The sequence below is a fragment of the Gopherus evgoodei genome, chromosome 3 (assembly GCF_007399415.2).
Source record: "Gopherus evgoodei ecotype Sinaloan lineage chromosome 3, rGopEvg1_v1.p, whole genome shotgun sequence".
Taxonomy (NCBI): Eukaryota; Metazoa; Chordata; order Testudines; family Testudinidae; genus Gopherus; species Gopherus evgoodei.
Window position 1 is genome coordinate 13,403,368 of NC_044324.1, and position 61,304 is coordinate 13,464,671.

Here is a 61,304-nt window from a genome sequence, read left to right on the forward strand (position 1 = left end):
CTGTCCCCGCTCCATATGATGAAGCATCAGAAGCCAACTGCAATGGTAGAGAAGCATCAAAGTGCATAAGAACTTCAGCTGATATCAACAGGTTTTTGCTTCCTTAAATGCACACTCACACTCTTTAGTTCATTTCCATTTTCTCTTTGCTTGTAGCTGTTCGTGAAAAGGTGCGAATACTATCACCAGATTAGGCAGAAATGTGTTAATTTTTAGTGCTGCTGAACTATTACAGTAACTGTGACATGTTCCCTGATGGTGGCACTTAAAGAACCGCCTTCTCTTTCTCTGTTGATTTCCTTCAGCCCATGGCATCAATTACATGTCCAAGGTATTCAACTGAAGGCTTGAAAAACTCACATTTGTCTCACTGTACCCAGTCCATGGTCTTCCAACTGTTGCAAGACAGTGCCCAAATTTCAAAGATGATCTTCTTGATCCTATCCTGTAAGAAGGATGTCATCCAAATAGCCTTAAACTCCAATTAGTGCCTTCAGAATCTCATCCATGGCTTTCTGGAACAGGGCAGGTGCAGACGTGATACCAAAAGTCAGTCTGTTGTAACAAAATAAGTCTTTTTGTGTGTTCAGTGTGAGATATTTACAAGATGCAGGATCAATCTCCATTTGTAGGTATACATTCAGGAAATCCAATTTACTGAAACATTGTCCGCCACTAAGAGTAGCAAAAAAATCTTCAATATGAGATGTAGACCAGTATCCATTACATAAAACTGGATTCAGTGTCACTTTGAAATCTAGACAAATTCAGACTGAGCCATCCTGCTTGATCACTGGTATGATGGGTGTAGCCCACTCCCTGTGTGAAACCGGTGACAAGACTCCAATGTTCATTAAATGGTCTAAATTAGCTTCCATCAGAGGCTTCAGAGCATAAGGCACATGTCCAGGCAGGATGGATAAAAATCAATGCTTTAAAAAAATTGTTTTTATTTAAATTGGGGTGTTTTTTTATAAATTTTTTTTGAGGAAACCTATCTAAAGATTATTTTTAATTAAAATACATTATAGCTCAAAGATATTTCATCATGGAATAGTGATTATAAATTCTAATTCTACAGCATGCAACAATATATTAATGTAACATTTAAGAAAAGTTTTGTAAATGAGTTTCAATAGTTCATGGATTAGAGACCCAATCTTATAGGGTTCCAGGGGCTTCTGAATAGATTATTTAGGTTAATCTTTCTATCTACCCAGTGGGATTTAGTGCTGTCTAGAAGATACCATCAGAGATGCTTTAGTTTTGCAGTTCTCAAACTGTGGATTTGTGTCTCCAGAGATAACATGCTTGTTAACAGCAAAAATGTTTTTAAATGAATAAATAATATATAGAGGTGATAAATAACAGACCACAATTCTATTGTCTCTCTGCAAATTTGTGTACAGAGTCAATCCCTTACCTCTCTCTAAAAGTGAAAAGTTTCCAAAAGTTCAGTGAATAGAAGATTGTTGGGGGCGGATTAGATCTGGACAAAGAGAAGTCTGGAGATAAATGTGAGAAGGAAGGGACAGGCAGTAGAAACAAAAGTGAACCTGTTTGAGCAGCATATTCCAGAAGTCTTGAGGTCTTTCTGAGAGTAGCCTTCATAGATTTGAGATCTACCATACCATTCTCTCACTAGAAGGGAAAACCTATAACGGCAGCAGGCCATAAAAGAGACCCAGTTTGGGAATATTTGAATGAAGTTCCTCTACCTCTGGGTAAGACAGGCATGCGTGCAAAAAGCAAACCATGCAACAAAAGAAATGCAAGGCCTGGTTGCCCAAATGAAACAACATCATGAGAAGTGTTCCTTCTCAGGAGGAAGCTACATTGAAGATCAAAGGAACATCACTTAAAAAATGTATAGTGTGCACCTTCTAAAAATGAAACCTACATTTATCTCTGAATTGTGAATAATATGTATTAAAGTTATAACCATCTACAAGAATGCACTTTTATGTAGAAATCCATGATTAAATCGAGTCTTCCTGACTAGTGATTTAAATCAATTTGATTTAAATCAAATCCACCTTGTATCCAGGCTTGCAATAATTTGGCTGGCTGTCAGACTGAACAGGGAGATTCACTGACACACATCTGTGCAAGTTCTTTTTCAAAAACTTTGGTGAGAGTGTGTCCTGTATTTCATGAAGATTTTGAGGTGCTTTTATGATTGCCTTGATCTCAGTTCAATTAATGGCAGATATTTTATTTCAATCATATACAAAGGTAAAATGACTGATTGTCCATCTAGTTCAACTTTCACCTGGAGTATGCCTTTTGAGACTAACTTTTCTCTGGTCTAAGTCTTCAGAACCTTGGAGATTTTTTCTCATTGAAACAGCATGTCCAGTGTGTATCAAACTCTATTGTTGTAGGAATTCCTTCAATCAAGGTTGTAACCAAATGCAATCTCTGACTCCAGCTTCTGGTAACACATGTAGTGTGAGGTCTTGGTCAGTGTCACTAGAGCTCTTATCTTTTCCCACATTAAGAATTTCCAACTTCGATCCCTTCTTAGATTTAGTCTTCAGAGGTGTCTTCCTGGACGTTCAATTACTGTGTTGTTGGTCACTGAACTGTGTAACAGAGCATGGCAATGTCTCCTTTATTCTGGCACTTGCTGAAATAACCTGATGTTCTCAGCAATCCATCTCAGAGTGCCCAGTTTGTCCACAATGGTCAAACGGAAATTCCTTATGTGCCCATGGTCCTCTGTCTCACCAATGTAAGAAATGAACTACTTGGTTCACACTAAATTCCAGAGAATCCTTCTCTGTGGTCACTATTGCAACTGCTACTTCAACAGCCTTCTTGAACGTAAGCGCTGATACAGTCAAAAACTTCTTCTGGACCCGGTCGCTGCATAATCCAGAGACTAATTGGTTGTGCAGGGCATCACTTAATGTTTTCCCTAACTGACAATGCTCTCACAACTTCCTTAAAGCGGCAACGAAGTGTGCTACTAACTCTGCACTTCCCTGATGTCGCCGATGAATCTGATATCATTCTGCTATCATCAGTGGAGTAGGAGAAAAATGTTTCTGCATCACTGCAGTATTTGCAGCACATGTAGCAGTTCTGGGCACAGTTGGAGACAACAGGTCACGCAGCAGTCCACGTGCCTTCAGACCCATCACTGACAGCAAAGCTGAAACTCACTGTGTCTGGAATGGTCTTTCAGGTTACAAATTGCTCAAAACGTTGGCGGTAAACCACCCACGATTCGCAGGTGCTGTTGAACTCCCCAACACTGCCCACAAACGGTGCCATTTCACTGCTGTCCTGCTGGACTTCACGCCTCCTGGACGCCTTTTCCATGGGGAATTGTTTTGTTATGGCTCTGCCTGGGATTGATCACACTCTGCTGGCTGTGTACTTCCACACACCTTTGGTTGTTCTTGGTCTCCCTCTGCTGGCTCAGTGTACGCTAAGCTGTTTTTTTCCCAGCCTGCTTGCAGGAGATCAACCTATCTGCCTGCTTACACTTCACAGTTCTCCAGCCCTATATGGTCTAGTGATCTGGATTCCTGGTTTTCACCCAGGGGCCCTAGGTTCAATTCCTAGTGTGGGAATAGAACAGTTCTAGCAGTACTTGCACACCCCCTTTCTGTCTTTACTTCCCTTTCTCTAGCTTGTTGCAGCTGTCCCAGGAGCAAAAACAACAGTCTGGTACCCTGTGCCTCTAAGTCAGTGGTTTTCAACTTGTGATCCTTGGAACCCTGAGGATCCCCAGACTGTGTCTAAGATTTCCAAAATGGTCCACACGTCCATTCAAACATTTTTAGGGGCCTGCAAATGAAAAAAGGTTGTAAGCCACTGCTCTAGGTGAAGTGAACCCCTTTTCATAGTATTTGTTTACTTTTTCATCTCTTTGGTCAGGCAGTGGGAGCTCTGGACGCTGATGGGATATAAATTCCTCCTCATCAAATGTTATATTTCTAGAGCCAGGCAGATAGAAAGACAGATGCAGAGGGAGGTGATGTACACACAGCTGTCTGCTGTGCTAGCTTTATAGTTCTGGCTGCAGAACTGAAAGTAACCTGAAACTGCAGGGAGAGCACAGAAAGCCCTGATCATTTAAAGAGAGTGGGTAGAAAAATTTCAGTCAAAACATTTGCTCGACAAGAAAGAAATGTTAGCAAATAAGTTCCATGAAAATGGACTATTTTTGGTTTTCATAAAAACACAGAAAAACCACAAAACTGACTTTTTTGGTTTTAAGCAACCAATAAAATTTGCAGTAGTTTTTCACCGAAAACCTGAAAAATATTTTTTTAAGATTTGCAGGGAAAAAATAATTTCCTCAGTAGTTTTAGTTCTGTTGCTATAACATATCCAAGTCTGCATTTGACATGTACACAATTGATTCCACCGTTAGCAAGCTGGGCTTTTTGCATATTCTGTGTTTTGAACTAAAATCTATGAACAAAGTATTTTAACTAAGATGAGTATAAAAACATGGTTATCAGGGCTGGCCTTACCATGAGGCGAACTGAGGCGGCTGCCTCAGGTGCCAAACTATGGGGGAAGGGAGGGTGCCACTAGGACCCAGAGTGTAGAAAATTGTTGGATGCTGGTGCATATGTATTGTCTCTGCTGTAGATGCACAGAGATGTGGAGTGCTGTGCTGGAGGAAGGAGGGCACAAGAGACACAACAGGCAGGCAGGAGAAAAGGTGAGAGGGAATAACAGAAAGCAGCAGGAGCTGCAGGGAGAGAGAGGAGAAGGAGCCTCTTATGTCCCTCTCTAGCACCGCCAGGAGCCTGGACTGATTCACACCAGCTTCTCAGGGAGCTTCCTGTTTCCTGCTGCTTCCCTGAACCCGCTTGAGGAGAACAGACAGTCAGCTGAAGTAGTAGGAACCAATTAAGCCCTTAAGATGCTGATATCGTCCCTCAATCAGGCTCTGCTACCAGCCTGCTTATTTGTCCCCTTCAGCTGAGTGTTGAGAGTCACTACAGCTGGCACAGAACAGCCGTCATGAGTGAAAGAAGAAAACGCCCCTCTGGGGCAGCATTCAGAAGAAGAAAAAGCAAAGGAAGCTTTTCTATCCAAGCAGGAAGGAGCTCTCCTGAGATACATAGACACAAATGGTCACGGTGAGCCTTCCGGCCCCAGTGAGGATGTGAGTGGTGAGGAGATTGAGGAGATGCCTGATCTTCCAGTTAGTCAGAGTGCAGGTGACCTGGCAGCTGCTGCAGCATCCATATCTCCATCTCAAATGGATGTAGCCATGCACATTCCTGAAGAAAAGTGTAGACCAGAGAAGTGTGCTGGAGGCGCAAGAAGCAGCTGCTGCTGAGTTTAGTTCCTTAAGTCTAGATGATGCAGGACTGTGGACCCCTTGAGCAGTGGCATCTAGTAGCATCTAGACGCGATATATCGATCCCCGAACACGCTCCCATTGACTCCGGAACTCCACCGGAGCGAGCAGCGGTAGCAGAGTCGACACGGGGAGCCGTGGACGTCGATCCCGCACAGTGAGGACGGGAGGTAAGTCGGAGTAAGATACTTTGACTTCAGCTACGGGAATAGTTGAAGTTGCGTATCTTACATCAAAACACACACACACACACCCAGTGTAGACCAAGCCAAAGTTTTGGTCCCAGCAAGGGAGCATGTCATTTGAGCTCTCTGTTTCAGGTGCCAAAATGTTGTGGGCCAGCCCTGATTGCACAAATGCAACCCCCTAGGTGCAGACACACAAACCCGCTATTTGCACTGGTGCAGTTGATCCCCTGCTGGAAAGCAGGCTGTTACATCTTTGCTGTTATCGAGTCTTCCACCAAAGAGTTTGGGTACAAAACAAACTGGGGTAACTATCCGCACCTAGCTAGCTACAACATGGGCTAAGCTGCACCAGTGAAAATCATGGCTTAGGGTGATTTCCCCCATTTACATTAGGGCTTTGCACTGAGGCAACTACCCCAACAGCTGAAATTGGGGCAAACCCCCAACATGGACAAAGCCTGGCACTTTTAAGAGAGTTTATAACCAGCTGTGATGCGGTTAATACTTAGCAGCAGACCAGGCATTCCCATACTACAGGGAAGGATCCTCCACACCTGGAACTGACCTTCCCTCTGTGAAGGATCCGTAAACTGTACCATACTGTTCAGAAGCTGCTTGGCACAGTACGTGACATACCTTATCTGAGCTGGTAACAGCTATAGCCAGCAGTGCATTAAAGTATCTTATGGTCGTGGAGGACACATGTCTGGCCTCTCTGTCGATAAAGATAGCCAGGCTCTATCTGGCACTGGAGCCTGACCTACTAGAAACTACCCTGCAACTTACCATGTACAAGAAATATATGACAAAGTATCAGAAGTAAAGGCAGTTTAACTAGTGCCAGAAGAGAACAGAAACAGAAGAAAAGCAGCGACAAAGGTTAAAAACGGAAGGGAAAAAGAAAAGATGCAACAAAGGTTGCAGGATCTCATCAACAAGCCACTCCTCAATGCCCCAGAGAACTTCAACTTTGACAGACCTTCAGAATGGAGAGACTGGAAGCAACATTTTGCAAGATTTCACATTGCTATTAAAATCCATAAGGAAACTGAAGACATTCAAGCATCATCTTTAATTTATTAATTCAAGTTAACTGTGTCCCTGCAGCAGAACGATGAAGTGAAAAGAGCAGTGCTGAAATGGGGAAAAGCCCTTTTTATGCCTATCATGGCCTGAGAATGTGCAGTTACCTTGGTTTCAGTTTCTCTGCAATAGAAACATTCCTAAACAAGCCTCCTAAACCCCAACTTTTCTTGGGCAATTTTATCTCTGTATAAATTACTGCAGGATCCTTCCCAGAATTATCATTTTACTCCCAAATCTGAACTCCACTTGGGGTCAGACTAATATAACTCGATAGCAATTCAAGTTAGGATTTTATGATTTTAGGGCCAATCTTTTCAAACTTGGGTCACGTCCCCTGGCACCCATTCCCTATATTATCCCTGAAGACACTTATGCGTGAGCTTAAACTTATGTGTGTGTGTTTACAGGATCGGGGCCTATGGTGCTGAAAGATAAAAGAGACAAGGACTTTTCACTAGAGAGTAGACAAATAAGAAGGGACACAATAACGAATGTTAAATAATAGATGATCATCTAGAGCAGAGGATTGGGAACTTTTTTTCACCCTTTGTCATAATACAAGAGCAAGGCTACATTCAAGGACTTTGAATGGTAGCTGATTTAAATCCAATAAATAAGGTTGTTGTTTTTTTCTTTTTGTTTTTTTTACACATCACACGCAGTGGGTCCGTGGAATTCATTGCCACAGGGTATCATTGGGAGCCAGAGCTTAGCAACATTCAAAAAAATATTGGACCTTTATATATTGTGACAAAGTTCCTCCTCTGCCTTGGTGGGTCCTGCGCTTATTGGCGGATTTGCTTGCCTCAGAGATTCATGGCAGCCCTCTGTTTGGCCACTTTTGCTAGTGGCTCAAACCTGCCATCCACTCAGATAACCTCATCACTGGCCAGCATGGGGAAAACTGAGTACAATCCCCATAGTCTGTGTGTCCCACCTAGTGGGTCAGGAACAGGCCAGATCCCTTTCCAATTTAGACCTTCCCTTCTGGTGTTTCTCACAGACCAGGTCAACTCCTCCTGTGTCTGATCAGGAGTTGGAGGGATGGGGGGAACCCAGGCCCGCCCTCTATTCCGGGTTCCAGCCCAGGGCCCTGTGGATAGCAGCTGTCTACAATGTCCCCTGTATCAGCTGCGTGACAGCTACAACTCCCCAGGCTACTTCCCCATGGCCTTCCCCCAGCACCTTCTTTATCCTCACCCCAGCATCTTCCTCCTGAAGCCTGATCACGCTTGACCTCTTCACTCCTCCAGCAGCACATCTTCTCACTCCTTGCATGCTCCCCCCCCCCACTAACTGATGGGAGGTCCTTTTCAAACCAGGTGCCCTAATTAGCCTGCCTGCCATAATTGATTCTAGAAAGTTCTTAATTGGCTCCAGGTGTCTTGATTAGCTTGCTTGTCTTAATTGGTTCTAGCACGTTCCTGATTGCTCTAGTGCAGCCCCTGCTCTGGTCACTCAGGGAACAGAAAACTGTTCATCCAAGTGGCCAGTATATTTGCCTTCTACCAGACTCCTGTACCCAACTTATCTGGGTCTGTCACAATGGATAAGGTGAATCTCCAGAGTGACACAAGTAAGGATTACAAAAAGATCAACCAGAAAATTTGGAAGGGATATAAACCCTCATGTTACAGGACATAGTCTGATCTCTGACTGGGATCAGGAAGAATGTTCCCTGTGGACGGGTTATTCCACAATTGTCCAGTGCACCTTCCTCTGCAGCCAGAGCCAGATTTAGGCGCAGGTGACCCAGGTGGCCTCCTGGGGTGCTGGGCTTGGGGGAGCACCAGGCTTTGGGTGCTGTTATTGTTTTCAGTGATAAAAGGGAAAATAGAATGTTTGAAGTAAAATGTTTCAGGTATTCTGTAGGCAGAATTATTTTTTCACTCATCTCCTAGAATGTTCTGGACCTTTGTAGAATCTTGTGGAACCTTCTGGACTTTCTGAGAACTATATTTTCTTCGGACCTCCTAGAATGTTGTCAGCCTCGCAGGTATATTTGCTTATATATGCCATGAATAAATACAGATTTACAGATCCTAATGTGCAAATTAATTGTCTTATATGACAGGGATAAATCATGCATGCAAATCTTGGGTCAAAGTCTTGAAATGGGCTACATATGCAATAAAAAATAAGGTATTCAAAAGTTTAACAAAGGGAGGCGGTGCTGAAGACACTCCTTGCCTGGACTGACATTTGGTCTAAGGCCGGCCCTGTATGCAGCAGCTATTGCTGGCCACTGTCAGAGACAAGAGCATATCTACATGGACCCTGATCTGATCCAGGTTGACAATTCCACTGTTTCTAAATTAGGTACCTAAATCCATATTAAGGCACATAAATTAAAGGGGCCTGATTTCCAGAGGTGCGGAGCACCAACAGCTTGCAAGGAACCAGGAAGTTTTCATGACTATTAAAGTAGTCAAACTTGCCTAAGCAGAACTTCAGTCAATGCCATGAAACATCTGCACACACAAACCAGAAAATAGCCTAGGGAAAGCACCAAACCTAACCACCCGAACTAGGGTGACCAGATAGCAAGTGTGAAAAATCAGGACAGGAGGTGGGGGTAATAGGAGTCTATATAAGAAAAAGACCCAAAAATCGGGACTGTCCCTATAAAATCAGGACATCTGGTCACCCTAACCCGAACACACCAGATACAATGCACCACATACAGTAAAGCAGCTCATGCAACAACTCCCTCTAGGTTAGATAATGAGCAGTTTGTCTTACCCACACCGTGTTCAAAGTGCTACAGAATCTAGCCACCTTAACTAGTAAAAAAACCTGTCACTTACCGAGGAACAAAAGTATTTCTAACTCTGTGTTCTCTGACTGACTCCTGCCTCCTCCTTAATTTCCTGGACCAGCAAAAATGAAACTTTGCCTTCATCAGAGGTTACAGCTTGGAAAAGAGATGGCTAAGGGGCAGTAGGATAGAGCTCTATAAAATCATGATTGATGTAGAAAAAGTAACTAAGGAAGTGTTATTTACTCCTTCTCATAACACAAGAACTAGGGGACACCCAATGAAATTAATAGCAGCAGGTTTAAAACAAAACAAAAGGAAGTATTTCTTCACACAACACACAGTCAACCTGTCGCTTTTACCTTGTTTACCTTCGTTGGCTAACTGTCAATTCGATTTTTAGACTTACAACCATCATTTACCTCACAGTGGTATGATCTGCTGAATCATCATTGTTACCACCTTCTTTTCCCCACTAATTTGGTTTTCCCACCAGTTTCTAGTGCTACCTGACCTGTGGCTGTCAGCTAATGGTGGAGTGACTCTGGCTTATTTAAAATGGAAGCCAGGAACACAAAAGGGAGTCTGAGGACTTCAAAATGGAGTTTCTCTGGTATCACCGTCCACCACTATCCCAGTCCTGGGCTCTTCACACAGCTCTGCTGACGCACCTCAATCCTGACCAGCAACCCCTCCACCTCCTTCAATCCCTGTCCTGAGAAGCTCCTCAGTCCTAGCCCGCACCACTTCTTGCTATCCCAGTCCCCTCAGCCCTGCTGAGGGCCTTTGATCCTGAGCCACAGATGAGCGCCATTGATCCTCCATATTGCTCAGATCCCCATCACCTTGTCTTAGGGGAAGCCCAATGGCCCAGAGCAATAGAGACCTATTCACATCACACAGGAGCACTGGAACCTCTGTAGAAATGGGGGGGCCCCCCACTGGTGCTAGAATTGTGGCACTAGCCCCTGCTCCTACTCTCCTCTCAGGCCTCACCCCCTGGTCAGGCTGGAAGCTAGAGCAGAGCCATGATAAGAGCTGCCCAGGGAGCCCCTGACCATTGTGGGGAGCCCCAGACCCCACATGTACCCTGGGTGGCGTGCCCCAGAGGATAGGGACACATGCCAAGGGCTGCTCTCAGCTACTATATCCATGTTAAAAAGTGGGTGGGTCATGGTCCCTAGGACCTCTCCCTTGGTTCTGGCACCCCTGACGTCCCAGCAGGAGGAGAGTTTCCCTAACTGTTCTTTGATCCTCTGGGATTGGAGATCACAGAGGGCCCTGGGGCCACTGTCACCACATCTGGCCCTTTCGCTCTCCCATCAGAAACCACAAGCACATTAAAAACCAATGGGTTGTCCTAGCCTACAATGGCAGGTGAGGCAGTGGGGCCCACACCTGACTCATCCAAGGTTCTTTGGGGGGAAGGGCCCTCTCTTTTGGAAGCACCTGGCCTTTCTCCATGGAAACCCCTCTTTAAAACTCTGTTATTTCCTGGACAGCCACCCAGCCAGGGCTTAGCAAAGAGCGCTCCTATCCGGGGATGTCACACTCACCGGGCTAAGCTGGGCCACATGGGAAGGGGGTTAATGGCGGGGAGCGGTTTGTGCTGGTGTCTGAACACCAAACATGTGTCACTGCTGGATTGAATCCTGCTGCTATTGCAACAGGTACTCTGGACTACCCTAGACTAGCGAAATAGGTCAGAAGTATTAACCCATCGTTCCCCCAACTCCCTGTCACCAAGCTAAGCCACATGCTGTGGCAGCGTTGACTTCACAGTTACCAGACCTACTGCCCCGCAACCCAGCCTGCTGCCTTTTCAGCTAAGGGGGAATTTCCCCCGCTGCAGCAGTGCGCAGCCTGATCCATTTTTATCAATACATTAGAAGCAAGAGGAAGACCAAGGACAGGGTAGGCCCACTGCTCAGTGAGGAGGGGGAAACAGTAACAGGAAACTTGGAAATGGCAGAGATGCTTAATGACTTCTTTTGTTTTGGTCTTCACCAAGAAGTCTGAGGGACTGCCTAACCTAGCATATGCTAATGGGAAGGGGGTAGGTTTAGAAGATAAAATAAAAGAAGAACAAATTAAAAATCACCAGGGCCCGATGAAATGCATCCTAGAATACTCGAGGAACTAACAGAGGAGGTATCTGAGCCTCTAGCTATTATCTCTGGAAAATCATGGGAGACAACAGAGATTCCAAAAGACCGGAAAAGAGCAAATCTAGTGCCCATCTATAAAAAGAGAAATAAAAACAACCCAGGAAACTACAGACCAGTTAGTTTAACTTCTGTGCCAGGGAAGATAATGGAGCAAGTGGTTAAGGAAATCATCTGAAACCTCTGGAAGAGGTGAATAAAGCACTTTCCAGTCTGAGTTGTTAGCAAGGCTAAAGCACAAGACACAGGCGTGATTCTTCTGAATGCACCCGTGTTACTAAGGACGCGAACCCCAGAACTGCAGCAAACTGAAACCAGATGTTTGATTTGCCAAGTCATTCACAGGTTGGTGGAGAGAAAATAACAGGGATAACATCAAAACATTGACTAGAATGGCCACCGAGCACCAACAAGCAAAGCTGCTCCAGGGTTTAAGGAGTGGGAGGGATAGCTCAGTGGTTTGAGCATTGGCCTGCTTAAACCCAGGCTTTTGAGTTCAGTCCTTGAGGGGGGTACTTAGGGAGCTGGGGCAAAAATCAGTACTTGGTCCTGCTAGTGAGGGCAGGGGGCTGGACTCAATGACTTTTCAAGGTCCCTTCCAGTTCTAGGAGATTGGTATATCTCCAAGTATTTTTGAAATAGTGACCATAATACAATAGCATTCAACATCCCTGTGGGAGGAAGAACACCTCAACAGCCTAACACTGTGGCATTTAATTTCAAAAGAGGAAACTGTACAAAAATGAGGGGATTAGTTAAACAAAAGTTAAAAGGTACAGTGACTAAAGTGAAATCCCTGCAAACTGCATGGGCACTTTTTAAAGACACCATAATAGAGGCCCAACTTCAATGTATACCCCAAATTAAGAAACACAGTAAAAGAACTAAAAAAGAGCCACCATGGCTTAACAACCATGTAAAAGAAGCAGTGAGAGATAAAAAGACTTCCTATAAAAAGTGGAAGTCAAATCCTAGCGAGGCAAATAGAAAGGAGCATAAATACTGCCAAATTAAGTGCAAGAGTGTAATAAGAAAAGCCAAAGAGGAGTTTGAAGAACAGCTAGCCAAAAACTCCAAAGATAATAACAAAATGTTTTTTAAGTACATCAGAAGCGGGAAGCCTGCTAAACAACCAGTTGGGGCCCTTGACGATTGTAATACAAAAGGAGCGCTTAAAGATGATAAAGTCATTGCGGAGAAGCTAAATGGATTCTTTGCTTCAGTCTTCATGGCTGAGGATGTTAGGGAGATTCCCAGACCTGAACTGGCTTTTGTAGGTGACAAATCTGAGGAACTGTCACAGATTAAAGTGTCACTGGAGGAGGTTTTGGAATTAATTGATAAACTCAACAGTAACAAGTCACCGGGACCAGATGGCATTCACCCAAGAGTTCTGAAAGAACTCAAAAGTGAAGTTGCAGAACTATTAACTAAGGTTTGTAACCTGTCCTTTAAATCGGCTTCTGTACCCAGTGACTGGAAGTTAGCTAATGTAACGCCAATATTTAAAAAGGGCTCTAGAGGTGATCTTGGCAATTACAGACCGGTAAGGCTAATGTCAGTACTGGGCAAATTAGTCAAAACAATAGTTAAGAATAAAATTGTCAGACACAGAAAAACATAAACTGTTGAGCAATAGTCAACATGGTTTCTGTAAAGGGAAATTGTGTCTTACTAATCTATTAGAGTTCTTTGAAGGGGTCAACAAACATGTGGACAAGGGGGATCCAGTGGACATAGTGTACTTAGATTTCCAGAAAGCCTTTTACAAGGTCCCTCACCAAAGGCTCTTATGTAAATTAAGCTGTCATGGGATAAAAGGGAAAGACCTTTCATGGATTGAGAACTGGTTAAAAGACAGGGAACAAAGGGTAGGAATGAATGGTAAATTTTCAGAATGGAGAGGGGTAACTAGTGGTGTTCCCCAAGGGTCAGTCCTAGAACAAATCCTATTCAATTTGTTCATAAATGATCTGGAGAAAGGGGTAAACAGTGAGGTGGCAAAGTTTGCAGATGATACTAAACTACTCAAGATAGTTAAGACCAAAGCAGATTGTGAAGAATTTCAAAAAGATCTCACAAAACTAAGTGATTGGGCAACAAAATGGCAAATGAAATTTAATGTGGATAAATGTAAAGTAATGCACATTGGAAAAAATAACCCCAACTATACATACAATATGATGGGGACTAATTTAGCTACAACGAGTCAGGAAAAAGACTTGGAGTCATCATGACTAGTTCTCTGAAGATGTCCACACAGTGTGCAGAGGCGGTCAAAAAAGCAAACAGGATGTTAGGAATCATTAAAAAGGGGATAAAGAATAAGACTGAGAATATATTATTGCCCTTATATAAATCCATGGTACACCCACATCTTGAATACTGTTTACAGATGTGGTCTCCTCACCTCAAAAAAGATATACTGGCACTAGAAAAGGTTCAGAAAAGGGCAACTAAAATGATTAGGGGGTTGGAGAGGGTCCCATACAAGGAAAGATTAAAGAGGCTAGGACTCTTCAGTTTGGAAAAGAGGAGACTAAGGGGGGATATGATAGAGGTATATAAAATCATGAGTGATGAGGAGAAAGTGGGTAAGGAAAAGTTATTTACTTATTCCCATAATACAAGAACTAGGAGTCACCAAATAAAATTAATAGGCAGCAGATTTAAAACAAATAAAAGGAAGTTTTTCTTCACCAAGCGCACAGTCAACTTGTGGAACTCCTTGCCTGAGGAGGTTGTGAAGGCTGGGACTATAACAATGTTTAAAAGGGAACTGGATAAGTTCATGGTGGCTAAGTCCATAAATGGCTATTAGCCAGGAAGGGTAAAGAATGGTGTCCCTAGCCTCTGTTCATCAGAGGATGGAGATGGATGGCAGGAGAGACATCACTTGATCATTGCCTGTTAGCTTCACTTCCTCTGGGGCACCTGGCATTGGCCACTGTCGGCAGACAGATACTGGGCTAGATGGACCTTTGGTCTGACCCGGTACAGCCGTTCTTATGTTCTTATGTTTGCTGTCTAACTATTAGGGGTTAGAGACACACCCCTGCATAGGTTTACCCCACATCTGTCCACTGTGAGATTTCTTACCCCTTCCTCTGCAGCAGCTTGTGCTGGCCGATGTCGAAGGCAGGATACAGGGCCAGCTGGACCCCAGACTCTGAGCCCATGGGTACGTCTACACTACCCGCCGGATTGGTGGGTGTTGATCGATCTATCGGGGATCTGTTTATCGTGTCTAGTGTAGCGTCTCTCCCATCGACTCCGGTACTCCCCTCTTCTGCCCCCCCAAGTGTAGACCAGGGCTAAGTTTAAGCATTTCTTAGTGGGTGTGTAAAATCTGTGAAAACTCCAGCACCTTGGACAGCAGCACCCCTGGCTGGTACTGGAGGGAATCTCCTCCCAGGAACAGCGATGTAAATGAGGAGTGACTCCGCTGCAGGCCACAGGGTTACACTGGCACAGGACTTGTGTGATTGAGAGGAGACTAAAACCCTGGGGGAGTGACATCAGTGGGACAGATCCTTAGCTCAAGGGGAGAGTCCTCCGCAAAGGGAACAGAAATCTGGCACTGGCTATGTCTACACTGCACACTACGCTCAGGTTTGTGGGACTCAGGTTCGTGGACTCAGGCTTTCCAAGCCCATGTTTGATTGTCCACACTGCTTTGTAAACCTGGGTTTACAATTGCTGTGCCTGGGTCACGCAGCCGTGCTAGTGTGTTCCTATTGCACTGCGCAGACCTTCTGCCTCAGCTATGTGGCTTGGACTGCATCTGCACTGCAAAATGACAAGATTTGGACAGGACTGGGGCTCTGACCTGCCCCCTAGCAGGGTCCTGGGACCCAGGTCCTGAGCGCTTGCTGGCCCGAGTCTGACTGATTTGTATGTGGCTTGGGCTCAAACTTGAGTCAAAGTCTGGGCTTAGCGCGCAGTGTAGACACACCCAAAGAGGCAGCTGCAGAGTCCCCTGACACACACCGAAGCGGGTGGAAAGACATTTGGCCAAATGACAATTCAGCTGGATGCAGGGCCGGCAGTAGCTGGTCTGATACCTACATCAGGTGTTACTCTCCTGCCCTTCACCCCAGAGTGAGGACAGTCACATTAGTGCTGATTTGCAGTGGGGTGAGGGAGAGAAGATGCAGGTTACCCTGAAAGTTACGGGTCAGGCAGCAGGGCTGTATGTGAGGATCCGATTCCACCCACATGCCATTGAACTCCCCGGTGGTCTCGCTACGTGGAAAAGTCTTGCCGCAGGCTGTGCGCTGTCAATATTTAATCAACGCTGGGAGCACGTGGGCCAGATCCTGTGCTGGTAGGAATCTGCTGAAGTCAATGGAGTGCTGGCAACTCATCAAGCTGGAGAGCTTTACTTCTGCTGAAGAGAGGATTCTGCAGAGTCAGCAGGGGAAGCGAGGCTTCGGAGCGGCTGAGGGGCAGCAGCTTGGGTTTGTTCATAATCCATTAACAGGGAAGTGCAAAGGTTTCTTTCAGGGTAGGAATATGTGCAAATCTCCCGCCAGGTGCTGTTAGGTGAGCAATGGCCCATCTCACCCTGGACGGTATCCTGTGTGAAGACCCTACGAAGATGTTGTTGTTATTAAACCTCAGCCATTAAAAAGCCAGAGAACTCAGGGCTTGATCCCCTATTGCGCTGACTTTACATCATTCAACCCTATTAACTGCAATAGAGTGACTGAAGATTTACAATGGGTTCAGTGAGAGGAGAATCTGGCCTTTAGGGTTAAAAGAAAACCCAGACATGGGAAAGTATGGAAAACACAATTAAGGCACCCAACCATCCTTAACTCTGACTCCTCATAATGGCCTCAACTGAACACCCTTAACTCTGCCTCTCTATGTAGCAACACCACCTGACCACCCTTAACTCTACCTCTCTATGTAGCAACACCACCTGACCACCCTTAACTCTGCCCCCCGTAGCAGTGTCACCCAACCACCCTTAACTCAGCCCCTCATGGTGATGCCACCCAACCATAGCTCCCCAGTAGCAACACCATCCATCCACTCTTAACCTCATAGCAGGGACACCCAACCACCCTTAATTCTGCCTCCCATAGAGCAGTACAAGCCTTCCAAGCTGCCCTTCATTAGTCTTTTCACAGCTACTTTATAAGCTTTGTTATTTTCGGATCTTTTTAGAACTGTGGCTTTGGCCATTAGACTAACAATCACTAGCTCTTATATAGCACTTTTAATGAGTAGATTTCAAAGTGCTTGACAAAGGAAGCCTGTCCCATTTTGTAGATGGGGAAACTGAGGCACAGGGACCTGATGGGACTTGCATGAGGTTACCCAGCAGGCCAGGAGTAGAACCCAGGCCTCCTAAGTCCCAGTCCAGTGCCCTACCCGCTACATTGCATGGCCTCTTCATCTGTCAACTAACAACCTCTGTGCTGATACAAGGACCTTATCCCCACTGCCACGTCCCTGCTGCTGCCACCTTATTCCACATGAGCTTTAAGAAATCTGCAGTCAACTGCACCGCTAGCGGCCGTTGTGCTCTGCAGAGACGTCCCCTGAGCCATCCCCACCAGCCGCAAACCTGGCTACAGCCCAGCGCTGCCATCTGCAGAAGCCATCCTCCCTACCCCACGTCCAAAAACCAACAGCCAATTTGGCTTCCACCCCCCGAAAGAGCCAAGGCTCTGTGGAGCAACAGCGCTTGCCCATGGAGTTTGAGGCGGTTTTTGCCAGTCACTGATCTGCCTATTTATGCTTCCTGCCCAAACTGAGCTGTGCCCAAAGCCCAGGAGCTCCACAGGTTTTCTAGACTTAGAAACAGCTCCAGCGTAGCCAGTGACGCAGGGACAGGTCCTGCTACCAATCATCATGTGGAACAGAACTTTGTTCCCTGATGACTGAGCGAGGAAGGCTAGTCTGGTGGATATGGCGGTAACTTAAGATCTAGATTCATTTCTGGCTCTGCTACAGCCCTTAGATGGATCAATGCATCTCTCCATGCCTCAGTTTCCTAGCTGTAAAATGGGGGTGATGATCCTTCCCGTCTCCCATCCTGTCTCTGTCTCATCTACATGGACTGTCAGCTCTTTGAGGCAAGGGCTGGCTCTCGGTCTGCGGACGTGGTGCCTCGTACAACAGGGCCCTGCTCTCAGTTCGGCTATGGGTGCTCATGTGGCACAAATAATCATGATGCTCCTGAGGAAGGCTGAGCAGAGATGGGAGAAGGGCTGCAGTGCTGGGGTAGAGGGCCTCTGTGTCAATGGGCGCTGCCTCCTGAGACTCAGAGGTTACAGGGATGGACCCCTGGGCCAGACCGGTGAGGAGAATTGCACTGACTTGCCGTTTCCCTGCCCCTGGCAAATGGTCTGCTCCCAGGCCTGCCAGTGGGAGGGACACACCCCTGTGCAGCGTCACCTCCCCGCTAGCGGCTGGTCCACCTGGAGGATAACAACCTACTAACAGCTAATGGAGTTACTCCTCGGCCCAGGTGGTAGAGGTCTGCGCAATGGTTCTGAAGGTAGCAGGCTCAAGGTCTGCTGAGAGCCCCTGCTAGCGTTTGTTACAGCAGCTGGGGGCCAGGTACCAGGGTGCCCTCAGCCAGCTCCTGGAGGAATCCCCAGTCCCATGCCGTGTTCTGAGTGTGCTGTCTGCCTGGTGCTGCGGCAGGGACTCACGCTGGGATCCTCGTAGCCTGTAGGTAGCGGCTCTGCCAGGTGAGCCTCCCGTGTGAGCTGGCAGGAGCCAGAACGGCTCTGCTCACGGCCAGGAGAAGTTGCTCTGTGCCGATCGCACAGAGACCCTGTAGCCGAAAGCAGCCGGCGTTGCCATGTGCTGAGCACTAGCTTGTAGGAGGCCGGGGATGCGCTCAGGCCTGGAGCAGACAGGACCAAAGGCCAGTGTTTGGGAAGCTGGTATTTCAGCCGCCCTAGGAAAGGCAGGGTAGTGAGCAGAGGAGTGGACTAATTATTCACTCCGAGGGGAAACAGACCAGGGGAAATTGGATGAATGGAATTAGGCAGAAACACTTCAGCAAAACTAAATTTGCACCAGTCACCTGTGGCCGAGAGAAAGATTTCAGAGGCAACGAGAAGCCACTTTGCGGAGTAAATCACCACAACTTGGAGATACGGGCTAATTAGCACAGCATGAGCATAGGCTGCAATGTGGCCAATAAACACCACAACAGATCCCCCCCATTCTCGGCCTGCACCATGCTACGTGCCAGGACTGCTGGGGCCTTCATGAGATCACACCCCTCATCCACCTAGCCAAGATCTTCAGTAGGGCCTAGTGATTTCAGGTGCCTCCATTTTCTGAGCCATTTTCTTGGTTCTCCTTAAAGGGGAAATGAATAGGAATTCTGGGTGCTCAGCAGCAAGCTAATAATCCCTCAGCCCTGTATGTCCCCCAAAGGCCTCGCTTTGTGGGCGTCCCAGTTTCTGGGCATCCAACCTGCTACACCTTGTAGCTAACTACAGAGGTGCTGAGCACTCAGAACTCACAACTCCACTTGGCTCCAACAGCAGCCACTGGCGCTCAGCACCTCTGCAAAGCCGTCTGCAGGAATCTCAGCTGGGTGTACAAAAGAGACCTCCCCAAACCAGTGGTCATCTTGGAAGATTTGGGGCAAAACTCTCTTCACTTCCAACCTAACCTGGATCAGAACCAGCAACCTAGAGACCACGCAGCCTGGTAACGAAGGGCCAGATCCTCAGCTGGTGTAAATCAACCCAGCTCCAGTGGCACCAATGCAGTTTTCCTTTGTATACCAACAGAGAGTCTGGCTCCATACACCCAACAATGCTGCCCTGCAGCCTCTTTTCATAGCGGGGTCCCATGGAGCTCAGTCATGCCTAAGAACCTATTGCAAAGAGCCCAGAGAGGTGAGTGTCACAGCGTAAAGTGACTTCCTCCAAGGAGCTGCTGTTCTCTAACGTAACAGGAAGCATCTGTGCACCCTGGAGCTAATGAATCAGCATCCCCATCATGCAAGAGAAAAGGCAGAGCTGGAGGGCAGCGCTCGGGACGGACGCTGATCCACAGGTGTGACGATTGGAACAGGCCTGGCTCGTCTGCCCGGCCCTTGGGCTGGGAGGACGTCTCCTTTGTCTGATTTTTCTCTACCCTCTTGTTCTCCTTCTCGGTGAGCTCTGGGTGTCAAACGCGCAGTGGAAGGAGACGCTGAGATCCACGGGGGAATGGGGAAGGGGGGTAAGAAGGAAAGATCGTTCTGCCGGGCGGTGGCTGACGAGCACAGGGATAGGAGGGATACAGACAATTACTGTGAGAGCGATGGCATCTCTGGGCTGGAATTTCTGAAATCCAGGGACCTTGTGTAATTATTCAGACATGGTCAACCAAGCACAATATGGGTTTCCCCTTTGTTTTCCAAATTCCCCTAAATCAGTGGGTTCTGGCCACCTCTCCCTGGTCTTTATAGGGCCCCCATTACGCAAAACCCTCATGACCTTGAGTGTATTTCTCCTCACAACACCTTTGTGAGGCACTGCGGTGTGATAATCCCTATTGTGCAGATGGGGAAACTGAGGCACAGAGCAACTAAGCGCTAGATTCACAAAAAAAATGAGCATTGCAGTGCCTAACTTTGAGGTGCCTAGAAAGTCACAGGCACAACACTGCGATCCCCAAAGCCTGAGCTAGGGACCTAGGTGCCCTATAAAAGGCATGGGGAGAGAGAGGCTCCTAAGAGTGTGATCCACAAAGCCAGCAGGCGAGATGCTGATGGGAGAGGGGGTGCCAAGCCCTGCTCCACTCTCAGAGAGATGCCTGTGATTCACGAACCAGGGAAAGACAGGCGCTCTCTGCCTGATTCGCCTGTGGGGCCCAATTCGGTAGGCTGCCTGGAACGACAAAAACCGGGTGAGAGAAGAAGGGTCCTTCATAATGCAGAGCCAGGGTCCTCACCAGGGACGTGACTCAGGTTCCCCCCTCCCTGAGGAGGAGAAGGGGTTCCAGCCGGAATCTGCCATCTCTCAGGGGAGCGTCCCAATCACCGGGCTACAGGGGGAGTCTTGTTTTTCCCTGGCCCAATGAATATTTCACTGACTCCTCACAGCCAAGCTCGTGATTAGGGTACATTTGTAGGCCCTGTTATTACCACATTCCTCTCATGGGTCGCCCCTGATGTTTGAGAGAAAGTGGCACATTCTCACGTTTATGCAGCCCCCATCACCGTACCAGCTCGCGAGCCGTATGACGTACATTTTCTCATTTCCTAGGTGGGGAAACTGAGGCATGGGAAGGTTGGTTTTGTTTTTTTTGTTTTTTTAAGGGACAGATTTTCCAGTGTTCAGCATTCACAGATCCCAGCGAACGAGTGCCCTTGTTGTGAAAAAACCACCCGTCTAACCAGCATTGTTTTTGGTATGTTCAGCCGAGGGGCGGGCAAAGTGATAATGGATGTCAGTGGAGTTGTGCTGACTGACACTAGCTGAGGACCCTGCCCTCCCACGGCTGGAGGGTGAGTTCCTTTTTCACTACTAGGGGCTGGTCCCTGTGGGGCAGGGCGGGGGCACATGGGCAGGGACTGGTGTGGGGGAAGCCAGCACTGTCACCAGCTGTGTCGAACTTATCCCCAGGGCTTCAGTCTCCAGGGCTGCTTTTACCAGCACTTTGAAAACTTTGGACTCCTGACCTTCCTTTCCATAGCGCAAACCCCACAGCAGAAGAATCTCGGGTGGCAAATGTCCACGTTTAATCAGCAGGGCTGAACTGTGAAAGGGGAGGGGGCAGCCCGGCCCAGCTGCCCTCGGAGTCACTAAACCTGAACCCCTCACTCTGCTCTCATTCGGGGTGGAGGGAAAGACAATCCAGGCACAGATGCACTCAGTTCTGAGCTGCCGGCACTTCCAGCAGCACTGGGAATGGGCCTTTAAAACTCCCTGGAAAAGCCACCCACGGAAACCAGGCCTAACTACACACAGCTCTTGGAGTCATGGTGAATAGTTCCACAATGTGTTATTTACCCCTTCACAGAACACCAGAACCAGGGTCACACAAGGAAACTAATAGGCAGCAGGTTTAAAACTAACACAAGGAACTGGATGACGAGGGGATGGATCACTCAACAAATTACCCTGTTCTGTTCATTCCCTCTGAAGCATCTGGCATTGGGCACTGTCAGAAGCCAGGATACTGGATCTGCGTGAAATGACTGGGTGGTCTCTGTCCTGTTTCAATGTGGCAAATCTCATGAATAGTTTTATCTCAGCTACCTAGGGCTGAGTGAGCATAGAACTCCAAACCACCATCTCTTCCCAGGAGGTGGCCCCTCCAAGTAATGGTTGAAGGACATTGATAAGGGATGATGGTACGTATGGAAATATTCCACTGCTGCTACCTGCGCTCTGTGAGCAGAGCATATTGGTCACCAGCCTTCACCTTGTTTAGCAACAGTAGTTCACTTCTAAGAAGCCCAAAGAACCTGCTGCAGAGCTGAGAATCTGCAGCAGCTGAGTCTGCCCAGAAAGTCTTTGGCAATGTGGGAAGATGACGAACTATGCAATAGTTAACTTGCCAATGCCTTGGAATGACCCAACCAGCTTCTGTTAACCAGCTAATTCACTAGGTCGCACTTTGCCCTCAGCCTGGTGATGAAGCTGAGAAATAGGCCATGGGTACGTTGTGCAGCTTTTAATGACCTTTGGTACTGCCCAGCTGGCACGTTGAATCAAAGCTGCTGAGCTGTTGCAGAGGCCGATGTTCCAGTGGTCGCCCCAGCCTTACATTCCAAGGTCACAGACACGACTGCATTTTTCTGCACTGGACCAAAGCCTGCTGTTCCAGTGCGGTCTGATAACAGGAGCATGAATTACCGGAGCCGCAGGAACTTGGTGTGAAGTGTCGCTTGGACAGGTGCTGTACCTAGAATGATCCACTGCTTCGCACCAAACGTGGCTAAGAAAACGTCTGTGGGGAACTGGATCAAGGGCAATGTTGGATGGCATCAGATGAAGGAGTTTTCAAGAGCGATTTGGAGGCCCAGGGAGAAGATGATGCAGACGCCGTTATGCCAAGTAGCAAAACCCCAAGGTCATCACATCAGCGTCAGAGAGAAAGTCAGTTATTAAGGAAATGGGGCAGGCCAAGTATCAGACCTGGGGAACAGGGTCCAGGGCCTTCAAAAAGGAACCGGAGCAAGAGTCGATCTCAGCCGCAGTCCAGTCTCTGGTAGGAAGTTTTCCAGCTCAGAAAAGGCAGTGTCTCATTGGGCACCATTTGGCAGTGCAGCCACTGATGAGCTGTGGAGACTGAACTCCCCTCTCATCCTTAATACGGGAAAGACACGCGGGACTGTTAGACACCAGCAAACCATCCGGCTCGGCACTAGCCGGCAGCTCCTGGGAATCAGCGACTTCTGAGCAGGTTCTGATGGTTTATAAAGCAGCTGCCTCTCCACCAGCAGGGGTTTCTGAGCCAGAGCCCAGTGGTTTATTGAGCAGGTGCTGGGCGGTGCTGGTGGCCTCTGATATACTAGAAATGATCCGCTGGTCCCTTCTACCCTTAAACTATGACATAAATACATCCCGGCCTGGAGTTAAGAAGCAATTTCCTTGTCTCCTGACCCACTGTTTCATAACTCCACCTAAAGGATGCCTGGCACGCGCTCTCCAGCCCTGCCTGTGACAGGCCAGCTCTTCTCACACGATACCAGCCGGGCACCTCTGCAGCCAGCCTGCGAGCGGCTGCAGCTAATTAAGAAGTTAATACTAGAGCTGCTAACAGCCAGTCACCTTTGGCCACCTGCCATTTATTTTGCCATGGATCATTTATAAGAGGCCCACACACACTTCCCAAAGATCATCTGGCCCAGATTTGTCATCCCCCCTGCGGTCAGCGCTCATTGTCCCGAGGAACGGGATGAATAGTTATAGCTTTTTCTTTAACGAGCTGCGTGCGTGCATGTCTGGTGGGGGGGAGGGGTTCCCTTATCACTGCCCCACAGCAGCCGTCTGCCCCCAGAGAAGACTCCTGAGAGCCAGCACTTTTAGACAAGATGGAAACCCCAGGCCTGGAATGCTTGTGGCTATTAACCTACAACCTCCTGTTTGCTGAGACCAGCTCTGACAGCCAGGGGTCTGGGCGAAGGGGATCCCAGGACACCACAGCCCAGCTTTTCTCAGTGTGTACTATGGGACAATTGAGGGCATTTCTTTTTCTCCCTCTTGCAGCGCTGACCATGCGCTGGGGTATCAGTCACTGTTATTAGTGCAGGTCTCCTGGGAGCTAGGGATGGTTGTTATCATCCTCTGGATGGATTTATTCTCACCACACCTGGTTCATCCCAGGGCCAGGGCCAGCTTTGTTAAGGTGTTTACGCATCTAAAGATGCAGATTTCTTGTGGGATTTTCCAGTCAATGGGAGTTAGACACCCAGATCCTCAAATATAGTTAGGTGCCTAACTCCCATTGGTTACAGTGGGAGTTAGGCACTTTGTAACAGGGTGGTTGCCCATGGGCTGGAGAGCCTGGGGCCAAGCCAGCCCTGACGACCAGATGAGCCGCAGCGGAGAGCAGGCAGTGAGTTCCTATCTCTATGCACAAGTCAGCAGGGAGCTGCTAGGGGGTGGGTGATGGGGAGAAGTAGCTGGGCGGGAGGCTGGGTAGTATCCTGGGGGGATGCTCAGGAACAGAAGCCTGAGATGCTGTATCTGGCGTGAAGATGCAGCAAAGACTGGCTCCTGCAGAGATGCTGAACTGGGACCCAGCTCTGGCCAAGAGGGCTGGGAACCCCCAACTAAGGAGAGAGAGAAACTGAACTGGAGGGCCAGCGTGTACCTGAGGACTGAATAACTTGGGCCCCAAATTTCCCCATGGACTGTGTGGAGTTTGAGGAGTCCTATGAAGGAGAAAACAAGAGTGGGGTGCTTCGGTGGCACCCCTGGCCATGAGGAGGCACTGTGGAGACAGTAAGCGGCTGACCTCATTACACACCTATTTACTATGAAGGAACTGGGGCCTAGGCACTTTTGAAACCCGAACAGGCTGCCATCTGCATCCCGTTAAAAATTGGATGCTGTGGGTACGTCTACACAGAAGCTGGGAGGTGTGATTCCCAGTGCTGCACGTGCCAGTTCTGCTTGAGCTAGCCCCTAAAAACGGCACCGTGGCTGCCCGGTGCCTGGGGACGGGGTGGGAGTATACTGCAGCAGCTACCCCATGCTGCCACGGCCATGCCACTATTTGTAGGCGCTCACTCAAGCAGAGCTAGCGGGTGTGTGTGGAGTGACACCCCCTGGCTGCTGTGTAGACACACTCTAAGTGATGTGCCAAGGGTCATGCAGAGTGCCTGTGGCGGAGCTCCAGGCTCCTACTTAACTGTTGAATGATCCTTCTGCCAAAGCCCCTACGGAGGGAAGGGTGGCCACTCCCATGTTCCCCGAACACGGCGTGCCCTTCAAAAGGGTGGCCCCTGTCCAATGCTAGACAAAACCACGCCTGGTTTTGTGTCTGTAACAGACAGGGCACAAAATCAGCCGGCTGAAAACCAGCCCTGAGCCAGGCAGAGGGCTGGGCCCAAGCTGTTCGTGCCCTGTATCTTTTCTAGGTCGCTCCTGGAGGCAGCTGGAGGCGTGAGCCTGGTGCCAATCCGCTTCTTGCCAGACCTGGACCTAACATGCAGGCCATCTGTGCAGGCCCCATGTGTGGCTGGTCCACGGGGCCCCAGGTCTGAGAGATCAGCTCTGCTATGTTTCCCCCTGGGGCCTGCCTTGCTCAGAGGAGGGCAGGGGGCAGTTTGCAGAGACAAGGCGAGTGCGGTTACTCATTAGCCCTTCTTAGCCTGGAGGAGGGAGGTGCTTTGCTGGCTGGACACTTCCCCAAACAGGTTCTGCACCCAGCCAGGCTGACTCAGCAGCTGCTCTCCGCTGCCCTTGCAGGTCCGGAGAACGGTCTCCCCGCACCCTGCTCCTGCTCCTCTTCCACTGCCCCATCTGGGCACAGCTCCCTGCACCCTACAGACCCCCATTTGCCTGGAGCACCAGCCCAGGGGCCCTGCTTTGGGCAGAGACCAGACCCCAGTGAAACCAGCGTGATGGTAAGGATCTGCCTCTGGAGGAAACTGCTTCTGGCCTCTCTGGGAGCAGGGGTGAGGGTGAAACCCCTGGGTGTGGCTCTGCAGCTCAGGGATAAATCCAGGGGTGGCTGGGGGTGCAGTTTTTAAATTGTAACTTTGGGGGTGGAGGGTTGGACAAAAAATGCCTCTTTGACCAACACCCAACTTGTTGAGGAAACAAACAGGCACCACACCCGAAACCTCTTTGCTTTTGGTACCCAATGGTCAGGACTGGGGCTCGGGAAAGCAGAATTATTTTGGGCATAAGCTTTTGTGGGTAAGAAAACCCCATGAAAAGCCTACCCACAAAAGCCTATGCCCGAATGAATCTGTTGGTCTTTAAGGTGCCACTGGACTCCTTGTTGTTTTTGTGGATACAGACTAACACGACTCCCCTCTGAGAGCAGCATTATGTTGTGATGACTGATTAGTTGTAACAAGCGTGTGTTTTGAAAATGGAACATTCTTGTTTAACCAGACACCAAGTTTTTGGTTCAGTTTTTCGTTCAGGTTTTTCATAGGGGAAAAAAAAGCCATGGGGAATTTTAAAACCCGTGAAAACTTTTGCAAAATGTCCCACCAGAACTGAATTGGTCTGACCCAGCAGCTGAAATTCAGAAGCTGTTGGGGGCTGCGTTTGGTAAGTGGATTTAGTGCTGAGAAAGGAGCGGGGGACTGCTGCTGGCCACTCCCCAAGCCCCTGGCCCTGGAGGAATCCCCCCACCCCCACCCAAGGAATCTGTCTCCAGGGCAGGTGTCTGAGATAGGAGATAGGTACTGGCTGCTTGCTGGGAGCCCCCAGGCGGAGAACAGACAGTGCAATGACAATGGGCCTTATTTGTATATCCTCTTAAAGACAGACTGGGTCCCCAGAGTGCAAACACAAAGCTAAACTACCCATGCAATAACAAAGGGGGTGTGAGAGTGTGTCAGGAGTGCAGCCGATGGGGAGACCATGCAGCGGGGCTGCTCTTGCACAAACTGCTGAGACTGGGGGCAGAGTGGAGGGGCAGGGCTCAAGAGAGGATCTGGGGAGCGGAGCTGAAAGAGACGAGTGACGAAGCAGCCTTGGGGTTCTAGTCCAGTTCTGTTGCGTGTGCCAAAGGGGGTGTCTACACTGCAGCTGGGCGCGAGCCGCCCAGCCTGGCTACGCAGCCACAAGCCAGTGCACGAACAATAGCTGGGACGTCAGAGCCGGGGCGCTCAAGCCCGTGGTGCTGGGTGGCCTTGAGCCTCCACGTCCGCACTGTGATTGCTAGCAAGAGTCTGTCTGCCTGGGCTGGGAGGCTCCGTCCACCTGCAGTGAAGACAGACCCTGGCTTTCCTCCCTTGTAATGCTGGGATGATGAGGGCTTTGTAGCTTGGCAACTGGGGTCGGAGGGTCTCCTCCAAGCTGGTGCTGAGGCAGGTGCAGGTTCTCAGAGGGAGGGTGAAGGATCCCCCTCAGTTATATGCAGTGGGATGTATAGGAGGGGGGTGGGGGAGATGACCATGCCTTGCAAATCCCAGAGTTGCAGTTACAGATCCGGCTGGACGGGGCCACACTGGCTTTTCAGGGGCCCATTTGCAGAGGGATGGCCCATTTCCCCAGCAGCAGCAGCAACCTCGCTGGCGTTAAGGACTCTGCGTGGCCCAGCCTCCCAGGCTACGCCCAGGTGCTGCCTCAGCCCCTTTCCGTCCACACACGCATCAGGCTGACTTGGGTCAGCGAGCACCCAGGACCTGGCTCCTAGGTCCTGGCTGGGGCATGGGTCAGAGCTGAGCCCTGCTGTGACTCGGGTCCACGCCCTGTCGTCGCGCAGTGTGGACGCAGGCCTGAGTCAGAAGATCGGCGTAGCGCAGAGGGACGCACTAACACAGCTGGAAGACCCAACTCCAGTGCTTGGAAACCCAGGGTCACAATGCAGTGTGGACACTCGAGTACAGGCGTGGAAACGCCGAGTCCACAAGCCTGGATCGGGCAGCCCCAGGTTTAGAGTCAGTGTGGATGCACGCCAGGGAGCTGGGTGGCCATACAAAGGTTTGTGGCTGCAGTTAGAGATCCATTTACAAAGGCAGCTTCTGGCAGGCCAGGGATTGCCAAGGGGAGCCGAGGGGGTGGGGAGGAGAATCAGGCGCTCCTGCGTTGAGCGAGCTGTGGTCAGCCCCACTGATAGAAAAGGAGCCTTCAGGGCACCCAGGAGCTTTCTGCGTCTTTGTGTTGGTGTTCACTTTGTAATGAGTTTCGGGGGTGAGAGTGATCATTCTCCAAAGCCTGAGGAGCCAGCTCCACACACGTGGTCTGAGTAGGATCCCGTCCGAGCCCCTAGGGACGGACTTGGGCAGCTAGCCCCTCCCATGCTGTCCTTAGCTCTGATCCAGCTAGTGCAGGTACGTCTACACAGGCAGTTACCTACACCCCCAGCTCCAGTGCACACATCCCCACTGTCATGGTGGGAGACAGCAGAGGGTGTTTCAATGTCACGCGCCTCATTCCAAACTGGTAACAGCAGGAAAAGCTCCATCCTCTCCTCTCCTCCCCTTTCTCTCTTAATCCCAGCACCATCACTAGAGCTGGCCGGAGAAGGGAATTTCCATTGCCCAATCAATTCCGGTGAGTCGACATTTTTGTTCCATTTTGCATTAGAATGAACATCGACATGGCAGAATTTCCAGCAAAATGGACCGATCCTTTTCAGTGCTGCCTGCTGGGCAGCCAGCCAGCCAGCAGACATGCCAGGGAGCCAGGCAGCAGGCCTGCCTGCTTTCCTGCCAGCCCCACCCGCCAGCTCTGGCGGGCCGGTGGGTGGACTGGCTGGCAGGCTGCAGACTGGCCACCAGTGAAAGCTTTAAGGAATTGACACGTTCCTGGGAACATTTCAGTTGCTTCAGGTCAGCATCTTTCTATGGAAAACTGTTCCCTGGAAAAACTTTCAACCAGTTCTACTCCTCTGCAATGACAGCAGCTGCTCGCTATAAACGGGGGGTGGTGGGGCATTCTGACACCTAAACATACAAAGTATCTTGCTTGTGCACCCTTCAAAGCCCATTTCCTTCTGTGGATGACACATGCCACATCAGACTGTCACCTCTCAATCTGCACCCTCCAAACCAGGGGCAGAAAAGGGCAAGACAGGATATTAGGTGGGGGCTTTGCACAGGGAGCACTCAGGGTGTCGGGGATGGGAGGGGAGCAGGGTGGGTGCTGAGCCTGGGGAGTGGGGGGCAGTGGGGGTGTCAGAGGTAGGAGGGGAGCAGGGTGGGGGCTCTGCATGGGGATCTGGCAGCAGTCAGGGTGTCAGGGATAGGAGCAGAGCAGGGGGCAGTCAGGGTGTCAGGTATAGGAGGGGAGTGGGGTGGATGCTCTGCGTAGGGCATGGGGGAGTGTTTGGGGTCGGAGGGGAGCAGGGGGGGTGCTGAGCCTAGGCAGTGGGGGTATCAGGCAGGAGGGGAGCAGGGTGGGTGCTGAGCATGGGGAGTGTTTGCCAGCATTTCATAGACTCATAGACTCATAGACTCTAGGACTGGAAGGGACCTCGAGAGGTCATCGAGTCCAGTCCCCTGCCCTCATGGCAGGACCAAATACTGTCTAGACCATCCCTAATAGACATTTATCTAACCTACTCTTAAATATCTCCAGAGATGGAGATTCCACAACTTCCCTAGGCAATCTATTCCAGTGTTTAACTACCCTGACAGTTAGGAACTTTTTCCTAATGTCCAACCTAAATCTCCCTTGCTGCAGTTTAAGCCCATTGCTTCTTGTTCTATCATTGGAGGCTAAGGTGAACAAGTTTTCTCCCTCCTCCTGATGACACCCTTTTAGATACCTGAAAACTGATATCAGGTCCCCTCTCAGTCTTCTCTTTTCCAAACTAAATAAACCCAATTCCTTCAGCCTTCCTTCATAGGTCATGTTCTCAAGACCTTTAATCATTCTTGTTGCTCTTCTCTGGACCCTCTCCAATTTCTCCACATCTTTCTTGAAATGCGGTGCCCAGAACTGGACACAATACTCCAGTTGAGGCCTAACCAGCGCAGAGTAAAGCGGAAGAATGACTTCTCGTGTCTTGTTTACAACACACCTGTTAATGCATCCCAGAATCACGTTTGCTTTTTTGCAACAGTATCACACTGTTGACTCATATTAAGCTTGTGGTCCACTATGACCCCTAGATCTCTTTCTGCCATACTCCTTCCTAGACAGTCTCTTCCCATTCTGTATGTGTGAAACTGATTGTTCCTTCCTAAGTGGAGCACTTTGCATTTATCTTTATTGAACTTCATCCTGTTTACCTCAGACCATTTCTCCAATTTGTCCAGATCATTTTGAATTTTGACCCTGTCCTCCAGAGCAGTTGCAATCCCTCCCAGTTTGGTATCGTCCGCAAACTTAATAAGCGTACTTTCTATGCCAACATCTAAATCGTTGATGAAGATATTGAACAGAACCGGTCCCAAAACAGACCCCTGCGGAACCCCACTTGTTATACCTTTCCAGCAGGATTGGGAGCCATTAACAACTACTCTCTGAGTACGGTTATCCAGCCAGTTATGCACCCACCTTATAGTAGCCCCATCTAAATTGTACTTTCCTAGCTTATCTATAAGAATATCATGCGAAACTGTATCAAATGCCTTACTAAAGTCTAGGTATATCACATCCACCGCTTCTCCCTTATCCACAAGGCTCGTTATCCTATCAAAGAACGTTATCAGATTAGTTTGACACGATTTGTTCTTTACAAATCCATGCTGGCTATTCCCTATCACCTTACCACCTTCCAAGTGTTTGCAGATGATTTCTTTGATTACCTGCTCCATTATCTTCCCTGGCACAGAAGTTAAACTAACTGGTCTGTAGTTTCCTGGGTTGTTTTTATTTCCCTTTTTATAGATGGGCACTATATTTGCCCCCTTCCAGTCTTCTGGAATCTCCCCCGTCTCCCATGATTTCCCAAAGATAATAGCTAGAGGCTCAGATACCTCCTCTATTAACTCCTTGAGTATTCTAGGATGCATTTCATCAGGCCCTGGTGACTTGCAGGCATCTAACTTTTCTAAGTGCTTTTTTACTTGCTCTTTCCTTATTTTCTCTTCTAAACCTACCCTCTTCCCGTAAGCATTCACTATACTAGACATTCCTTCACACTTCTCAGTGAAGACCGAAACAAAGAAGTCATTAAGCATCTCTGCCATTTCCAAGTCTCCCGTTACTGTTACCCCCTCCTCATTGAGCAGTGGGCCTACCCTGTCCTTAGTCTTCCTCTTGCTTCTAATGTATTGATAAAAAGTCTTCTTGTTTCCCTTTATTCCCATAGCTAGTTTGAGTTCATTTTGTGCCTTTGCTTTTCTAATCTTGCCTCTGCATTCCTGTGTTATTTGCCTATATTCATCCTTCGTGATCTGACCTAGTTTCCATTTTTTATATGCCGCCTTTTTATTTTGTAGGTCACGCAAGATCTCAAGGGTAAGCCAAGGTGGTCTTTTGCCACATTTTCTATCTTTCCTAACCATCGGAATAACTTGCTTTTGGGCCCTTAATAGCGTCCCTTTGAAAAACTGCCAACTTTCTCTGGAGTTTTCCCTGCTCCCACAGCCGTGCTAGACCTGGGACCCCATCGTGCTGTTGCTGCTGGTGTGTTGAAGTCACTCCCTTTGGCCCTGTTTGGACACAGGGCTAGCGAGAGACGCTGCATTGACAGCCCCTGAAGTTCATTATTCCCCTGGAAGCTGTTCAGCAGAGGTAGCTGAGTGATCACCAACTGGAGTGGCCGACTGGGCGAGGAGACGTTGGTTCACTCTCCTGTCCAAAGCCCAGTGCTAGTCCCCATCGTCAGCACTGGGCTCTAGGCGTTAGGTGCAGGCCAGCCGTGCCCTGCACATAGCCTGGCCTCTGCACAGCCCTCAGCTGGTGATTACCAGGGGCCATTCGTCACTCCTGGTATGACCTGCAGAGGCAGGCTGGGTATCAGGTTATCCTGGTCCCATTGTCCCCTCTGCTCTGGTTTTGACCATTGACTGGTACTGTCAAGGGAACATAGGAACAGTCAGGCTGCATCAGACCCAAGGTCCACCTAGCCCCATGTCCTCTCTCTGACAGTGGCCTGCAGCAGAGGCTTCAGAGGAAGGAGTAAGAAACCCCACAGTAGGTGCTTATGGGATAATCTACCGCCACATAGGTCACATCCTGGTCTCTCATAGTTAGAGACTGGCATAAGCCCTGAAGCGTGAGGTCCAGTAATTAATATCCCTTCCAGAATTCCGTTGTCATTAATTATGAACGCTCTGGATATGCCTGATGTCCATATAAATATTCAGATCCTTTTGCAATATTGTTCAGTTCTTTACCTCAATAGCTTCCTGTGGCAGGGAGTTCCACAGTTTAATCACATGTTGTGTGGAAAAAAATCATTCCCTTTGTCAGATTTGATTTGTTTTTGTTCTAGGTTCATGGACAGGGAGGGTTCAAGTTCCATAACTGGGCTAGGACCTACGGCTCCTCTCCAGAACTGTCCTTCCAGCCAACATCGGTGGAGGAGATCAAAGAGGTAAGAAGGAGGTTTCAATCGAACAGTCCGTTGGAATAAAAAGCCAAGGCAGAACTGGTAGGTGGAAGGCTCAGAGCTGAGGTATCCTCTCTTCCTACTTCCTCTCTGGGTATCCTGAGGTATCCTCTCTTCCTTCTGAGTATCAGCCCAGCCCTCACCAGGAATGCAGACCAACCACCGAAGCCTCCAAAGTACAGAGCGTGGGCTGCTCTCAGAGATCCCAAGGCCAGAAGAGATCGCAACGATCATTTAATCTGGCCTCCCGTATAGCACAGGCCAGAGACCTGCCCCAGAATAATTCCTGGAGCAGAGTTTTTAGATGAACTGGGGGATTGGTCCTGCTTTGAGCAGGGGGTTGGACTAGATGACCTCCTGAGGTCCCTTCCAACCTTAATATTCTATGATTCTATGAACACCCAGTCTTGATTTAAACATTGTCAGTGATGGAGAATCCGCCTGCAGGTTCTTAGAACCGTCCCTCTCCCTGATCAGAGCCACGTCTTGAACTAAAAGAAGCAGGAGGAGGGGGAGGAGAATCTGCGCTCCAAAGCAAAACAGCCCTTTTAGACTCAGGGTGAAATTCTGGGGGACGCAACATGAGGTCTAGGCACCACTTTAATCCATTCAAGGGGTGCCTGAACCTCAGGCTGCCATCTGCATGTGGTGGATTTCACCCCCTGGGGATGGTCAGGGTAAATACACCAGCTACTGCCCCTTGAGGATAAGTGGCTAGATTTTATTTTACTGCGTGCACATGCGTTAGCAATGTTGCCCTGTTTATTCACCTGTGCTGTGGTAAAGCTTTGCTCCCTCTAGTGGCTGGAGGCCCAGAGAGGACAGCAGTGTTACGACACACGCTTGCTGTGTTCTATTCTCATCCAGCTCAAATGGCCTCACTGCTACTCTTGTACACAAGTGTCCTGGGTTCGTGTTCTGCGCACAACTGGTTCTCCATGTGCTCAGGGCTCAGAGTGCCTTTGAAAAGCAGCCAGCACTCACAGTGTGATGTCTTTGCAGATTTTGGATCTGGCCAGGCAGCGGAGTAAGAGGGTGAAGGTGGTTGGTGCTGGACATTCCCCTTCGGACATTGCCTGCACGGATGATTTCATGGTTCAAATGGGGAAGATGAACAAGATCCTCAAGGTACTGTTTTGCCAGTAATTATTGTGTGTCATAGTAGTAACAATAACAGTGCGAGCTGATCCAAAAAAGGGGAAGGGGGGGAAATCACACACAAAAAAATTAACATTTTATCCTATCTGGAATTTTTTGGGGAAAAATCCTCAAATTTTGAAATGTCTCAAAATACAGAACTTTCAGGCAACTCTCCATCTGGTCAAAAAAACAGGGGTGCAGGAGAAAATTAGCAAAAGTCACCTCAAAATTGTGCCTCATTTTAACCCTAAATTCATCACTTTGTGACCAGCTGTATATAATAATAATGTAGTGTTGCTTTAATCTGTGCTTTGCTCTCACACACACCTCACAATCAACATCAAAATGGCCACACTGGGTCAGACCAAAGGTCCGTCTAGCCCGGTTTCCTGTCTTCTGACAGTGGCCAGTGCCAGGTGCCCCAGAGGGAATGAACAGAACAGGGAATCATCAAGTGATCCATCTCCTGTCGCCCATTCCCAGTTTCTGGCCAACACAGACTCGGGACACCATCCCCGCCCATCCTGGCTAGTAGCCATTGATGGACCTACCCTCCATGAATGTATCTAGTTCTTTTTTGAACCCCTGTTATAGTCTTGGCCTTCACAACATCCTCTGGCAAAGAGCTTCACAGGTTGACTGTGCGCTTTGTGAAGAAATACTGCCTTTTGTTTGTTTTAAACCTGCTGCCTATTCATTTCGTTAGGTAACCCCTAGTTCTTGTGTTATGAGAAGGAGTAAATAACTTTTCCTTACTCACTTTCTTCACACCTGTCATGATTTTATAGACTTCTATCCCCCCTCGGCCCCGCCCCGCAGTCGTCTCTTTTCCAAGCTGACAAGTTCCGGTCTTATTCATCGCTCCTCAGACAGAAGCTGTTCCATCCCCCTATACATTTTTGTTGCCCTTTTCCGTACCTTATCCAAGTCTAATAGCTCTTTTTTGAGATGGGGCTACCACATCTGCACCAGTATTCAAGATGTGGGTGTACCATGGATTTATACAGAGGCAACATGACATTTTCTGTCTCATTATCAAGCCCTTTCTTAATGAATCCCAGCACTCTGCTTTTTTGACTGCCCTGCACATTGGTTTCTGCTCCCCTTCCCTCCAGCTTTCCTCTATGGCAGGACAGGGGGCAGGTTGTACCTGTCTGGGGCCAGGCACTGACAGATTGGGATAGCTGGGGGCGGGTGGCCCCACAGGGAACACTGCTAATTCCAAGCTAATAAATCACCAGAGCTCAGTCATTACTGATAATCAGCAGCAGCTTTTAATTACAGGCAAGGGCTGTTCCCTGATGGCTTTTGCTCTTAGGGACTGAAATAAATAGCTTGCGGTGTTAATGAATGGGCTGTGGAACAACAGGGGTAGAAGCATCTGTTAGCCTGGCTGAGCAGTGACAGCAGGGCTTACAGAGCACGCAGGGCCGGTGCAACCATTTAGGTGACCGCCTGGATTTGAGGGGCAGCATTTTCTTTGGCAACGATCGCGGTGGCCGGATCTTCAGCCACCCCAGTCGCCACCGGCATTTAGGTGGAGGGATCTGGGGCAGGAGAGTGCAGGGAGGGCCGCTTGCAGCAAGTAAGGTAGGGGGTGGCACACAGGGGAACTCCCTGCCCCAGCTCAGCCCTGCCCCACCTCCTCCCCAAGCATGCCGTGCCTGCTTCACTTCTCCCACCTCCCAGGCTTGTGGCGCCGATCAGCTTAGGTGTCGCAAGCCTGGGAGGCGGGAGAAGTGAAGCAGCCATGGCGTGCTCGGAGCAGGAGTGAGCTGAGGCTGGGGGGGGTGCCTCAGGGTGGGGGGTGGGGAGCTCGTCTTGTTGGGAGATAAAGTGAAGAATGTGAGACTTCCCTCCAGGCATTGTCCTCTGGAGGTGCTCCAGAGACCTGCTTCGGGAAGTGAGGGTGGTATATAAGGTCTCAAATTCCTATTTCTGGAAATATCAAGAGAGCTACTTTTTCTCCTGGGGCATCTGCCTAGAAGCAGAAATTCAGGGGCACCTGAGAATAAAACAACAGGGGAGACAAGACATCTTATCTCAACTTCTGGTCATCTCGAGAGTTTGGCTCAAGTCTTTGTCTAAAGTTCATGTGGGTTCTTGTCCTGTGAAGCAGTTCCAAGATCAGAGTCCCCTCCGTTCACAGAGCTGGCAGAGCGTTAGAGCAAGCTGCCCCTCCTGACACATCCCTCCCTCCCCAGACAGAGTGTGCTTCAACAGCAAGGACCTCTCTGTAGACACGGGAAGGTGGGTCCACACTCCACGGCACATTTGAGACTCTCAAGGAGCTGGGGCCAGCTGTGCTGGTGGGATTTGTGCTGGGGACACTTGTTCTCTAGGACCTGGAATGAGATCCACCCGCTCATAGGCCACCAAGGAGCCAATTTGCAATCACTGCCCAGCTGCAGGACCTCACATTCCTCTCACCAAACAAAACCCATCAAGCACTTTGCTTTGGCTTTCGCCTTCTGGTTTTATGCAGCCACCCAGCCAGGGGGTTGATTCTCAGTGTGAACTGTGCCCAGGGGTGCTGACAAGCAGTGGGGGGCTCCTCTCTAGGGCCTCGAATACAAGTCCTCAGAGCTAATCTCTTGCAGGTGGATGAGGAGAAAAGGCAAGTGATGGTGGAAGCGGGAATCCTTCTGTCCGATCTAAACGTCGAGCTGAGCAAGTACGGGCTGGCTCTGCCCAAGTAAGTGAGCTGTTTGCTGTGTCAGTGTTATTCAGGACAACCTTAATGCTTTTCTGATCCTTGGACTCCTTCATTGCCCCAAGCCAGGGTCTAGAGCTTATCTACACAGGGAAATTTCCCGGGATAAGTTAAACTGGGCAAAGGATCTCTTATTCCGGAATAAGAGAGTCTACATGGTAATTATACCAGTAAACTTCCCTGTACAAACAAGACTTTACTTACACACTGTATAGTTCAACAGCCTGCCCCAGACAAATGATTTCTCTTCCTTGGCTCCAAACAGGCAATAGATAGCTGGGCTTAGCCAGGAAGGCAGCTCCCCGTTAGTGGAGCTGCCCTGAAGGTTACCCCTGTAGCAGGGGATCTCGGATGCTGGCAGGGAAGGTGGCTCAGGAGCACCGGTTCCATTTCAGCTGGTGTCACTTGAACATGCCCTCGCAGTGCCCAGAAGCAGTCAGGGCTCGACCTGTCCCATGCACAAGTCCCACATGCCTGGCACTGGATCCGTGCCATGGATTTAGGGAATGGGTGGTGTTCCCTGAGATCAGCCTAAGGCCCTGGGAGAGCATCAAAGGGACTGTCTTGAATTGGAGCATCAGGCCCATGTTTGGATCGCCTGCCCACCAGTCTGTGATCTTAGCACAGTTTGATGTGAAGGAGCAGGTGTGGTACATTGACTTGGCACCTCCTGATCTGGGGCAGCTGGCAATTAACGACCCTTGTTCTGGGTGTCACATTAATTAATATGGTCTTGAGAGATGCGTCTGGGAACGATAGCCACAAACTAACTGTCCGATGCCGTTTCTTTGTCTGCGTGCAGCTTAGGAGCCGTTTCGGAAGTGGCGGCTGCTGGGGTTATTGGAACGGGAACACACAACACGGGCATCAAACACGGCATCCTGCCCACCCAGGTAAGGCCCAGACCTGGCGGAACAAGGGCTGGCCAGGGAACCCGAATTCTGTTGGGTGAGAAGCTTCAGAATAGGTTTGGTTGAAAACGAGCCCTTTGGGAAGAGAGGGGAGACCCTCAGGGGGTAGGACGTGCTCAGCTGGACTGTGGCAGACCCCGAGTCGAGTGCTGTCGCTGGATCTGGCAGGGCAGGGCCTTGAACCCGTAACTAGGCCAGGAACAGTTTGCCTGACCCGTTTCAAATCAGACACAGGGCGCTGTTTATCCCCCCACTATAAACCAGCTCAGAATTCACTGCTTGGTGGCCAGTTCATCTGCCCAGGCCCCAGCCTCCGAGGAAGGAAACTCCCTGAGGCTGAGCTGCCGGGGCGCTGCCCGCAAAGGGGGTCTCTGCTCACGGTGCTCGGAAGATGGTGGATTTTCCCTGTTATAAAGTGAGCTGATCCCTTCCTGCCCGTGGCTGGAATATCACAGCCCCCACCCGTCCTGCCCACCAGCCCTGCTGCTGCTTTCAGTTCCTGAATAGGGAGAAGTGGGAGGGGTTAATAACAAACACCTCTCAATTAATGACTCCTCCTCACACCCCTCAGAGAGAGGAGAGTCGTTGTCATTAACCCTAATCTACAGGAGGGAAAATCAGACCCAGCCAGGTGAAGTGAGGTGCCCCTAGCAACACAAGAAGTGCTGGAAGGCTGGCTCCCGCTCCTGTGCTTCGACCACTAGACCACGCTGCCCCTCCCCACCCCAGTTAGTTCCTGGCCCCCATGGGGCCGCGCTGAGCATGCTGATAGGGGGGATTGCTTTCTGCTGGAAGAGCTACCAGAGCGTACGATGTGCCTCTCACCAGCATCACCACCTGGCTGCATCTGGGTCTCAGTGCCAGGCTAGTCTGGACAGGATTCTCCTCACACTCTGCCCACCCGTCTTGGGCCCTGTGTGGTGGTCACCGGCTCTCTGACCTTGGCTCTCCCTGGAGTGCTGAGAACAGCTGACATGCAGCCCTGGGACTGAGCACATGGCCCCCTGGATACTATGTCCTGGCCTATCACAGGGGACCTAGGGCTTTAAGTCTGATCTGCTTCCAGCCAGCACAATGTGCTGTTCTTAGACCATTAGCTTGGCTGCAGATGCCCCCACGTTTGCCATCCTCAGGCCAGTCCCATCCTGCATCACCCATCACATACAGCACGTTCACAGAGCCTCTATGGCCTGACATCAGCCGTGAGGATCCAATTCATGAAATGCGCCGTCACCGATCTTTTCTCTCTTACGGGTGCAGAAGGCCCAGAACAGACCATACCCCCTACGGTACCATCTACCGCAGCAGGACTTGCCAGCTCCCTGCGGCTTATCCTAGCTGAACTAGACAAAGCCCAGGCCAATTAGCTGTAGGAAACAACCCTCCATTAGCAGGGAATGAACTCCAGGCCCTAGCGGATCTTTTCCATCACTGACGTCTAGAGCAGCTGGAGGAAATGAACTGATGTTTCTGGAGCCCGTAAGAGTCAAAGGAGTGAAAATGGCTGTTTCTTTTCACCTCTTTTACTGTTCTTCTCTCTCTCTTCCTTCCCCTGGCTCCCCAGAGCACCCCCTCTCGTGGTAGAAAAGAAACAGGACTCAGTTTTACTGAAGATAAAGGGAATGCTCTATGGGGGCTGCTGCTGGACACAGACAGACCCTGTGGTTCTCTATGGCCCTTTAGCTTCCGCACGCTGTGTTGCCTGGTGTCACCAAACAGGGTCTCTTTCAGTCCTGGCCTGGACTCGGTAGCCATGAAAGGGACTACTAACTACATTACACTATCCCTGCTGATCTGTGCTGAGTAACCCACATGACATCCCCAGGACATGCTCTGCTAAGGATCAGGCACTGCGGGGCAGGGTCAAAGATCCAGGACCCAGTCCTGCAAACCCTTTGTAGGACTTCACAGAAAGCAGCAAGAGCCCCTCTGCTTGGGAGGCACACAGGCTCAGGTCCCTGACTACGACATCATTAATATCTCAGAGTGATGCTGCCACCGTTAGATCCTAGCTGCAGAGTTAGCTCCAGAGCAGACTTACCCGGCTTTCATCTGTCTGACAAATTCATACAAAATCGGGGCATTAAGAAATGATAAACGTGCAGGAATAGAGGAGTGGAATGAATGGGGCGCAGGGTGGCTGGAGGCTCAATATATAGCCACGCAGCTGCTGCCTCTCAAGAACAGACATCCCCGAGAATTCACAAGCACCTGTCAAAAATTCCATAAAGTTCCCGAAAGGCACATCCTAGCAAGCAACAGTAAATCAGCCTGTTACAACACAGTAAGCGGCAAGGCAAGTCTACCCGGTGAATTAGTGCAACCACAGGACCAGGCTCCTGCCTGTTGGGGGTAGGTTGGCTGAGGTTCACCCGTGCCCAAGGTACCAGGAATTTGAGTCTGGGAGATATTTATTTCAGTGCTTATATGGCCCTCACTGCCATAATTATCTGACTGCCAAATTTCAAGTCCCCGCTCCTAAGCATGGGCGTGCTAGAGCTTTTCAAAGAAATGCTCATTAGAATGTTTTAACACGGGCAAAACAAGTTATTTTTCCCTAGTGTCAGTCTTGGAAATGGCTGAACAGTTTTGACTTAAATTTTCCAAGAAAATTCACCCTGCAGCAGCATGTCAAATTTCCACCCAATGGGATGAAGTTTGGCCCAGCAACTGAAAACAGGGTCTTATAATGGGAAGTGTTGAGCAAGCTGAATTACTGGCCATGCTGCTCGACCACCTATAATATTATAATATTTCTGAGCTCCTTACAAAACAGTGCTTCCAGGGCTAGATCACAGCTACAGAGTTAGATACAGAACGCTCAAATGGTTCGTTGTGCATAAGGAAAGGCTCTGTGTCCCAAGGTCAAGCCACTAAGAACATACGAGTTGCCAGACTGGGTCAGAGCATGGTCCATCGTGCCCAGTATCCTGTCTCTAACAGTGACTCGTACTAGAGCTCCATGGGGAATGTACAGAACAGGGTGACCCTAAACCTCTGACTGCCAGAAGCTGGGTCTGGACGACGGGATGAATCACTTGATAAATTGCCCTGTTCTTTTCATTCCCTTTGAAGCACCTGGCATTGGTCACTGTCGGAAGGCAGGATACTGGGCTAAATGAACCATTGGTCTGACCCAAAATAAATAATAATTGGAGATATACCTATCTCCTAGAACTGGAAGGGACATTGAATCCAGCCCCTGCCTTCACTAGCAGGACCAGTTTTTGCCCCAGATCCCTAAGTGGCTCTCTCAAAGATTGAACTTAAAGCTCTGGGTTTAGCAGGCCAATGCTCAAACCACTGAGCTATCCCTCCCCCTGTATGGCTGTTCGTATATTCTTAACACAATTATGGAGTTATCCACCACTGTCTTCCACTCCCAGATCGTAGAGGTTGAGGGTCATCTTGAGCATAGTGTTGCATCCCTGACTATCTTGGCTAATAGCCGTTGATGGACCTGTCCTTCAGGAACTTATCCTGATCTCTTTTGAACCCTGTTATACTTCGGGCCATCACAACATCCCATGGCAATGAGCTCCACAGGCTAGTTGTGTGGAAAAGTGCTTCCCCAGCTTGTATTAAACCTGCTGCCTGTTCATTTCCTCAGTGACCCCAGATATTTTTATTGTGGGAAAGGTAAATATTATCTATTCCCTTTTTCCACACTGTTCATGATTTTATAGGCCTCGATCATACCCTCCCTTAGTTGTCTCTTTTCTAAGATGAACAGTCCTAATCTTTTTAGTCTCTCCTCATCTGGAAGCTGTTCCTTACCCTGATCATCTTTGTTGCCCTTCTCTGAACCTTTTTCAGTTCCACGGTATCCTTTTTGAAATGTGGCAACCAGACCTGGAGACCATATTCAGGGTGTGGGCACACTATGGATTTATATAGTGGCACTGTGGTATTTTCTATCCCTTTTCTAATGATTACTAACATACTGATAGTCTTTGGGATTGCTGCAGCACGAATGGAAGTTTTCATAGAATTATCCATGGTGACTCCAAGATCTCTTTCTTGGGCTAATTTAGACCCCATCATTTTATATGTATAATTGGGATTATTTTTTCCAGTGTGCATTACTCTGCACTTACCAGGGTTGAATTTCATCTGCCATTTTGTTGCCCAGTCACCCAGTTTTGTAAGATCCCTTTGCAACTCTTCGCAGTCTGCTTTGGACTTAACTCTCTCGCATTGCTGTTGTATCGTCTGCAAGCTGTGCCACTACCCCCTTTTCCAGATCATTAGTGAATACATTGAACAGCGCAAGTCCCAGTACAGATCCTTGAGTGACCCCACTGGTCACCTCCCTCCATTGTGAGCTCCAGTCCACCTGCAGTGTAAGAGCTACGGGCTCTATAAAGAGGACGAGGACAATTTGAGCAGCAGTTATATTCGGGGCGCATGGACAGAGACCCTGGAGCAATAGAACTTGGGTTCTGTAGCTTTCTAGATGATCAGCCGATCTCTTTCAGGGATTTTCCTTTAGCTCAGTATTACAGTACAAACCTCTCTGAGCCCACAATGATACCTTGTTGTGGCCAGTAAATCTCCCCCTCCTGTACCTATTTTGTACCCTTTACTCTTCTTTTGAACACCACAAATCCCCCACCAAAAATCCCCCGTCCAGAGCCAGTTACAAGGGTTTCGCTCATATTGCCACACGGTGATGCTTTTACACCAGCAGGCTCAGAAATCAGATGTCGTTTTCCTGCAGGCAGGCAGGTGACAGAGTGGACATAAACAGCAGAGGAGAGAGGACAGACATGGTGCTTATGTTTTTAATTTGCAAATGCAGTTCCAAAATCAACTTGGCAACGCTATCTGCTGGAGAAAGGTGCCTTTCATATTCTGTCAGGGGGAAATTCACCCACAAGGCCTAGACAACTCTTCATTGTGCCAGAGCCTCCTGCTGGATGGTGAATTCCCCTCCCAGCCCCCCTGTCCTCAAAGCAGCAGCTGGCACTGCTGGGTCTAGGGGCCCTTCCGGAATGAAGTGTGCAAAGAATGTGCCATGTCCTTCTTCTCACAACACCAGGAGTAGAGGCAGTGTTGCCTAGTGGGTAGAGCACTGGACTGGGAGACTAGGGTTCAAATCCCAGTTCTGTCTTTGGCCTGCTGGGTGGCCTTGAGCAAGTCATGTCCCCTACCCATGCCTCAGTTTTCCAACCAGTAAAAAACTGGGGATAACAATGCTGACTCTCCCTTTGTCAAGTGCTTTGAGATCTCCTGCTGGAAGAGCTATGCAGCACAGTATTGGGCCAGTGATCTTATCTTTTCCCACAAGCTGGTGCCTGGAGGAGGGAAAACCGAGGTGCTGATGTTCCAAATGGTATTGCTGTCTCTGAGCTAGTGCATTCCAGCACTGCAGTGGTGGGGGACGAGGGGCTGTTGGAGATGCCATCTCACAGAAGGGTTACAAAATCCAAGGTCCTTACTGTAGTCATGGGGGATCCCAGAGCTTTTCCTCTTGGGATGGTGAGGCCCTAGTCAGATTCCAAATGATGCAGTTAAAAATCCTCCTGCAGGCTCAGCTGGATACAACAACTTGCTTCACTTCCTGTCCTAAAGCATCGGGCGGTGTTATTACAGAGCCTTCTATGCCACCTGTGCCTGCTCACCAATAGGCCGCGTGTTCTAGGGAATTCCCTGGCTGCACTGCCAGATCCGGCAGCTGTTCTATCTCACAAGGCCCCGCAAGGCAGGGCAGTGCTACGGAGAAATGGGGAAACCGAGGCACAGAAAGACTAAAGCGCAGCTCCTGAAAGGCCATGAGACACCTGGGACTTTGTTATATTAGGCCAAAGCCTCATTTCTACTTATTTCTTAGCTTAATGCTCCCATTGATTTCCATGCAAGTCAGGCACCTACGCACCTTTAAGGATCTGGGTTTAAGTGATTTGCTGAAGGTCATGCAGGGAATCTGTGGCAGAGCAGGGGAATCAAACCCCCGTGTCCCAAGTCCTACAGTAGCACCCTGGGCTATCCGTCCTCTCCCTGGCTGGAGTGATCCCTGTGTGTGTAATTACAACCAGAGAGACAGCAAGCACTCTTACTAGTCATACTGCAGCAGTGCCTAGAACACAGGGTCTCAAAGGGAGGGGGACCAGACATCTCATTTTTAAAGAGACAGTCCCTTATTTAAGCCCTCCTGCAGGTGTCCCAACTTTTTCTTTAAAACGGGCAAACTGTCCCATATTTTCCTCTTTCCCCCATCAGTAATGGTGGGTCCTGCTGCTGGCAGGATGTCTGCTCCCCAGCCTCATGCCCACCAGCGGTGAGTGGAGGGGGTCCAGTCGCTGATGATGGGGGTGGGTGTACAAGGCTGGTGGCAGGACAAAGATGCAGTGCATGGAGCTGGTCGCTCCCTCTGCTGGTCCATCAGCGCAGCCCCCGCTGTGCCAGCTCTCAGCCAGCAGGGCCCTGCCCCCCCATCCTGTTTCCGGCCAGTGTTAGCTGTGCGCTGTGAGCTGTGGAGGCTGGTGTGTGCGGGCAGGCGCCAGGTGGTGGCTGGTTACGTGTCGCCTCTGCTGCCCACCCATCGGCCCTTTATGTGCTCACCTCTCGCTGTCCCCTCCCTGCTGTGCCCCTACATCCCCACTGCTCCTCCATATGCCCCCCGCCCCTCTGGCAGGGCACATCCCACTCCCAGCGCTGTGCGGAGAACCAGCCCCTGATCAGAGTGCTCAGCTCATCAGCAGCCTGGCCTGCAAGCTCCTTCCTTCCCCCACTGCCTCCGGCTGGGCCGGTGCCCCGGGAAAGCCCAAGCCTCTCTGCCCCTCAGCTCAGCTCTGGAGTGGAGGGGGGAAAGCAATTTCCAGCCTGTTTGCCCCCTGACCCTGCAGGCTCCACAGCCGCCCTCCAGGCAGGGGCTTAGAACCATCTTCACTCACACCCCCTGCCCTGGGTCCTGCCCGCAGGGAGCATGGAGCTGCTCCATCCCCAAGGCATCCTCTCTGCTGAGCCACTTCTGTGGCCAGTTCGCTGAAGTCCCTGCAGTCAGGTTCCCTGGGCCCTGGTGCACAATGCATCCTTGGGGCTTAACCCCTTGCTGCCCACACTGTAGCTGGAGGACAGGAGGCGGCTGCATGATGTCGGTTGCCAGCAGCAGCCTGGCGGAAGACATGAGCTCTGCAAAGACACGGGCCAGGTCATCCCTCTCTCCCATCCCCTGTGGCTGGAAGTAGCTCCCGTCTCTTCCCTCCTGCATAGTGCCGAAAGGCTGCTGCTGGCCACGTTCTGGCGTGAACCCTGGCAGAAATCTAGGGGGGAGGTGTTGACTCTGCACGCCCCCCCCCACGTGTGATCTTAGGAAGATGTGGTGCCAGGTACCAGGAGAGGCGGGTCCGTCCCAGGGTCCCAGCCAGGCATGGAGGGCAGAGCACTGGGCAGGGTGGGGAGGGGATTATACAAATAATTTTACCAGGTGCCCTCTATGCAGCACAGGGATATATTGTCACCCTCCTCAAAGGGCTCCCAGCTCCCACTGATTGCAGGGATTTGAGGATTTGGACCCAGGAGCCTCAGGCATGAACCTCCTCCCCTCACCATCGGCGCCAGGCGCTTTGCAAGCACCGATCAAAGGGAATAGCCCTGCCCCAGAGAGCTTCCGATCACAGTATGAGACAAGAGACAGCCAACAGGTGTAGACAGAGGGGGGAGCGCAAGGGAACTCAAAGAGATGCTTGGGCAGCAGTGCCTGACGGCTGTCAAGGAGAGGGGAGGCGTGGCAGCTATAGCAAAGGCTGGGGTGGCTCCATAGCCCTGCCAGCCATTCCCCACTGGGCGATCCTCGCTCAGCCTCTGTGGCTGGGAACGCCACGGCATTGTCTCTCCCCGACAGGTGGTGGCGCTAACACTGCTGACAGCTTCGGGGGAGATCCTGGAGTGCTCTGAGTCCATCAACGCTGAAATCTTCCAGGCCGCTCGCCTGCATCTTGGCTGCCTGGGCGTGGTCCTGACCATCACCTTCCAGTGCGTCCCGGAGTTCTACCTGCTGGAGACCACCTTCCCCTCCACCCTCCAGGAGGTACCGTAATGTCCACAATAGAAGCGGGAGGACAAAACGATAGGCCCTCTCTTAAGCGGCCTCTGTGGTAGGTGAAATGCCGTGCATGGCAAGACAAGCTGTTCTGGCCCAGGTTGGACGGGGAGCGACTGCAGTCAGTTAAGTAATATCCCCCACTTTCACTACAACCCTCCCCCATGCATTTATGATGCAACCCAGCATGGGAACAGATTTATCTTTAAAAATGGGAGACTTTCACGCCAACCATTGAGTGACCGATGGGGAGTCTCATTTCTCTGGAAATGAAGTTTTAATTTCCCGAGTGGGTGCATGGGGGTAAGGCAAAGTCAGGTCTGCAGCAGCCGGTGTTTGCAGGCATGTGCACCTGGCACTCAGCACCTGCCCTGCACAGGGTCCAGCCCACAGTTTGTTCCAAAATCTGCTGGGCCTATCTGGGGCAGAGTTGCAAGGAAGGCATGTCAAGAAGAGGCAATGATTGTGTTATGGGGCGGGGTGGTTATGGGATTGTTTTCCTGGTGCGTTTGCCCATGCAATGCTATAGGGTTCTCTCTACTCAGCAGCCAAGGAAACCGTCCATAGGGCTTAAGCCATCAGGGTCTCTCCTGAAGACAGGCCATGTTAGTGGGTGAGTTCTATTGTCACAACATGGGCGTGAGACAATGGGTCTCATAGCGTGTCATGGGTAATCCTGCTCTACAGGGTCTGCTTCCAGATGCAAAGGGGGTAGCTCAGGATCAATGGAAACTGCTCATTAGAGTTGCCAGGCAGATGTGCATCGTTAGTACTGTGCTTATATCTCTGTGCACTCTGGTGGGTGGCACTAGAAAAGTGCCTTTGCAGTGCAGATGATGCAGCACAATGTCACTCTCTGAATCCAGGGGTACCACACACACCACTTCTTCCAGAGAGCCCACGGGACTGACTGCAGAGCTCACCTGCCAGATCTCAGGCAAAGGAGGTGGCACACCAATCTCAGGAGTGAATTTGGGAAAGATCACTGGGAGTTGTTTAAGAAAACTTTGCTAGATACCTCAAAAGCCACAACTGAGGAAGGAGACCATATTGATTAAAAATCAACCTGGTTTGTGGGAGAGGTGAAAGCAGTGATAAATTATATATGAACCAAATGGAACAAAGGTGAAGCTGATGGCAATGAATGTAAATCAGAAGCTAAGAAATGTTGAAAATTGATCACGGAATCAAAGGGACACCAGGAGAAATTGATGGTTACGGACGATAGAAAGGAGGTTTTGAACATATTAGGAACAAAAGGAATTCTGACAGTGGTATCAGACCATTAATAGGTGGAAATGGAATAATTATCAATAGTAATACAGAAAAGGCAGTAAATATTTCTATTCTGTATCTGGGGGAAAATTATGATGTTGTCATAGCTAAGGCTACATTTTAGTCATGAGTATTTTTAGTAAAAGTCATGGATAGGTCTCGGGCCATAAACAAAAACTCACGGCCTGTGACCTGTCCATGACTTGTACTATACCCCTGACTAAACCTTGAGCGTGTTGCGGGTGCTGGGGGAATCTGTGACCTCCATGAAAAACTCACAGCCTTAGTCATAGCATATGGTGATTCTCTTTCCATTCCACTGGTATCTTTGGAGGATGTTATATAGCAGCTACTGAAGTTAGAGATTGTTAAATCAGCAGCTCTAGATAACTTGCAAGAGTTGTAAAAGAGCTGGCTGAGGAGCTCTCTGGACAGACAGTTGATTTCAATACATCCAGGACTGCTGGGACAGTTCCAGTAGACTGGAAGAAAGCTAAAGATCTGCCAGTATTTAAGCAGGGTGAACAGGAGATGACCTGGGTAACTATAGGCTGTCATTATACCATCGATTTGGGGCAAGATAATGGAGGGGCTGTTACGGGACTCGATTAATAAAGAATTTAAAGGAGGGTAATGTAATTAATGCCAATCAACATGGCTTTATGGAAAATGGAGCCTGTCAAACTAAGTTGATATCATTTCTTTTTTTTTTTGAGATTTCAAGTTTGGTTGATAAAGGGAGTAATGTGAATGTAAAATGTTGATGTCCCCCTTTGATCTCCTCTTTTCCAAACTGAATGTACCTAGTTCCTTCAGCGTTTGCTCATATGGTTTACATTCCACCCCTTAGATCATTTTGTTGTTTGTCTCTGGATCCTTTCCAGTGTCTCTCCATCCTTTCTATACATTGGGGACCAAAATTGGACACAGCTCTCCAGCTGAGGCCTGACCGGCACCGAGTAGAGCAGTACTATCACCACCCATGACTTGCATGTTATGCCTGTTAATGCAACCTAAAATTGCATTTACTTTTTTCCCCACTCTATTCCCAAATAGCTAGGCTATGGCCTGCATTAGTATCTATGCAAGAACGAGGTAGTCGTATCTGAACAGCTCACAGCCTCCCTGTGGCTATCCAATGATATTTAAGTGCCTAACTGCCTTGGAAGATCTGGGCCCAAGTGACGTGCCTACGGTCTCAGAAAGTCTGTGGCAAAGCAAGGAATTGAATCCAGGTCTCCCAAGTCCCAGGCTAACTCCCTGTCTTGATAGAAACGCCCTCCCTCATCTTGCTGAGGTCACATAACTTCCCATTGCCTCAGTTTCCCTGTCTGTGGAATGGGGAGAACACCAGGCTCTCAGGATTAATCAGTGAGTGTGTGAAGATGGAAATCACCATATCAATATCAATACCCATATCGACCTTGTGGGCTTTTTGCCCAGGCCCTGTAGTTCCCCCATTTCCAGAGCCCCGCGCTTTCTTGTTGGTTGACTCAATGAGGTGGAAGAGAATAGCAAGAGAGCAGGTGCTTTTAAGAGGAGTACAGGGGCTGTTCGGAGATGATTCATGGTTTGGTCAGACCCGCCTGCTTTCTCACGTCATGCTCTGACCTCAGGTTTCTCTTTAGCCCCAGCTACCCTGATGACACTCTGGGCCATTGGTTACACCCTTGGGGTGGGGCACATTGGCAGTGCACAGCTTTCCATCACAGCTCCGTTACTCTGCTAAGACAAGTGCTCCCGGGGGAGGGGGCTGTTTGGCAGCCAGGCAGTGCTTCCCCGCACCTCCTGGAGATAGAGCACACAGCCAAACAGCTACACAGACGGGGCTGATGCCAGCTGGAGCTCCAATCAGCAGAACCCTTCTGCTATCGAGGGAAACATGGCCATTTGCACCAGCTGAGGATGTGACCCTGGGTGTTAAGGCCCCCACAGCACCTAGCGAGTCTTGTCCACCTGTGTGAAACTAAGTAGCTTTAGGCCTGGCCAGTACTTGGATGGGAGACCTGTCAGATGTGGTAGGTGATGATGAGCAGTGTTGTGCTGCTGTCTGTCAGATGGGATCTGAGGGCCATGACCCTGGCCAATGGGGATCACTGATGGTCCCAGGATTGAGGAGCATTTTATGGGCGGGGAGTTGGATTTGCAGGGGCATAGGGGAAATGGATCTCCTGTTATTGGCAGGGCCGAAGGTGCCGACATTTGGGGAGGGGGTAGTTCTCTACCCCAGCAGCCCCCGATAGCAGCCAGCTGTCTCCCCGCCACACCCTGCCACAACATGGCAGCTGAGCATGCTCACTGCTTCAGCTGTCACCACAGCCCTGCCTCCCCGCCCCCCAGCCATCAACAACCCTCCCCTCACGTTCCTCCCCCTTGGCCCTCTCCCATCGGCTTTGGCCCTCTCAGCTCTACTGTGGCTGTTCTCACCACACCTCCCATGGCTTCCTGCCCACCCTCCTCCCCAGCCTCTGGGCTGCTGTGGTCATGGCCAGTCACACTGTCCTCAGAAGTGTGCCCTGCCTTGGCGTCCCCGGCTCGTTCCCCGGTCCAGCCTCCTGCCTCTCTGGTTTGAGTCCAAGCCCCCTGCCGTCCACACACAAATCAGGCTGACTCTGGTCAGCAAATACTCACGACTCAGACCCTAGGACCCTGCTGGGGGTTGGGTCAGAGCCCGTCTGGCTGAGATTCTGCTCCAAGCCTGTCATTTTGCGGTGTGGGACTCATTAGCAGGGCTGAGACCTGGGTCCAGCAGCTGGTAACCAAAGTTTACTATGTAGTTTGAATGCTGAAGTACAGGCTTGGAAACACCCAGTCTCCAAGCTTGGGTTGCCATGCAGTGTAGATGCACCCTTTGTGTGTGTGACCTGAATAACCTATTGATACCAGTGCCTCAATTCTCTTATTGATCGGACACCAGAGAACTCAGGCCTGGTGTATACATACAGTACGATGGGGGCTGATTTAGCTACAACTAATCAGGAAAGAGATCTTGGCGTCATCGTGGATAGTTCTCTGAAGACATCCACGCAGTGTGCAGCGGCAGTCAAAAAAGCGAACAGGATGTTAGGAATCATTAAAAAAGGAGATAGAAAATAAGATGGAGAATATCGTATTGCCCTTATATAAATCCACAGTAAGCCCACATCTCGAATACTGTGTACAGATGTGGTCTCCTCATCTCAAAAAAGATATACTGGCACTAGAAAAGGTTCAGAGAAGGGAACGAAAATGATCAGGGGGTTGGAGAGGGTCCCATATGAGGAAAGATTAAAGAGGCTAGGACTCTTCAGTTTGGAAAAGAGGAGACTAAGGGAGGATATGATAGAGGTTTATAAAATCATGAGTGGTGTGGAGAAAGTGGATAAGGAAAAGTTATTTACTTGTTCCCATAATATAAGAACTAGGGGTCACCAAATGAAATTAATAGGCAGCAGGTTTAAACAAATAAAAGGAAGTTCTTCTTCACCAAGCACACACTCAACTTGTGGAACTCCTTGCCTGAGGAGGCTGTGAAGGCTAGGACTATAATAGGGTTTAAAAGAGAACTGGATAAATTCATGGTGGTTAAGTCCATAAATGGCTATTAGCCAGGATGGGTGAGGAATGGTGTCCCTAGCCTCTGTTTGTCAGAGGATGGAGATGGATGGCAGGAGAGAGATCACTTGATCATTGCCTGTTAGGTTCACTCCCTCTGGGGCACCTGGCATTGGCCATTGTCGGCAGACAGGACAGTGGGCTGGATGGACCCTTGGTCTGACCCAGTGTGGCCTTTCTTATGCCTACATGAGGAAATTAGGACAGTGTAACCATGTCACTCAGGGGGGTGAAAAAAACCACCTGCCTGAGCAATGCAGCTAAATCAACCCGACCCGCAGTGTAGACAGTATGAGGCCCCCTGACAGCGCCCCCATGCAGCTCCCACGGAAGGGGGACTAGAAGTTCCTTTGCATGATGACCCTTGTAACAATGGTCTGGTCCATCCTGGCTGCACAGGCTGGTCCTATAGCCGCTTGGCCAGGCGGCTGCAGACCACCCTAGCCTTTGCTCTGATCACAAGCACCCTGTTGGGGGCTCTGAGCTCCCCAGGGCATGGGTCTGGTGGGTGGGGCAGGTCTGTTATTTAATATAGTTATTATCTCCATCACAAAGTGCCCTTGCATCTGGCTTCCCCACCCACACCCCCCAACTGCCAGGCCCCTGATCTGTCCCAAGTGCTGAGCTCTGAGCACCAGGACAAGATACCCACCATCAGGGAGCGGTTCCCCAGGGCCAGTGAAGCAGCTCTTGGCTGTCTGCTGCCTCTAACATATCGGCTAATGTGCCACTGCCCTCTACGGGATGCAATCGGAACTGCTCGACTTGGTGCCATAGACCCCAGACTATAACCAACAACTGGAGATTCTCCTTTAGCGTACGTTGAAGAGACCTGGAATTTTTGGAGCCGAATGTCTGAATTCCATGTAAGCTGTTATCGCGAATTCCCTAGTGGCTTATAATCTAGGCGCCAGTGCAGCTGGGGCTTGGGGCATTTTTACCACCAGTTTATCTAGACGTGCTGTGAGTCTGGTTAGGTAACACAGAGGGGGAAACCAGAGTGAGAGTGAATTACAGGCAGTGCACTTACTAGTGTTACAGTCGTGCCAGAGGATCAGGGGCACAAAACTGTCTCTGCCCTCAAAGAGTGTACAAACAGTAGTGGATGGGCTCCATGCAGTTCCTGGAAACGCCTGCCAGGCCACTCTCCAAACTCCTTGGTGCTTGAGAGCTGATCTCCAGAATGTCAGAGGAGAAAGGATCATGTAACTCTTCTGTTCCCATGATCATTACTCACTGTCCCTTAAGTCGTAGCCTTTGATAATAAACTTGTGTTTCTGTTCACTGTCAGTTTATCTCAGTGCTGTGACGCTCTCAGTGAGCTGGTCCTGAGTTGAATCAGGCAAGCTGGGGTGCACTGTTCCTTTGGGGACAGCAGACTGGTATTGCTGTGAGTTTTCAGTGGAGAAGGGGTTGGACGCATCAGATGAACACGTCAAAAGGCCTCGGGGACTGTGGTGCTCCTATTGTTACCCAGCCTGGGCAGAGAAAGAAGTTCAGCCTCTGAGCCTGAGATCTGGCCTCAAGCCCCCACTCTGCCAAACCCCCTGTGTGACCCTAATCCCACCGCTTTCAGATCTGTGCAATGGGGAGGAAACCCACGTCCTTCGGGTGGGATCCCATCACTGCCTCCTGCCCATTCACTGCATTCTTTCTGTACCCCACGCAGGTGCTCGACAACCTCGACAGCCACCTGCGGCGATCGGAATATTTCCGCTTCCTGTGGTTCCCCCACAGCGAGAACGTCAGCGTCATCTATCAGGATCATACCAACAAGGTACAGCCCAGCCCTTCCACCCTGCCCCAGGGTGGGCGAGGATGGACACACACACTGGCAGCAATGAAAAAACAGATCAGGCACCGTTTGAGATACAATGCCAGGCCCTGGCATTGAGGAAACCACCATGCCAGTGGGACAGCCAGGCTCGGGGTCTTCTGCTAGTCTCCTCTCCTGGGGCTGGGATCTCCTCCCCTTTGACAAACTGAAGAGGGCCCTTCCCAGCCAACGCTTGGGTTGGAGTCTCCCAATGTCCTTGAAGAAATGGGGTGATGAGTCAGTGGCATTCCAAGCTGCTCCCGTTGGGGGTGCTGTGCTCCCAGGGTGCCCTCCTATGGCCGAGAGGGGTGACTGAGCCCCATGTCACTTGTACCCAAGACCCCATGATGCCTTGCACAAGAGTATGACCCCCCCAATTCCTGGCCAGATTTGAGCAGGGGCAGTTCCGTTTTGCCACCTTCGTTCCCTAGCGTCCATTTTACGCTCTCTGCCGTCAGTGTGAATGTCCTGGAGAGAGAGACAAAGGGCTGCCAGTCTCCTGCTGCCTGGGAAATCTCTGATCAGACCCTTCCTGTGATACCTTTCAGCCTCCTTCATCCTCTGCCAGCTGGTTTTGGGACTACGCCGTCGGATACTATCTGCTGGAGTTTCTGCTCTGGATCAGGTAGGGATGGATTCTTGTAGTGTTTTGGTGTGGCGTCCTGTTGTGGGTATGGCTGTTAAGGAGTCCACTTGGGATATGCTGACACAACACGCCAGGCTGCTGAGGATTTACGTTTTATTCCCTGCGTCCACAGAATAAATCTAGTACTAGGAGAAGCGGCAACCAGCTGTTCCACCTGAATTAGGTCAGGGCACCTGATCTGGGGTTGAAGGAACTTGACTTAGAGTCTGGAACTGCCTGGGTTTTAGTCCTGGCTCTGCTGCTGACCTGGGAAATCACCCCCACACACACACTTTTAGTGCCTCTGTTTCCCCGTGAAATGAGGGTAGTGGCTGGGTTTGGGACACAGAGGGTTGAGGATTAGTTTTTTTGTGATCTAAAGCATCATATACATGCTCAGTATTGTTAGAAACTGGTGGCACTGTCCCTTTAAATAGCCAGGAATTAACAATGTTCTGCGTAAGCTAGGGGATTCCAAACGGTTGCCCATAGGACGCTTGCTGGCTGGTGGCATGGTGCTGGCGGCTCCTCCTCCTCCTTTCCAGCCGCTCCGTCACTTCTTAATGTGACTCTTTTGATGTCACGCTCTTCCAAGATTGGGTGGGGCCATGGGGAGGGAGAATGGGAGGAGGACACTTCCTACGATGATGTGCCCCCTGCTTTGAGGAGGTTTGAGCCCCACTGGCTGGAGCCAGTCCCCACCCTGCAGGGAGCTGGAAATGTGAGGGCCAGAAAGATAATGGTTGAATTCAGGGGAGGGAGGATGGCTGGGACTGGCCTGGCAAGGATGGAAAGTGTAACATGATATAAAATCACCACCAGGCGATAATAAACTCTCCAGACACCCATTGTCAGAACAAGGCGGAACCTTCCCTCACTTCCTAGCTACATCCCTGCGCATCCATTTCCAGACGTGCAGAAAGCCCTGGGACTATTGTTAGAAACAAAAACACTCAGCGGTGTGTGTCAGTGAGTCTGTACCGCTGAGGGTGATTCTCCCTCAGCTTAGCCGGGCAAGAGGGGTTATGCTTTAGGAGCAGGAAGATCTGAGTTCTAGTCCTGATGTTACCACCAAGTAGCTAGTATACATTACATGGCAACAGCCCCAAATTCCCCCGGTAGCTGCAGCTTCAGGCAGTCCGTGTTGCACAGAGCTTGAGATCAAAACCAGTCAGATGTAAGTGGTACATACTGGAGGCGGAGGGAAGTGGTTTATGGCAGAGGAGTGTTCAGAGGCTGCACAGAAAAGAGTTTTTGCTCTGTTCTGGCTGAGCTAGAGCAGATCTGTTAGCAAGAGACACCCAGGCCTGAGTTAAAGACTCTGTGTGATGGAGAATCCACCATGTCCCTGGGTGAGCTGCCCCAGTGATTAATTACCCTTGCAGTTAATCCTGTGCATCCTATTTCTAGCCTGACTTTATCTCGCTTCAGCTCCCAGCCGTTCTGCCTTGATCTACCTTTGGCTAGATTACAAGAGCCCTACTCTGTGAAATCTCCTCCTCTGTAGGTACTAGGGGGGTTAGGAACCCTCTAGGGCACTGTCACTGCAGCCTGTCTGGAAGACCTACAGAAACACTGAGGCCAGCATGTTGTAACAGAGCAAGCTCATGGAATTGCTCCTTTAGCACACTTGGTAGCAGGTCTGTAATCAGGATCTAAAGGTCCCACGTTCAAACCCCAGCATTGGGGGATTGTTAATATAAGAACCAGAGCTTGAGGGGACTGAGAAGCAGAAGTTCGCAAAGCCCCACCATATAAAGAAATAACCTCTGCCCTGCAATACTTCTAAAAAATGATTATATCAATAACGCAAAAGGTGTGGGACAGTGTTTTCAGCATGATGTAGGGCGATGTAAATCCTCTTCCAAGCCCCAGCGCTGTCTGACTGCTCTGTGGTGCAGACACATGACGTGTGGGGTTTGGCCAGTAAGGGGGCATGCGGTGGCATTGCTCTGATTCTAAGGGAGGCGGCGGTGTGTCCGAGCGAGCTCTGGCCTCTCTGGCTCCCAGCAGTGCTCCGAGGCTGACGTCTCTGCTGGGGTGCAAGGGGGTGCAGCGCCTCAGGCTTGAGGTGTGACGGCAATGACTGAACAGTGCACTAGAGGCAGCTCAACCTCCTTCCTACCGCCCCAGTTGGCCTGCAGGTCCCCTGAGACAGCCCTGGCCTCCCTTTGTCTCCAGATAACCCCTTTCCCTCCTTACAAACTCGGGGCGGCTGATCGAGTGGTGCCTCCCATTGGGAGCTACTGAGGGGCTGGCTTGGCAGTCAGATCCACCCACCTCTTTGGGGAGCCCTGGCCCCTCGTCAGCTGTGGACCTGACACGTGCTCTCTGTGGTTCTGCCCCGGCCCTGATCTCTCTCTGTCTCCTCTGCAGCACGTTCCTGCCCGGCCTGGTGTGTTGGATCAATCGCTTCTTCTTCTGGCTCCTCTTCAAGGGCAAGGTGGAGCACGTCGACCTCAGCTACAAGATCTTCAACTACGAGTGCCGCTTCAGACAGCATGTCCAGGACTGGGCTATCCCCATGTAAGCAGCTCTGCGGAACCCCCCAGCACACCCAGACCGTGCAAGGGGCTGTACGGGGACTGCTGGCCGTGCAATGCAGCCCTGCATCTGTTCATGGCCCAGTCCTGCATGTGTATGCTAGCGAGAGAGGAGAGATTGCACGGTGCCTCTTTTCTTCCTGCTTCCCAGTCCCACTCAGGCAGGAGACAGGCTCGGGTAAGCTCCTTCCAGTGGTAGGCACTGACTCATCTGCTCAGCGACCGCTGGATGCCCCCAGAGTACCTGGATGTCCAGGCTGGTGGTTTGCAAGACAGCCAGACTCTGGGGTAGTCAGTAATCCCTTCCAGGATGGCTGGGCCCAGGCCAGGACTTATGGGGCACCACTGTGCTGTGATGCTGGCAGCAGAGACCCCCTTCTCTCCCCATGACAGAGCAGGTTGTTAGCCCAGTACGGCTTAGGGGTATGTGGGGGCAGGGATGGGATGCAGAGACCCACAGAATTTAGGCCTAGATCCTAACTCCCTGTGGCTTAACTCCCACGGAGGCCAATGGGAGTTAGGTGCCTAATACCCTTGGAGGGCGTGGGCCTAGGTTACTCCTCAAAGCAGGTTATGGCTTTCACACTCAGGTTTTGTTCCACTTTGGGACCAATCAGCATATTCCACACACCCCCACGTGGGTAACCCAGCCACCGGCGCACTGGGACCCAATCTGGTTCCTCCATTGGCATGTTCCTCTCAAACAGACACAGAAGGGTGAATTCGTCACCTCTTCAGAGCACACCGGGCACGAGGCGCTGAAACGCAGGGCCCCGCCGCTGGGGTTAAACCCCCCCGTGTGTATGTGTGTGGGGGGTGTTTCTCCAAACACATGCACAGAAACTCCGAGCAGCATCACTTCCCTGTTAGCCTGAGGGGCCGTCCTGCAGGGACCAGCTCTTCTGGTGGCGAGAGGCTGGAAGGTTGTTCTGGTCCCGGCTTAGCTCGCAGTATCTTCTCTTTGGTAAAGACCCAGAAATAAATCGCTCACGAAAAGGAGGGATTTCAATGCCAGCTAGAGTCAAGTGTAGTGCAGGCAGCAGTGAAAGCTTCCCCCTCTCAGCTCTGCCAGCGTGCTGCAGCCCCCCAGCTATTTCAGCCCTGCTCCCCCCAATTCCGTCAGCGTGCCGCAGCCCCCCAGCTATTTCAGCCCTGCTCCCCCCAATTCTGTCAGTGTGCCGCAGCCCCCCAGCTATTTCAGCCCTGCTCCCCCCAATTCTGTCAGCGTGCTGTAGCCCCCCTGCTATTCCAGCCCTGCTCCCCCCAATTCTGTCAGTGTGCTGCAGCCCCCCTGCTATTCCAGCCCTGCTCCCCCCAATTCTGTCAGCTTGCTGCAGGCCCCCAGCTATTCTAGCCCTGCTGCCCCGAATTCTGTCAGCATGCTGCAGCTCCCCAACTATTCCAGCCCTGCTCCCCACAATTCTATCAGTGTGCTGCAGCCCCCCAGCTCGTCTAGCCCTGCCCCCCCAATTCTGTCAGCATGCCGCAGCCCCCCAGCTATTTCAGCCCTGCTCCCCCCAATTCTGTCAGCATGCTGCAGCCCTCCTGCTATTCCAGCCCTGCTCCCCCCAATTCTATCAGCGTGCTGCAGCCCCCCGGCTATTCCAGCCCTGCTCTCCCCAATTCTATCAGTGTGCTGCAGCCCCCCAGCTAGTCTAGCCTTGCCCCCCCAATTTTGTCAGCTTGCTGCAGCCCCCCAGCTATTCTAGCCCTGCCCCCAATTCTGTCAGCATGCTGCAGCTCCCCAGCTATTCCAGCCCTGCTCCCCCCAATTCTGCCAGCATGCTGCAGCCCCCCAGCTATTCCAGCTCTGCTCCCGACAATTCTGTCAGAGTGCCGCAGCGCCCCAGTTATTCTAGCCCTGCCTCCCCAATTCTGTCAGTGTGCTGCAGCCCCCCAGCTATTCTAGCCCTGCCCCCCAATTCTGTCAGCGTGCCGCAGCCCCCCAGCTATTCCAGCCCTGCTCCCCCCAATTCTGTCAGCATGCCGCAGCCCTCCAGCTATTCCAGCCCTGCTCCCCCCAATTCTGTCAGCGTGCCGCAGCCCTCCAGCTATTCCAGCCCTGATCCGCCCAGCTCTGCCAGCATGCCGCAGCCCCCCAGCTATTCCAGCCCTGCCCCCCCAGCTCTGCCAGCGTGCCACAGCCCCAACCTGCAGCCCCCCAGCTATTCCAGCCCTGGCCCCCCAGCTCTGCCAGCGTGCTGCAGCCCCCCAGCTATTCCAACCCTGATCCCCCCAGCTCTGCCAATGCCCCTCAATCCTGATCCTCAACCTCCTGCCATCCCAGCACTGGGCTTCCTCCCAGCTCTGCCAGTTCCCGTCAATCCCGACCCACAGCCCCTTGTTATCCCAGCCCTGGGTATCCCACACACAGCTCTGCTGATCCCCTCAATCCCAACCCTCAGCCCGCTGCTATCCCAGCCCTGGGCTCCCACCCCCGCACCTCTGCCAATGCCCCCAAGCCCGACCCACATCCCCCTGCTATCCCAGCCCTGGGCTCCCCCCAGCTCTGCCAGTGCCCCTCAATCCCGACCCACAGCCCCCTGCTATCCCAGCCCTGGGCTCCCACCCACAGCTCCGCTGATGCCCCTCAATCCCGACCCACAACCCCCTGCTATCTCAGCCCTGGGCTCCAACCCCCACACCTCTGCCAATGCCCCTCAATTCCAACCCACAGCCCCCTGCTATCCCAGTCCTGGGCTCCCACCCACAGCTCTGCCAGTGCCCCCCTGCTATCCCAGCTCTGGGCACCCCACACATCTCTGCTGGGCCCCTCAGTCCCAACCCGCAGCCCCTGCCCTTCCAGCGCTAGGGGCAGATGTGGTCAGGCTCCGAACTCGCCCCGCTGTGGTTAAGGGCGGTTTGATGCCCAGCAGCGAGATGGTGGCTCCAGTGCTAACATGCACTCTGGGGCGGTTTGCACCTGGGCAGTGAGAAGACGAAGGAGGCCCTGCTGGAGCTGAAGACAGTGCTGGAGAACAACCCCAAAGTGGTGGCACACTACCCAGTGGAGGTGCGCTTTGCTCGGGGGGACGACATCTTGCTGAGTCCCTGTTTCCAGAGAGACAGCTGCTACATGAACATCATCATGTACAGGTAAAGCGGGGGCTGGGCTGGGAGGAACGGGGCTCTGGCTGTGGCAGGGCTGGGGGCTGCTGCACAAGCCACAGTTAACCTGGACTTTGGAAGCTGGTGTTACCAGACGTCAACGGCTCGGCCGATCCAGACCTCACTGCTCGTGCTCCACTCGGAGTTGGTGGGCGGCGACCCCAGAGTTCTCTTCCCCTGCTGCACAGGGGCAGAAAAACTGTCCAGTGGCTTGAGAATCCCGACGTATGTTCCCAGCTATGGGACCTTGGGCCGGTCAAGTCGCCTCCTTGTGCCTCAGTTTCCCCACGTCACATGGGGATTACAACATGGGCTGGTTCATGGGAATTTTAAGGGTTGAGTTGATTATTTACTCCCAGCTGGTTGGTTTGATCCCGAACATGAGATTGAAAGAGCTGTCGGGTCCTGTTCCACTGGGAATTCTTATCGTTACTTGTTAATTGTTCCTGTTGTGGGGATGTCTAGGGGCCCAGTCCTGGATGAGGACCCCATTGTGCTGGACAAACACAGGTCTGAAAATGGTCCTCAGCCCGTTCCCCGGGGCTCTGTCCTGTCTGATGTTAAATGTCCCAAGCGATGGGTCTCCAGCCCTCTCCCCAGGGGACACTGTACAGCACAGATCCATCCATCTCCCTCCCGGGAAGCTTTTCCTGCCATTCACCCCAGGTGCCCTTGGCTCAGTTTTAACCCAGGCTTAGGAGGCAGAGCGCATTTCTGGCCCATCTGGTCTGAGCTGGAGCAGAGTCTGTCACAGGCCCTACCCAGCGGGGGTTAGTCCTCGACCTCCCGTGGCAGCGGCTGCTGCTTCTAGCGCTGACAGTGCCGGGTTCACACCCCACTGCTGGCCCGAGTAGGGCTGGCCGCAGAACTCAAACTCCAGTAGGGTGCACGAGCATCCCCCAGTGGGGGAAATCCATAACCTCTGTGCAGGCGAGGGTAGCTCTGTCTATCCCCAATGGCCAGTCCGTGTAAGAGGCAAATGAGTCTGTGTCCCATACCCCCTTTGTCATCTTAATGCCAAAGAAACCCTCTGGGAAGAGGGACGGAGGCAGCTGCTAGCCACTGACTCTTCCCTGTGCCCTCAGACCCTATGGGAAGGACGTGCCCCGGCTGGACTACTGGCTCGCCTACGAGAGTATCATGAAGAAGGCTGGGGGGCGACCGCACTGGGCAAAGGTACCGCTGCAGCCTGGCCTGTGGGCTCAGGGAGGAATCAGAGCCCAGCTCTTTAACCCTGTGAACCAGACACTGACCCACACTCCAGGTTCTGTGGGTAATGAGGAGGGCGGCTGCTGGGGGTGGGAGGGTGGAGTGGGGCCTGCCTGGATGCTCACTGAGGCAGAGTCGTGATCTGGCTCAGCTGGGAACCCTCTGGTCTGTCTTCTCTGACATGCCCCATCTCCACTGATGCGGGTTCCTAGCCCCCTCACTCAGGGTGGGGTGGCATGAATTGGACGGGGGGCAGGGAAAGGCCTCATTAGATTCAAGGATGGGTGGTAGGTGAGGAGCCTCCTGGGGCAATGGGGCCGAGGAGAGAAGGGGGAAGGGGTGGCATAGCTCAGCTTTCAGTCTAGAACTCATGGATGAGCAAATTGGTCTCTTCAGACTTAGAGGGTCTGCCTACACTGCACACAGAGCCTGGGCTCTGGTTCAGGTTTGAGACCAAGTCCCTCTTCCGTCCACATATCAATCACTCTGAGTCAGGCCAACAAGCACTCAGAGCCTGGGCCCTAGGACCCTAGGGGGTGGGTCAGAGCCCAGGTCCTGCTGTGAGTCAGGTCCAACCCCTGCCATTGTGAAGTGGGGACCCAGGTCAAGCTGTGGACCTGAGTCAGAAGGTCTGTGTTGTGCAGTGTGGACGCATTAGCATGACTGGAAGACCCAGGCCCAGCAATTGTGAGCCCGGGTTTACCATGCAGTGTGGACTCTCAAGGCTGGACTTGGAAACGAGCCGCAGACCTGGCTTTACAAAACGGGGGATGTCCCTAAAGGTGTCTGAGGCAGGGGGGTTTCAGGGCAGGTTTCACTGTATGTGATAGTTCTGGCCACCCCTGGACGTCACAGACCTTCCATCTGTAAGAACCACACCACCCTGTGCTGCTCCTGTCCCGATGGAGCCAGCCTGTCCTGCTTGTAAAGCCTCTGGGGTCGGGACTCTGTTGCTGGGGTTGGCCCCAGGCTGTGTACGCGCTTGTGGAGCTCTCCAGACGAGCACACGGAAAGCTCAGGTCTGCCGCTGCTGTTCAGTGTTCGTGGGCGGAGGGTTCGCTGACATGGTCGCTTTCTCGTAGGCTCACACCTGTACCCGGAAGGACTTTGAGAAGATGTATCCCGGCTTCCGGAAGTTCTGCACCATCCGGGAGGAGCTGGATCCCACCGGCATGTTCCTGAACGTGTACCTGGAGAAGGTGTTTTATTGAGGGAGGACGGGACGCTGGAGCAGAGAAATGAAGCTTGCCAGTCCATCTCCCGTACTCTGTCCTTTAGAGGTGGGCAATGCTCCTTGTGAGACCTGCTCCTTCCATGATGTCCCCCAGATTAGAACCCAACCGCTATCTCTGGGCTTCTAGCACGTCCCGTCTCCATCTCTTAGGCTGGAAGCTCTTGAGTCAGGGACTGTCCACATTTAGTGTCCTGTACAGCTCCGAGCGCATTGTCAGAGAGAACACATCAATAAAGAACCATCAGTGAATGGAAACAGTCTGTAGGCTCTGTGCTGTCGGATCGTGTGCTGATTCAGGGGGGCTTTGCCAGGTGCCACTCCTGGAGAAAGTGCTGGTCAGGGCGTTACCCACATACCAGGAGTTCTGTGGATTCTGGCCCGGCTTTGAAAGGAGACAGATTTAGCTCCGTTATACAGGCGGCTGGTTCCGGTATCTAAGAGCCTGGTGGCCCCAGAGTCCAGGGTGTTCAGATCCAGACCCATCTCTAAGGACAAGGTCAGAGGTTCAAGTGTCAGGAGAAAATGGCCAGCGCTGGGGAGAGTGTGATAGTGAGTGTGCTGAAGCACAGGACCCAGAGATCTAGGGTCTGTTCCCAGCTTTGGCACAGACCCTCTGTGTGGCTTTGGGCAAGTGGCTTCATCTGTCTGTTCTCTAGCTGCAAAATTCCTTCCCCACCTCCCCAAGGGTCTGGGAGGCTCAGATCACTATTGACTGGGTAGCAGTTACAAAGCTGAGGTTCTGGGCGATGCAGAGTCTTAAGCATTGGGAGGGAAAGTGGTGGGTGCACATTTTTTCTCTGCATCTTATGGCAGGGATTCCTGTACCCCCTAAGGCTCTGCCACCGATCTGTGAGCCTCTCACCAGTCTATGAATGCAGCTTTCTAACAGTAAACTGGCAAGGGGCACCCAAAGCTGGCAGAGGCTGGTACATAGCAATTTAAACCAC

General features: G+C 50.8%; 1 protein-coding gene across 1 annotated transcript; it reads left to right on the top strand.

Moving 5' to 3' along the window:
• Positions 1-25,408: 25,408 nt before the first annotated feature.
• On the top strand, positions 25,409-60,562 carry LOC115649476 (L-gulonolactone oxidase-like). Its single transcript, XM_030558408.1, has 12 exons — positions 25,409-25,582; positions 32,029-32,130; positions 33,148-33,273; positions 35,886-35,980; positions 36,801-36,891; positions 44,756-44,941; positions 51,492-51,599; positions 52,187-52,263; positions 54,640-54,789; positions 57,738-57,902; positions 59,000-59,090; positions 60,206-60,562. The coding sequence occupies exons 1-12, from the start codon at positions 25,580-25,582 to the stop codon at positions 60,332-60,334; spliced, it is 1,323 nt and encodes a 440-aa protein (XP_030414268.1). The 5' UTR covers positions 25,409-25,579; the 3' UTR covers positions 60,335-60,562.
• The last annotated feature ends 742 nt before the right edge of the window (positions 60,563-61,304 follow it).

Bases quoted from the DNA above. Each gene is read 5' to 3' on its own strand.
- LOC115649476 (XM_030558408.1), top strand. The intron at 32,131-33,147 runs GTAAGAAGGAGG...ATGTCTTTGCAG, and splicing joins CGGTGGAGGAGATCAAAGAG to ATTTTGGATCTGGCCAGGCA. The intron at 57,903-58,999 runs GTAAAGCGGGGG...CTGTGCCCTCAG, and splicing joins ATGAACATCATCATGTACAG to ACCCTATGGGAAGGACGTGC.